General features: G+C 48.8%; 1 protein-coding gene and 1 long non-coding RNA gene across 2 annotated transcripts; one reads left to right on the top strand and one right to left on the bottom strand.

Moving 5' to 3' along the window:
• Window positions 1-42,300: 42,300 nt before the first annotated feature.
• Window positions 42,301-51,782, bottom strand: LOC140254903 (DNA-directed RNA polymerase I subunit RPA49-like). The gene is made up of 12 exons (XM_072342049.1): window positions 51,670-51,782; window positions 51,493-51,596; window positions 50,885-50,961; window positions 49,706-49,791; window positions 48,727-48,782; window positions 48,196-48,340; window positions 47,767-47,874; window positions 47,202-47,298; window positions 46,299-46,432; window positions 45,381-45,462; window positions 44,508-44,639; window positions 42,301-43,425 (listed from the first exon to the last, which is right to left on the bottom strand). Exons 1-12 carry the CDS (start codon window positions 51,728-51,730, stop codon window positions 43,266-43,268), a joined length of 1,242 nt encoding a protein of 413 aa, XP_072198150.1. The 5' UTR covers window positions 51,731-51,782; the 3' UTR covers window positions 42,301-43,265.
• Window positions 51,783-52,850: 1,068 nt separating this feature from the next.
• Window positions 52,851-55,579, top strand: LOC140263277 (uncharacterized). The gene is made up of 5 exons (XR_011905891.1): window positions 52,851-53,435; window positions 53,871-53,958; window positions 54,391-54,477; window positions 54,798-54,900; window positions 55,468-55,579. It is a non-coding gene; the product is annotated as an uncharacterized lncRNA (long non-coding RNA).
• Window positions 55,580-70,673: the final 15,094 nt, after the last annotated feature.

Genomic DNA, 70,673 nt, shown 5'->3' with positions numbered 1-70,673 from the left:
AATTAGAATGGAGAAGGCTGGAGCCAGCAGGAGCAGGGAATCCATCATCCCCCTGTAGTCGGCACTGGTGAGTCCTCACCTTGAGTTCTGTGTTCTGATCTGGGCCCCTCACTGCAATGAAATGCTGAGATGTGTCCAGAGGAGACCATTGAAGCTGTGAGGTGTCTAGAGCACAATCTTATGTGGAGCTTCTTCTGGAACTGGGATGATTTAGTCTGGAAGAGAGGAGGCTCAGGGAGGACCTTCTCATTCTGTACAATGACCTGAAGAGAGGTTATGTGGGGGTGGGGGTTGTCCTGCTCTTCTCCCATGTAACTAGTGACAGGAGTGGAAGGAACAACCTCAGGTTGTATGAGGGGAGATTCAGCCTGGATGTTAAGAAAACCATCTCCAAATGGGTGCTCAGATGCTGGAGGCATCTGCTGGCTGAGCGCTTTGTTGGGTGAGCATCACACTGCTGGAAAGCACGCAGCTGTTGTCTCTGCAAACAGCCCCATCCGTGGGGACTGGTGGCTTTTTCATGTTACCCTTGTGTTTCAAGTCCTACATCCAGTTACTCGTGCTGTTTGAAAGCACCATCTTCGAGGCAGCCTTGATTTCTCCAGCTGTGAGCTTTGTGCCACGGGAGCTCCCCTGCTTCTCCCTGGGATGGGCGACCAAATGGAAGGCCCAGCAGAAGTCTGGGTAGGTGATATCACTTGCTGTTCCTTTCCCCACCCGTGCCAGGAGAAGCAGGGAATGGGACTGGGGGACATCCCAGTGGTGGGATCCTGCCTCAGCAGAACTGAATGGCTGTTCTGATCCACGTATTTGAACCTGAGTGGATCTGACACTAATGACAGAAGCGAGGGGCCTGTGGGAAAAAAATGCATGTGCCACAATTTGTGGTGCAAGGTGTTCTCAGAACTGCTGCTTACAGTGCCCAGAAGGCTTCCTTTTTGACAGGGAGAGGATTAACTCGGTTATTTTAATGAATCTCTTTCCTTTCTGCTCATCTTTCATACTACCTCTCATAAAACTGTCTGTGGATTCTCAAGTAGTATTTCTTGCTAAAGAGAATAGGCGTGCAGCCTGCGCTTTCGTCTGCGCAAAGGATCTTCTAATCATCTCTGCCTGTGTTTCTTTTAGACACTTAGGTGGAGCAGAGTGGAACACAGACTTGGGTGCATCTCCATTCAGGAGCAGCGACACGTAATGCTCATCTTAGGTGTCTGACTGACAACAAGAGCAGAGAGGTAAGTTTCACAGGGTCGCGTGCCCATTTAATTTTATTTTTCATTCATGATGCATAGAGGCGTTACCCAGACAAAGCGAGCATTTGTCAGCTGAACATTCTAGAAGTGACCTAGTCAGTGAAATGGGTTTGAAGCATCCCAAAGAGCCCTGCAAAAGAATGCTGAGAGTGAATCTGGCACCCTCCTTTGGAAACGTCAGGTGTCTGCCAGCTCTTCAGCTGTGCCCAAACACCTCCCATTGCGCTGCCACACCAGGACGTAATTCCAACCCCACAGTGAGTTCTGCAATGTTGTGGTGCCGCGTTGGAATCACATTTGACCACGTGGTCTTGCCTCCCCCTCTTGTGGGGAGTCATGGTGGAGCAGGCTGGTGGCCGTTGGTGATGTCATAAGCGGCTGGAATGAGGGGAGGAGCGGTGCGTTCTGTGTTCCTTTGTGGGAGAGTAGGAGTTCGGAGTGGTTGGTTGGCTTGTTGTCCTTGTGCGTTTAGTGCCTTTGTTTGAGTACCATCGTGCGCAGCATCCTGTAGGTAAGCTGAGCCGGCGTGGGATGGATGGGTGGGCAGTGAGGTGTTGAGAAGTGCTGGCTGTCGGAGCTCCCAGCACCGTATTTCTTACTCTTGAGCATCAGACATCATTTTGCCCCGGTAGACACGTTCCAAAGGGGGTGTCCGTAAAGGTGGCACCCGTCCCATGCTTCTTCCGTCGTCTTCTGTGCTCAATTGTGGAAGCATCGTCAAGTTGCTGGGCGGACAGGCATCCCGTAGCCTGAGACTCAGCATGTCTTGCAGCAAGTGGATGGGACGGTTGTGCAGTGTGCGTAATGCCATGGCTGTCTTAGCCCTGCTAACTGACTTGCTCTTTCTCTCTCCTCTGCCCACCCTCCGCCCACTGCCTTGGTGCAGCTTTTGCTCTCAGAAGATCTGAGCAGAGTGACCAGGAACTGCTGCAGGTAGCCTGAGGTGATCTTGTTGCCAGGTATGTGCCATGTTTGTCCTACCACATTGTTTTGCATGCCGTGGGTTACTTCACTGCCTTCCAGCTCAGCCCTCAGAAGGGTGCTGTCTAATGCCCTTCTGTCGCACTGTCAGAGCGCTCTGGGCGAATGCATCTGCTGCTCTGTGCCAGAGTCCCCATCTGCTGGCAGAGGGATAGCAACTTGGTACAATGCTGCCTTATAGGCTGTCACATTGGAACAGTCTGCAGCAAGGGGTAGTTTCTCGAACACTTGCCTATGCCGCAGGGTATGCAAGGGTAGTTCTGAAGAAGTCTCTCCATACTGTGCTGTGTGAATAGAGACAACAGAAGTGTGTTTCTGCTCTGTTCCAGCTTGTCACACCTGGTGTGATGGGCCTTGAGTGCAGCAAGATCAGCAGTGGGCCTGAGGTGGTGGGCACGGAGGTACAGTGTGAAGCTCTGGCTTGTCTTTGTTCCCTGTGTTGAGCCAGCAGAGGGAGCCGCAGATGTGCTCTCCTGCAGGAAAGAGTTTGTCCTCAGCTCCTGACCACGGCCTGTGCTCTGTTTTGCAGGCTGATGACATGCGGAAGCCGCAGCTGGTGCGTGTGGAGTCATCTCTTAACGTTCCAGCGATTGCGGCAGCCCATGTTATCAAGCGCTACGTCGCCCAGGGGCCGGATGAGCTCTCCCTGGAGGTAAGCAGTTCCAGACATTCCTAGCTTTGGGGGCTGCATTGGTGCAATGGCTGTCAAGCTTGAGGCTATTCTGCGGCGCAGAAGCAGGCAGTCGTTTGAGCTGTGCTTTCCTGCCACAGGAATTGACGTTTCAATCTCTTGCAGGTAGGAGACTTGGTGAGCATTATTGCTATGCCACCAAAGGAGCTGAGCCCCTGGTGGAGAGGCAAGCGTGGCTTTCAGGTAGGCACACGCTTCCGACTAGAGAGCCCAACTTCAGTAGAGTAAGGAATCTCAGCTTGGAGCTGCTCTGCCTGCACAGGATGGCTTCCGGACGCAAACGGTTGCCCTGTGTCGGTGACAGAGGACTTTCCCTTTGGCTCTGGGCTCGGGCTAATGCCCAGCTGTCTTTTTGTTCTTGTTACAGGTTGGGTTTTTCCCTGGTGAGTGCGTGGAACTCATCAGCGGAAAAGTTCCCAAGTCTGTCGTCGATTCATTGCCAAAGCCAGGTACACATGTTACATTTGACAATGTGGGTTAGTAAAATGGGGTCAGAGCGTGGCTTTCAGGGGGTTCGTTAATGCCCGGGTTAAGCAAGCTTAGCAAGAGGACTGCATTAAGGTCCATGGGAACATGCAGAGATCTGTCCCAATCCCACTGTGTTTGTTATTGGGCTTGGGGAAATCACAGAATCCTCCTGGAATGGCTTGGGGTTGGAAGGGGCCGAAAGGATCATCCTCAGGCTCCAAGGCCCCTGCCTCAGTCTGGGTGCCCAGCCTGCGCATTTAGCAGGAGTCGAGAGCAGGCTGTCCGGGGCCCCTTCCGACCTGGCCTTGGGCACTTGTAGGGATGGGGAAAATCCGTTCTTGCGTGTCCTTGTTGGGAATGTTCTTCCCGTTGTTCCGTTCTCGGTCGAAGGTGTTACGCTCGGCCTCGTCCAACCGAGCCAAGCCTGAAATGAACTGGTTTCTTTGTTTTGTTTCTTTGCAGTGCCGAGGAAACGGGGCAAGCTCAGCACCTTCCTTCGCTCGGTGGTGAAGGCCCGCCCCAGGAGATCGGAGCAGCCGGAGCCGGCGAAGGAAGGGGTGTTTGGGTGTGACCTGGGGGAGCACCTTCTCCGCTCTGGCCGTGATGGTAAGGAACAGCCCATTGCTGAGATCTCCCTCTGCTGGGCATCTAAAGATGAAAGGGAGATCATATCCAGCAATTGCGTAAGCCTGAAAACGCAGGAAGCCTTCTGGCCAAAGAGAGCATCCTGCAGCCTTTTCCTAGCTCTTCTGACTTGAGATTGGATTCCTCCATTCCCGAGGGAGCTGTGATGGGACTTGCAGTGTCTGTAGCTTTGCCAGAATTACTTTCTCTGTTGTGACATTTCTGGAAAGCCAAGAACACGTCTCTGTGCAGTTTCCTCACAGCTGTCTCTGCCAGCTTTCTCCTTTAAGGAGGAAGCAAGCGATGGCCCGGCTGGGCTTAGTGGCTGGGATGTGAGAAGAGCACGGGCTGAAGCAGGACTTGAGTAAGAAGCTGAGCTAACCGCTGGCTCTTGTTCTGTAGTCCCCCAGGTCCTGCAGAGCTGTGCCGAGTTCATCGAGCAGCATGGCGTGGTGCAGGGGATCTACCGCCTGTCCGGCGTTACGTCCAAGATCCAGCAACTACGGTAAGAGTGCTGCGACTGACACAGCTGTCAGCAGGGGCACGTGCCATGCTGCGAGCGTTCAGAGGAACCCCTTCCTTTTCTTGACTGTATTTGTTGTGGCTTTGGACTTGGTTTCCTCTTTCTCAAAGCCCTCTGCCCAATCCTGTGTCCTTCTCTGCAGCCATGAATTCGAGTCGGAGCAGGTTCCCGAGCTCAGCGTCCGAGACATTCACAGCGTGAGCTCCCTGTGCAAGATGTACTTCAGGGAGCTCCCAAACCCTCTGCTGACCGAGCAGCTGTATGGCAAGTTCTCGGTAAGCTCAGGGCAATGTCTTGGAAATGACACGTACCTCTTCCCTGGGCGTCCTGGCTGATGGTTGCGGCAGTGCCCCAGCTCCAAGGTCTTATTTCTGTTAGCCCCATGAGGCATGTCTTTGCCACCTCCTGCCTCTGGCTGATGCCACTTCTGGTGGTGCCAGGAAGTGCTTACTTAAACTATATACGACGCTTGCGAGAATTCCCTTCCCTTTGCTATTCCTGCCTGGTGTCTGAATCCCTTCCTGCCTTTTTCCAGGACGCTGTTTGTGCTGCCACGGAGGAGGAGCGGCTGCTCAGCATGCAGGACACCATCCAGCAGCTGCCCGCTCCTCACTACAGGTCAGTGCTGCGCTCGGTCTGCTGAGCTCAGCCCTGCTGCCTTTCAGAGGGCCATGATGCGATTCCAGGTGTTGCCTCACGCTGGCAGCATCATGCCTGTGCACGCTGAAGCGGCTGAAGGCTGCGTCGGGTTGGTTGACTGGGTCGGTTCCTTGGCATGGGGGCACGGTTGGTGCAGCCGATGGCTGCGGCTGCGCTGTGCTGGGGCTTGGTGCTGCAGCGTGGTGGCACTTAGTTAAGTTTTACCTACTTCCTATTCGGGGATGGTAGCAATGACAACAACCAGCATGAAGTGAGGTTTGTTTTGTGCACTGCAGCATGGCTTGCTTTTTGGTGCTGAACATCTTCCCCTCTTGTTTTCCAGGACGCTTGAATTCCTGATGAGACACTTGGCGTCTCTGGCCGGGAACTGCTCCGTCACCAACATGCACGCTCAGAACTTGGCCATAGTGTGGGCTCCAAACCTCTTAAGGTAAACTTCTTTTTCTGTTTCAGCACAATGCTTACTTCTGCTCTCTCCCAGCCTCCAGGGGCACAATTTCCAGATGACAGTTTCTAGTCACTTGTTTAGCTGGGACTGCTGTGTCCCTGATCATCCAGGAGAATTTTGTCAGTGGCATCGCTGATTGCCCACTGCGGAAGTCTCCTGAGCCCAACTTGTCAGTTTTTGCTGCAAATTTCAGACTTGGGGAAATGATCTTGGGGAAATGACTTGTAAGATCTGCCTTTCCTTCAGATCCCAGCGGAGCCAGTCTGCCTGCGCCTATGGAGAAGCTGCATGCAAGGAGCTGCAGACGCAGTCAGCTGTGGTGGAGTTCCTCATCAGCCACACAGACGTCCTCTTCCCCTCCACATCCACACCAGCCGTGGGAGAGGGAGCAGGTGAGCGTCTTTCTCCATTAGCTTGATCTTGATCTGACACCTTGATCCAAGCCAGGCCTTCTCCAAGACCTTTGAAAATGCTTTTGCTGTCATGGAGACAGCAGGCTTCTGGGCTTAGATTGGAATATGGTGCCCTGTTCCTGGATCCTGAGAGTGTCCAAACCCATAACCCATAACCCTTTTGATCGCCGTGGTTCGCTGCTTCGGAGCTGCCCCTGGCAGAGCTGAGGCTGTTTATCGCGGGGTGTCCAGGGGATTCGCTCTGCTTTTCCCTCATCCATCCGAGGTAGGAGCAGCCCGGCAGCTCGAGAGAGAGCGGCCCACGTGGAGGGGGCGTTCCCAGGCTACACGTGGAGGGGGCGTTGCCAAGGCAACAGCGGGATATTTAAACGGGTGCAAACCCGGCAGAGACCCTTTTGATCGCCGTGGTTCGCTGCTTCGGAGCTGCCCCTGGCAGAGCTGAGGCTGTTTATCGCGGGGTGTCCAGGGGATTCGCTCTGCTTTTCCCTCATCCATCCGAGGTAGGAGCAGCCCGGCAGCTCGAGAGAGAGCGGCCCACGTGGAGGGGGCGTTCCCAGGCTACACGTGGAGGGGGCGTTGCCAAGGCAACAGCGGGATATTTAAACGGGTGCAAACCCGGCAGAGACCCTTTTGATCGCCGTGGTTCGCTGCTTCGGAGCTGCCCCTGGCAGAGCTGAGGCTGTTTATCGCGGGGTGTCCAGGGGATTCGCTCTGCTTTTCCCTCATCCATCCGAGGTAGGAGCAGCCCGGCAGCTCGAGAGAGAGCGGCCCACGTGGAGGGGGCGTTCCCAGGCTACACGTGGAGGGGGCGTTGCCAAGGCAACAGCGGGATATTTAAACGGGTGCAAACCCGGCAGAGACCCTTTTGATCGCCGTGGTTCGCTGCTTCGGAGCTGCCCCTGGCAGAGCTGAGGCTGTTTATCGCGGGGTGTCCAGGGGATTCGCTCTGCTTTTCCCTCATCCATCCGAGGTAGGAGCAGCCCGGCAGCTCGAGAGAGAGCGGCCCACGTGGAGGGGGCGTTCCCAGGCTACACGTGGAGGGGGCGTTGCCAAGGCAACAGCGGGATATTTAAACGGGTGCAAACCCGGCAGAGACCCTTTTGATCGCCGTGGTTCGCTGCTTCGGAGCTGCCCCTGGCAGAGCTGAGGCTGTTTATCGCGGGGTGTCCAGGGGATTCGCTCTGCTTTTCCCTCATCCATCCGAGGTAGGAGCAGCCCGGCAGCTCGAGAGAGAGCGGCCCACGTGGAGGGGGCGTTCCCAGGCTACACGTGGAGGGGGCGTTGCCAAGGCAACAGCGGGATATTTAAACGGGTGCAAACCCGGCAGAGACCCTTTTGATCGCCGTGGTTCGCTGCTTCGGAGCTGCCCCTGGCAGAGCTGAGGCTGTTTATCGCGGGGTGTCCAGGGGATTCGCTCTGCTTTTCCCTCATCCATCCGAGGTAGGAGCAGCCCGGCAGCTCGAGAGAGAGCGGCCCACGTGGAGGGGGCGTTCCCAGGCTACACGTGGAGGGGGCGTTGCCAAGGCAACGGCTCTCCACCCTCGCCCTCTTCTTCTTTAAAAGGCCTTGAGCAGGGCAGGGGCTTCGCCCCTGCCCACACGGAAGAAGAGGAACAACCTAGTCTCTGTGAAGGGTAAAGGTAAGTGCAGGTCTACCTGTCTGCATTCTAATACCGGGTCGTGGGCAGCACCACCACTAACAGGGTCCAGACAGAGCTGCTTGTCAAAACTTGGTAAAACTTTTCTGATTTTGCTAGTGGGGTCTTCTGGGTTGCTATGGCTCCCTCCCGGAGGAAGGTAACTGCCAGGAAAGATGTGGAAACCCAGACAGAGGTACCCAGCACAGGTAGGAGGAAGGCTGCTGCCAGGAGGAGTGTGGAGACCCAGACCGAGGTCCACAAGCGGCACGCTAGCGTGCAAGTCACAGGCTGCAGTGAGTGTCACAGCCTGGCCCTCGAAGTGCCAGTCGATGGCAGCTGTGCCTGTTTCAGGTGTGACCAGATAAATGATCTGCTTAGTATGGTGGTCTGCCTGAAGGAAGAGGTCGAGAGGTTGAGGTCCATTAAAGATAGTGAAAATGAAATCGACTGGTGGTGCCAGGCCCTATTGGCCTCGGGATCCCGGAACATAGCTGAGGCTCCCCAAGGAGCATGTCCCCCCCGGTTGCCTCACAAACAGGTTATAGAAAGGAGTATGCAGACAGACTGTGCTCCTGCCACAGTGCGCCCTCAGTCTTCCCCTACACCTAGCAATTCAAATGAAGAGCTAAGGGGTGTGGGACTGTTGGCGGAGCCTCTGTCCTACAGTAGCCGATCGGACCAAAATAGTTTGAGAGAAAAGGATGGGTGGAAACAAATACCAGCTAGGCGTGCTGGGTATCCCCGCCCACGACCATGCTCGGTTCCCCAGGTGCCTCTGCAAAATAGGTTTGAGGCCCTGGAACCCGTGGAAGAGGTGAGCGTGGATGTTGAGGCAGGCCCATCTGTGAGGGAGCCTCGGGGTAAGCGGTCACACCCACGCCTCAAGACTTCCTCCACGAGGAAGGACAGAAGGGTAGTTGTCATAGGTGACTCCCTTCTGCGAGGAACAGAAGGCCCTATATGCCGACCCGACCCTACACACAGAGAAGTGTGCTGCCTCCCTGGGGCGCGAGTCAGGGACATTGCTGGGAGACTTCCCAATCTGATCCGGCCTACTGACTACTATCCCCTGCTGATAATTCAGGCTGGCAGTGAGGAAGTCAGTAGGAAAAGCCTGAAGGTCATAAAAGATGACTTCAGGAGACTGGGGAGGGTAGTTGACAGTACAGGTGTACAAGTGGTTATTACATCTGTACCTTCAGTGACAGGGAGGGATACTGAGTTGGGCCTAAAAACCCACCTCTTAAACAAATGGATAAGGAGTTGGTGCCGACATAGGAGTTTTGGGTTTTTTGATCATGGGAGAATTTACTCGGCTCCTGGCATGACAGCTGCAGATGGAAGCGGCCTGTCTCCAAGGGGTAGGAGGGTTCTAGCCGAGGAACTGTCAGGACTAATTGACAGGTGTTTAAACTAGGTACGAAGGGGGAAGGGGACAAAATGAGGGCCGCTGGGTCTGAGGCGGCAGTTCAAGGCTTAAAGCAGAGCGTGTTGGGTGCTGACAAAGGGGTTCAAAGGCATGGAGAGAGGTGGGGAGATGCTCCTTCTCTCAAGTGCCTGTATACTAATGCGCGAAGCATGGGGAATAAACAGGAAGAATTGGAGTTTTGTGTGCAATCGCATGGCTATGATCTCATTGCGATCACAGAGACGTGGTGGGACAGCTCGCATGACTGGAATGTTGTCATGGAGGGCTATGTCCTTTTTAGGAAAGATCGGCTAGCAAGGCGGGGTGGTGGAGTTGCTCTTTATGTGAGAGAGCAGCTAGAATGTATTGAACTCCACCTGGGGGAGAGTGATGTAGCAGTCGAGAGCTTGTGGGTGAGAATCAAGGGCCAGGCTGGTAAGGGGGACACTGTAGTGGGTGTGTACTACAGGCCTCCTGATCAGGAAGAGGAGGTTGATGAGGCCTTCCGTAGCCAACTGGAAGTAGCATCACGCTCCCGGGCGTTGGTACTTTTGGGGGATTTCAATTATCCAGATATTTGCTGGACGACCAATATGGCCAAGCATGCGCGGTCCAGACAATTCTTGCAGTGTATTGAAGATAACTTTCTAATGCAGATGGTCGAGGTACCGACGCGGGGCGGGGTGCTGCTGGACCTTATTCTCACCAACAAGGAAGGACTCGTTAAGGAAGTAAAAGTCGGGGGTAACTTGGGTTGTAGCGACCATGAGATGGTGGAGTTCGAGATCCTGAGCGGAGGAAGCAAAACAAAAAGTAGGATTGCTACCCTGGACTTCAGGAGAGCCAACTTTGATCTCCTCCGGGACTTACTTGGGGCCATCCCGTGGGCCAGGGTGCTAGAAGGCAAGGGGGCCTGTGAGAGCTGGCTAGCATTCAAACGGCTCCTCTTCCAGGTTCAGGATCGGTGCGTCCCTGTAACTAAGAAGTCAGGAAAAGGTGCCAGGAGACCTGCGTGGATGAGTAAGGAACTCATGTGCAAGCTCCGCAGAAAGAAGAAAGTACACGATATGTGGAAAAAGGGTCTGGCCACTTGGGAACAATATAAGAATGTAGTCAGGGACTGCCGAGATGCGACCAGGAAGGCTAAAGCCCACCTGGAGCTGAATCTAGCTAAGGAGATAAAGGATAATAAAAAAGGGTTTTTTAAGTACATTAACAGCAAAAGGAAGGCTAGGGAGAATGTGGGCCCCATACTAAGTGAGGGGGGTGTTCTGGTAACGGGGGATGCTGAGAAGGCGGAAATACTGAACGCCTTCTTTGCCTCTGTCTTTAGTGAAAGGGCTCTCCCCCAGGAATCCCAGTCCCCGGTGGTTGATGAGAGAATCTGGGGAATGGGAGATTTCCCTTTAGTCAGGGAAGAGGTGGTCCGTGAGTGCTTAGGAAACATTAATGTCCATAAATCCATGGGACCTGATGGGGTGCACCCGCGGGTGCTGAGAGAGCTGGCGGAGGTTATTGCTAAGCCGCTCTCTGTAATTTTTCAAAGGTCTTGGAGAACTGGGGAGGTGCCTGAAGACTGGAGGATGGCCAATGTCACCCCAGTCTTCAAAAAGGGCAAGAAGGATGACCCGGGTAATTATAGGCCAGTCAGCCTCACCTCTGTCCCAGGGAAGGTGATGGAACAGCTTGTGCTGGATGCCATCTCCAGACAACTGGGAGAAAAGGAGGTTATCAGGAGTACTCAGCATGGGTTCACCAAGGGGAGGTCGTGCTCGACCAACCTGGTGGCCTTTTATGAAGATGTCACTAGCTGGGTGGACGGGGGGAGAGCGGTAGATGTAGTCTACCTTGATTTCAGTAAGGCTTTTGATACGGTCCCCCATGACATCCTTATAACAAAGCTGAGGAAGTATGGGATAGATGAGTGGACGGTGAAGTGGATCGAGAATTGGCTGACTGGCAGAGTGCAGAGGGTTGTCATTGGCGGTGCGGTGTCTGGCTGGAGGCCTGTGACTAGTGGTGTCCCCCAGGGGTCTGTGCTGGGTCCAGTCTTGTTCAACATCTTCATCGACGACCTTGATGAGGGGATAGTGGCCACCCTCAGCAAGTTTGCTGATGACACGAAGCTGGGAGGATTGGCTGACACGCCTGAAGGCTGTGCAGCCATTCAGAGAGACCTGGACAGACTGGAGAGCTGGGCAGTAAGAAACCGGATGAGGTTTAACATAAGCAAGTGTAGAGTCTTGCATCTCGGTAGAAATAATTGCATACACCAGTACAGGTTGGGGGAAGACCTGCTGGAGAGGAGCTCTGCTGAGAGGGACCTGGGCGTCCTGGTGGACGACAGGTTGGCCATGAGCCAGCAGTGTGCCCTTGTAGCCAAAAAGGCCAATGGCATTCTGGGGTGCATTAAAAAGAGCGTAGCCAGCAGGTCAAGGGAGGTGATCCTCCCCCTCTACTCTGCCCTGGTGAGGCCTCATCTGGAATACTGTGTCCAGTTCTGGGCTCCCCAGTACAAAAAAGACAGGGATCTCTTGGAAAGAGTCCAGCGGAGGGCCACAAAGATGGTGAAGGGCCTGGACCATCTCCCCTACGAGGAGAGACTTAGGGAACTGGGTCTGTTTAGCCTTGAGAAAAGAAGGCTGAGAGGGGACTTGATCCAGGTTTATAAATACCTGAGGTGTGGGAGCTATAGTGGCGAGGCTGGTCTCTTTTCAGTAGTGCGTGGGGACAGGACTAGGGGCAATGGGCTGAAACTCCAGCATAGGAAGTTCCGCACGAATGTGCGCAAGAACTTCTTTACAGTGAGGGTGACGGAGCACTGGAACAGGCTGCCCAGGGAGGTGGTGGAGTCTCCTTCTCTGGAGATATTCAAGACTCGCCTGGACGCCTACCTGTGCGACGTGGTGTAGGGAGCCTGCTTTGGCAGGGGGGTTGGACTCGATGATCTCTAGAGGTCCCTTCCAACCCCTATAATTCTGTGATTCTGTGATTCTGTGATTCTGTGATAACTTACATGGAGAAAACCGTCACAGCTGTTAAGATGTTTTGCAAGCAGGTGAAGCTTGATTGAAGTGTGGCAGCAAAGCTTTCTGAGGTCCCTGCCCCTAGTTTTTCTAGGGTTTTTGTTTGCCTGTTTTGATACAGTGAGCTGCTCTTAATTGTGGCTGTGTCCTTTGCCACGAGCATACCTCTGAGCACGCAGTTACTTTGAGCTCCTCTTCTTCCAGTGGCTCTGATAAGAAAGTCTGAGAGAAATGCAGAAGTGGGATGGCTGTGCTGCTGCTTTCTGATCCTCCCTCTTACCTGTGGTTTCCCCTTGCAGAGCACAGTTCTCTTGCTGGGCCCAAGTCTGTGTGGGAGTCTCCTCCATCCACAAAGCTGCTCACCGTGCAGGAGGCACTGGCAGAGAGGAGAGGCCAGAGCAGCTCTCCTGCTGCAACACAGAGCATTGATGTCGAGGTGGAGGAAGGCCCCACAGCTGATCTGAGGAACTTCCACACAGTCCTTGATTTTCCATCTGAAAGGTAAAGAGGACTTCCCTTTCCAGCCCCTATCATCATTGGTCGGGTGGGTTTTATTGGTTCATTTTTTGTCCATTTTATATATATGAGCCTGCCAGCTCCTGTCCTGTCCGGCTGTGGAGCCTTTGCTCCCATGCTGCACATCTTGCTTGCCATGGTTGAGAGGAATGTAGCCAGCAGGACTTGAGGGCTGAGCTGTAGGAATGGAAGCGTCCTCTGCAACTGTCGTCAAGGGCTCGGAGCAGCTCTTCCCTCACCCTGCACCACGACTGGCAGCATGCTCTGTTTTCTCTCTCCAGACCAAGCGTGCCCAGCAAGAGGAAGCAGTCACCAGCTGGCAGTTGGCGTTCCTGCTTCTGCCTTGGCAAACCATCCCCTGCAGCCGAACGCCAACTGCCGAGCAGTGCCAGCGATCCCTTAGAAGCAGAAGTGTTGGTCCTGGCAGGTAAGGGTGCAAATGCAGCTTTCAAAACACTGCTTGTCAGCAGCACAGGTAGGTTTCATGCTTTCAGTGGGTTTGCACCTCCTTTTGGCCTTCGAGCCCGTGCCTGACATCTTTGGTTCACCCCTGTCTTTCCCAAATGAGTCTCTTGTCAACACAAGAGCTGCACCTCCACGAGGATCACTGTCAAGACAGTGACACTGTTGCTAGAAGCCTATTTGCTTCTGCCCACCACCACTACGTAGCCAAATGTCAAGAACCTCTTTCATGATTCATCTTGTGAACGTTTGACACTAACCACTGTGCATCTACTCCTTCCTAGGTGACCCGAGCCCTTGTGTTCCCCGAAGACGCCGGGCATGGGACGACAGCGCATCCTGTGCTTCCATCAACGCAGAGCTGCTAGGAAGCACAGGATGCTGCATTTCAATCGACAGCCTTCCATATGGCACCATCAATGGAGACAAGAACGTCATCGTCATTCAAGCCCTCGTTCATCCCATCCCTCCGGAAGCTGCTGACCTGAGCCTGCCAGACACCACCGGCACCAGCCTGGATTGCGACCCAGTGCAGGGGTCCCAGGACAGCCCAGGCCAAGCACAGCCCTAGTGCCCCGACAGCAGCACCACCATGCAGGCTCAGGTCAGCATCAGTGAGGAGAAGCTGAGCCTCTTGGGGAGGGACGTTGAATCAGACCACCAGTCCCAGCCTCCAAGCAACAGCACGAGCTCTGAGCCACCCTCTCCTCAACAATAGAGGATGAGTCCCATCTTTCCCTGGAGCTACATAGCGAATGATACAGAGTGAATGTGAAACAGAAATGTGAACTTGATGAAAAAAAAAAAAAGAAAGAAAAAAAGAAAAAAGAATTTAAAAAAGAAAAAGAAAAAATACACCAAAAATAACTTAATGATATCCTTGGGCTGCATATAAGCAAGGTACTGCAAGCAGATTGAGAGAGATGTTCCTTCCCCTCAGTTCAGCGTTCTTGAGACCACACATCGATCATCATGTCCTGATCTGAGTTCTCTGTTACAAGAATCATACCTAAGGGAATCGAACAGAGGGCTCAGAAGATGATAAAGGGACTGCAACATCTCTCCTATAAGGAAAGGCTGAGAGAGCTAGGACTGTTAATCCTGGAGAAGATTCAGGGGAGATCTTATCCATGTGCAAATATCCTATCCTTATCCTGGCTTGTATCAGGAATGGTGTGGTGAGCAGGACTAAGGAAGTCATCCTGCCCCTGTACTCAGCATTGGTGAGGCCTCACCTCGAGTACTGTGTCCAGTTTTGGGCACCTCAGCACAAGAAGGACATGGAGGTACTGGAGCAGGTCCAGAGAAGGGCAACGAGGCTTGTTAAGGGCTTGGAGAATCAGCCCTATGAGGAGAGACTAAGGAAGCTGGGGCTGTTTAGTCTGAGGAAGAGGAGGCTGAGGGGAGACCTTATTGCTGTCTTCCAGTACCTGAAAGGTTCTTACAGTGAGAGTGGGGCAGGTCTATTCTCACTACTGACTTGTGACAGGACGAGGGGAAATGGCCTCAAGTTGCGCCAGGGCAAGTTTAGGTTGGATATTAGAAAGAACTTCTTTACAGAAAGGGTGGTTAGGTACTGGAATGGGCTCCCCAAGGAGGTGGTTGTATCGCCATCCCTGGATGTGTTTAAGAGCCGCTTGGATGTGGTACTCAGGGATATGATTTAGCAGAGGTTTGTTGTTGTGGTATTGTTTTGTGGTTGTTTTTTAAGAGATAGGCTACTGGTTAGGCTGCGGTTGGACTTGATGATCTTCAAGGTCTTTTCCAACCTGAGTAATTCTATGATTCTATGATTCTATGATTCTATATGCTGAATGGAGGATGCAGAGAATGGAGGTGATCTGCTCAGTGGTGCCATTGCCAGGACAAGAGACAGTGGCTACAGCCTCGGAGAGAGAAGGTTCCATGTAAACAATAAGTGTTTGAGTGCTGAGGAGATAAAAGCATGTGCTCTTGAAATGAAGAAGGCTCAAACAGCAGACTTGAGGGTGCTTTTCCAGTTTTCTGGTTTGTGAAGACCCATTTATTTTCTTCTTGGTGTAGAAACACAGACTGAAGCCAGCAGAGTGCATGAGATCCAGCAAGAGGAAACACAGATGAAGGCAAATAAAGCTGAATTCCTCAGGTGATCAATTCTGCCTGCCAGAAAGCACAGTCACCAGCCTGGACTGTGGCCCGGTGCCTTTGCAGTGCAGCCCAGCCCAAACACAGCCCGAGTGCCCCGACAGCAGCACCTCCAAGCAGGACCAAGTCAGTGTCACTGAGGAGAAGCCGAGCGTCTTGGAGGGGGACTTGGAGTCAGGCTGCAATTCAAATGAAAGCCTTCTGAGTGACAGCAGAGACAGAGAGAAAGAGTTCATCATTGTTCAGCCAGTCCTTTCTCCTAGTTCTGCTGAAGGGGCTGACGTGAGCCTGCAAGAAACCACAGTCATCAGCCTGGACTGTGGCCCGGTTGAAAGCATTTGAAAGAGGAGTTAATGAAGGCCCCAGCATTAGGACAATGGGGCAGAAGAGAACTGCACTGGTATCCCACACGGTCTCTACAGTGCTGGAGGTGAAAGGGGGACATTGGCTTTCCCCTCAGAGATTTTTGAAGTATCAGGCCATTCTAGTGGAGCAAGATGATGGAGAAATAACAGTAACAAATATTGTAAATCCAGCTGCTTTTCTTAGTGCAATTACAGGAGAACCTGTGTCTCACGACTGTTTAGAGACTATGGAAGCAGTCTATTCCAGTCGCAGAGACTTGAAAGAAGAACCACTGGAGGATGCGGAAGACACCTGATACACAGATGGGAGCAGCTTTGTTCGACATGGGAAGATAAAGATATGGACTGATTCAAAATATGCCTTTGGTGCTGTTCATGCACCCATATCAGCAATATGGAAAGAAAGAGGACTGTTGTCAAGCCAAGGGAAAGGTCTTAAACACGCTGAAGAAATAGTCAGACTCCTGGAGGCAGTCCAACAGCTGGAGAAGGTTGCTAAAATGCACTGTTGATGCCAGCAAAGGGGAGACAGTGCTGAAGGAATGGGAAATGTGCTGGCTGACAGAGAAGCAAAGCGAGCGGCAGAGGGTGAGGTGGTGGAGGTTTCCTTGATTCCAGATGGTAACATGCAGGTGGATGGTGAGCCAAAGCACTCAAAAGAGTATTGGAACTCGATAAATAATTATCAGGAAGGGCAGGTAAAAGAGGAAGGATGGACCTTTCCAGCACAAGGGAAAAGAATTATTCCAGCAGCCATATGATGGGCTGTGGTGACTGAACACAGGAACACTCACTGGGGAGCAGAAGCATTATATAAATATCTTGTTCAACGAGTGGTCACCCGAAATTGGTATACTGCCATTAGGCAAGTGACCCAGCAATGTGAAGTTTGTTTACCAAATAATCCTAACACAGGCCACAAAGTTCAGTTAGGGCAAACAGGGAGAGAAATTATCCAGGACAATAATGGCAGGTAGATTTCTCAGAGCTCCCAAGAAAAGGGGGGTACAAATACATGTTAGTTTTAGCAGATACCTTTTCAGGATGGCCTGAGGCATACCCGTGCCTGACTAACCAGGCCAGGGAAGTAACAAAAGTTTTGTGACAAGAAATAATTCCAAGGTTCTGGGTGCCAGGAACAATCTCTTCAGATTGAGGCCCCCATTTTATTGCTAAAGTGGTTCAACAAGTCAGTACTTTATTGGGAATCAATTGGCAGTTGCATACAGCTTACAGGCCACAGTCAAGTGGCCAAGTGGAAAAGAGGAGCCATTTATCTAAGCTGCAAATACTAAAAGTTGGCCAAGAGGCTGGGATTCCATGGTTGCAAGCACTGCCTCTGGCACTTCTGAGAATTCCAACTAAACCACTAAACCCCAACCAAGGAAGGATGAAGCCCATATGAAATTCTCTATGGGCGACCTGTGCGGTGCCTTTGCAGTGCAGCCCAGCCCAAACACAGCCCGAGTGCCCCAACAGCAGCACCTCCAAGCAGGACCAAGTCAGTGTCACCAAGGAGAAGCCGAGCCCTTGGATGGGAACCTGGAGTCAGGCCTGCAGTCCCAGGCACCAGGCAGCAACACGAGCTCTGAGCCACTCTCTCCTCAACAACAGAGGATGAATCCCATCTTTCCCCGTCCCTCTCCCGTCCTCCTTTCTCCAATTGAATAAAGGCACTCTGGTGCTCAGTCAACGCCTTGACTGTGTTCCAAGTCTTCATTCACAGGGACCATGATGAATGCAAGAAACAGCAAGGCAGCTCAGCTTGCAATGCTCTGACTGTGGGGTGCGTGCAGCAGAGCTCTGGGTGTGTTCCCATTTTGCCTGGCTTTGTGATGCCTGCAGCGAGAGCTCTGTTACCATTTTTTAGGGGAGCAAACAGTCTCTAGCATCCTGGATGCTGCTCATGAAAACCCCAGGCTTCCTGGCTGTGGCTTTGTGATGCTTTTCAGGGCCTTTTGATGCTCTTCGCTGCCTTGGCTGCTCCCTCACACCTCTGTCCTCCTGCCGTGTCCATTCCCAGCTCCCACCTACGAGCTGTCCCTGCCATCATCACAGAATCACAGAATCACAGAATTATAGGGGTTGGAAGGGACCTCTAGAGATCATCGAGTCCAACCCCCCTGCCAAAGCAGGCTCCCTACACCACGTCGCACAGGTAGGCGTCCAGGCGGGTCTTGAATATCTCCAGAGAAGATCACGCTGCGGAAGAAGATCACGCTGCGGAAGAAGGAGCTCACCCTGACCAACATCAGGCAGTGCTGCCTGCCCTCTCTCACTCTCTAGACCAAGTGTAACTACACTGTCGTGCAGACAAATGCTTTCTGTCACATCCTCCATCCCCAAAGCCATTTACCAGTAGGTGGCTGTTGCAGAAGAAGAATCAAGCAGCAGAAACTTTTGCTCAGCTACAGCACACAAATGCTACAAAAGCAGAAAAAAAACACAAGCTCTGGGTCTGTTTGTCTTGCACAGGCATGAACGGACTCTGTTTGATGGTACCCCCCATCCTTGATTTCCTCCCCTGCTTCTTGTCTGATGGCACTGCTGAGCCAGGAACAAGCTGCCCAGCGTGGCAGAGCGTGGTGCAGAGCTGTGCTGGGACCTCCTCCCCTTCCTCTGCTGCAGCTTGGCGTGCAACCTCACCCACTTCTCTGACAGACCTGCTGATCCCACGCGTGCCATCGGGATGCTCTGGCACAGGATGTGCCTCCAACCCAAAGCTCCTTCCCACCTCCCAAGGGAAAGCAAAGCAACCCGAGCATCGCCAACAAACATGCCCAGCAGACAGCAGGGAATGCAAACAGCTTCTGGCTGCTCCCCTGCACTCCCGTCCTAAGTAAGAGACCTCACGAGGACTGGCTGGGAAATCAGTGCATGACACGTGAGTGTGCACAGGATTGTGCAAAGCAGTGGGGTTCCACGAGTTGTGTGTGTGTGTGTGAGTGTGTGTGGATTTGTGCATGGATGGTGTTGCACGCATTTGTTTTCGTGAGTGTCCAAAGCAGTGGGGTTGCTCAGGTGTGTGTAGGTCAGTGGGTATGTGTGCAAGGATGAGCATGCACATGTATGTGCGTGCACAGGGGTGTGCAAAGGGTTGGATTTGCACAAGGACATTGTGGTACTGACTTGCAGAATCAAACTCTATAATCCAGAGACTGGTTATAAAGCAGGTATGTTTATTCCAGCGTTGCGCAGCGCCGGGTGCAAGGGGGATAGCTCCTCCAAACTTGCACACAGTAAGGAGAAAAGTGTGTTACAGATATAGGTCAAGCTAATACATGATCAATAGTCTCCTCCCCAGTTTGATTACATATTCATTACATTCCCTATGGCCCCATTCCCTCTGACCCCATTCCCTCTGACCCCATTCCCCGCGACCCTTGTCTTTGTTTTGGGGTGAAATTCTTCTTCTGTTTCCTTCTTGGTGTTATCTGCCGTTATCGTTCTCCCATGTCAGCATCATCTTGCCCGGGGGTATCTAATCCTTCTTCTTGTCAGAGGTCTCCGGACAGTTCCTTCTTATCTTTGCTGCCCTCTTTTCTGGTTTTGTTTTGAGTAAGTGTCTGTAATTCCCCCTTTCTCTGTCCTCCCTTAACATAAACTGTCTATCTGTAACTACCCTTTGCCTTAGTGAGGCCCCCTTTCCCTTTTCTGTAGCAAAGTGTTCCCCTTTCAGCTACTATGGAGTCCTTTTTCACTATTCAGTTCCCCCCTTTCTTTAATCTAGCAGGGCTTCCACCTGCGTGCTTATTTTATTCTATCTTGACATGTCCTGAAATAAGTCCCGCTCTCTACCTTTTACCTTAGCTCATGCCTCTCCTATACCTCATATATTCCCTTCTGGTATCCTGGCACAGACACAAAGAGCATCTTATAACAACACAAGCAAAACACACAAAGAGTAGCAAGGTGATGCAGGCTAAGAAAAGCTGTTTTAGTCATCCCAAATTTGGCAACTAGCAAGTTTATCCCATAGTCCAGAGAAAACTGTTCCCCAGTCAGTGTTATCCCTGCCTACCCCATGTTGCAATTCAACTTTGGATAAACAGGATGCCTCCTCTTGGATTGTCCATCAGGCATCTGCAGCAGCATCCTGAACTGTTTCTAAGGTGACAGAAATTTTCCTACAGCGATACCCCCCTTTTCTTGGGAGTTCTGTGAAATCAATTTGCCATGGTTGCCCTGGAAGGCCCCTTCCCGTCAGGCCCACTTGTGCCCTGTTCCTGGTCCTGGGATTGTACTTTGTAGTGTTGGTTTGCCCAATATTGATCTTCCCTTCTAACCAATTCCCATAGAACACAAAAGGGCATAACATTGTGTCCATCTGGGTTTGCACCCATCTGTCAGCTTGCTCTCTTCCCTTCTAAATCGTTAATTAGACTCCTGTTCTCCTTAGAATATCTTACAGGTTTTTACTTGGGTTCAGAGGTTTTAAGTGTACCATCTGGAATTGAAGCCTTCTTCAACTGCCTGTTCTGCCATCTGATCTATCACCTTATTTTCTGTCTCCTGTGCAGTGTTACATTTCTGATGTCCTTTACCACCTCTAGTAGCCATTGGTAGATTTACATCGCGCTGTTTTCCTTGTGTGTGCGCAATCCTTGCTCCTTTCAGATGGTACTATGAGCGTGTGGCACCCCAAACACATATTTAGCATCTGTCCATAGAATTAAGGCTCTGGTCAAGGCAGTTATTTCAGCCTTCCGAGGGGAAGTCCCCACAGCTGGTGGTTGTGCTTCTATGACCTGGTCAGTAGCAGTTACTGCATGTCCTGCCTTACAGTCTCCTTGTCTCATCAAACTGCAGCTGTTGGTTAACCAGGTGTATTCTGCATCCTCGGAGGGTTCATCCTTCAGGTCCGACCGAGCAGCTGGAATGTGCAGCTTCAGTTGTTTCCAAGCAGTCGTGCAATCCGGGAGTTCCGCTAAGGAAAGATACTGGGTTGACAGTATTAGTTACGGTTATTTCTACATCGCCCTGCTCTACCAGGATGGCTTGGTGTTTCGATAATCTTTTTTGGTGAGAACGAATGTCCCGCTTTTGCCTCCAATACAGTAAACACTGTATGAGGTAATAAAATGAGTGTCCTTTGGCCCAGTGTAGATCTATGGGCTTCCTGAATATTGAGCACCAGTGCACCCTGGCTATCCCTTACTCACTCGATGCTGTTTGAAGTTTACCATCAGTCCGTAGCTGTGTATCTGTGGTTGGCACCCTCCTGTCATTACTGGGAAAGTATGGACTTCCTTGGCAGTTTGCAGCTCAGGGGTTTAGTAGATGGCTTCTTTCCTGGCAGTCCTTAAGGTTCAAAGTCCAGCTGTAATCTCCTATTCCAAGTATGTCACTTGCTGCTGAGTTAGTTGTGCTTTCTGTAAACCAAGACACTCGGCAAACTCTCAGTCTGTTGTACACAGTTCTTTTATTGCTGTGGCATCCACGTGCTCCAGTAAAGTTCCACCCTAGGATGGAGGATCCCAGGTCTCAGGTTCACGAGTTGACCAGTTCTCAAAAATCATTCAGCTGTTCCCACAACTCTGGGTAACGCTGTCCAGGTTAACTCTTCTTAGCCCTCTCTTAGGGCTTTGCTATTCAAAGGCAAATAACCTTAGGCTTTCTTTGGCCAAACCAGGCAGAAGAGACATCCCTCAAATCCAGAAGGTAAACATTCATTCCTTAGTTTTTTTTTAAGGTAAAAATTCATTCCTTAATTTGGTTGATAAAGTGCATGGATTTTCCATTACTGAGTGTATCCATTCAATGAGCCCATTACTTGCCCTCACGTCTTCTACCAAACTAAAGCACTTGGTATCCAAAAATTTAGCGAATTTGCAAAATTGGAGTTTTGCACTTGGATTCCCATTCAATTAGGAATTCAGACTCTTACATTTGTGTGTGTGTGGATTTGTGCACGGATGGCGTTGCACACGTTTGTGTTCATGGGTGTCCAAAGCAGTGGGGTTGCTCAGGTGTGTGCAGGTCAGTGGGTATGTGTGCAAGGACGAGCATGCACATACATGTGTGTGCACAGGGGTGTGCAGAGTGTCGGAGCTGCACAAGGGCATTGTGGTACTGCTGTGTGCATGCACTTTGGGAGTGAAAGGAAGGGGTTACACATGTGTCTGTGTGTGTGCGCACAGGGCTGCACTACGGGATGTGGACGTGTGAGTGCGTGTGAGCACACAGATAGTGTGTACACGCAGTGGCAAAAATGTGTGCTTGCACAGGGGTGTGCTGAGGAGATGGGTTGCACACAGGTGCACACACAGGGATGTTTTCTGGCAGTTGTTGGCACATACGCGTTCGCAGGGATGATTTGCACACGTCTGTGAATGCAAATGAGGACACACGATGCGGCGCGTGCATGTGGGTGTGCAAAAGGGGCAGAGTGGCGCACGTGTGTGTGTGTGCATGTGGATAGGAGGAAGGCTGGGGTGCAGGTTGACCTCTGCCGTGGTGAGTGGGGGCTCACGGTGTTGCTCAGTGGTAGATTTGTTCACCTTGAGTGCTATCATGAAACTCGCTCAACACTGAAGGCCTTGCAGAAGTCTGGCTGAGTGATGTCAGTTGCTTTTCCTTTCCCCACTGATGCTGTCACTCTGCTGTAGAAGGCCACCAAAGTGAGCGGGCTGCATGTCTGTGTTTCCGCTGTTTCTCCATTTCCTTCTTGTTGGTCCCTGGAACCAGCAGGTTCAGCCGTGCTGCTTTCCTGCCTCCTCTGCTGGATTTCATGTGGTCGGGATGGAGCTCTGAGAAAGTTTTTCTGAGCAAGTGACCATCTCTTTTCCATTCCTTTGCCCCTCAGAACAGTTTTCCAGTGGCTCTTGTCCAGTAATTCTTTGAACAGCCTGCAGCTGACTCTGCTGAAGCTCAGGGTGCTGACTTTGCTTTTTGCCAGGCTCGCGTTCCTTGAGATGAGGAACTCCAGGAGGGCATGGTCACTACAGCCCTGACCACCTCCAGTCTTAAGCCCTGCTGTGCACCGTGTCCAGTAATGCTTCCCTTCTGCTTGGTGTGCTCAATGCTTGGGCCACAAAGTTCTTCTCAGTGCACTCCAGCAGTCTCTGAGATAGCTGGCAGCCAGCCATGCTGATTTCCCAGCCTGACTGGAATCCCCCATCAAGTTGAGTCAGTGAGCGCGGTGCTGCTGGTAGCTGCAGTAAGCAGGGCCCGTCAACAGGCTCCCTGGGCCAGGCGGCCTGGAGCAGACCCTCAGCTGCAGAAGCCCATGATTGGTTCAGTCCCTAATTTGACCCGCAGGTTCTCAACGTGTTCATGGCTGTTCTTAGTCCTTTGCAGTCAGCTTCTTCATATAGAGGGCAAATCCCTTGCCCTCCCGAATTCCATAGTAACAATCACGTCTGCTTTGTGTCAGGATTTTGCTTTATTTGTTTATTTATATATTTATTTATTTTCCTTTCCCATTTTCTACGTAGGAAAATTAATTTCTGAGCCAGGAGAAGAAGAAGCGCAACATGCAGCAATCTTCCTTGCACTGCGCAGTTTGCATGAGTAGCCAAGTGCTCCTCAGGTCATGTGTGTTGCAGAGCTGACCTTGGTGGCAGGGGCTGTGTCTTCATTTTCTACCTGTCCCGTGGGAGCATAAGAAGACTATTGAGAGCAGGAGGTGCACAGCAAGATGAACAGCATGAGAAGGTAAGGCTGAGAACCAAGGACGCAGCTTTTGTGTCACTCACCCACCTGTGGCAGAGGTCAGGATTTCTGCAGGTATGGGAAATCACCCCATCACTTAGTGCCTTACAAGGAGCTGAGAAGCTTTTCTTGCTCAAGTCCTGCTTCCCAGCTTAACCACCTCCAGGGAAGTAGATGTCACTTTTCTGGTGTCCTTAATTCTGTGTCCACATTTTCCCAAAAGCAAAAGAATTTGGAGGTAACTACCTGCAGTGAAGTGAGCGATTTCTGTGCCTGTTTCTGATGGTGGCAATGACTTTGGAGGTCACACTTAATTGACGGTGCCTGTTTCCATTCTGACAAAGGCTGTTGTTGCAGCTGACTTCCCGAGGCTGCCATATGTGGTGATGATGCAGCCTTGGGCTTCTGAGTTTGCATGAATCCCACCTTTCCTTTCTCTGTGTCTTGCAGGTCAGCTGGTGCTGGAAGCGGACGGTATCTCAGTAGAAATGAAGGTGAGCGCAGGAGCAGCTGCCGAGGGGAGGACGGAAGCCCATGCTAGTGAGCTCTGAAGCAACTACGGGTACGGTACCGGAGGAGGCAGCAGTGATGCTGGAGGGCACGTGGTGAGTGGACTGGGTGGCTCAAATGCGTGCGTGTGCTGAGGAGTTGGGTTGCACACGGGTGCACACAAAGGGATGTTTGTGGTAGGTGTAGGCACGTACGTGTTCCCAGGGAAGGTCTGCACACGTCTGTGAATGCAAAGGGGTGTACAAGATGCAGTGCGTGCATGGGGGTGTGCAAAGCAGGCAGGGTGGCGCACGGGTGTGCGTGTGCACATGGATAGGGGAAGGCTGGGGTTACAGGTTGACCTCTGCTGAGGTGAGTGGGGGCTCACGGTGTTGCTCAGTGGTAGATTTGTTCACACTGAGTGCTACCAGGAAACTCGCACACCCTTTTTGTTTTGGCTGTGCCAGTGCTGTGATCCCTTGCTGCTGGGATGGGGTGTTGGAAGGCTGGTGTGCGTGCCGAGCTCCCATCTCTCGTGCAGGAATCAAGTGTAGAGCAAAAGGGATGTTTGGGCCGGGTGACCACAAGAAGGCTGGCTGTTTGGGATGGTGGCAGCTGATGGAAACAGGTATTCCGTTCAGCTTTTAACAGAAGTCAGGGGTCCTGCAGCAAGAAGGATTAGGTTCTCGATTGGCTTCAAATGTGCACACCGAGTTCGTCTGTCCTGCGCCGTGCCATCTCTGCTTCTTTTTGATGAAAGCGTTTTTATGACCATGTGTTGGGCCTGTTTGCTTGTAGAAGGAGGAATGTTAGGTGCAGTTCTCCCCGAGAACTTCTGCTAGGATTTCTGTGTAATTTGAATCCTGAGTGTTATCGCAGTGAGGTGAAGGAGGGCCCCGGAAACAGATTTGGTGCTTTTGAAGCACTGTGTGATGAGCAAGTGGGAGGTAACACGTGCTGGCAGATGTGGAAACCACTTTGGGATGGAGGTGTGGAGGAAAGGAAGGGTGATGACGGAGCTGATGGCAAAGAGCTTCCTGGGGCGGCTTGGTGCTTGCTTGGGGATGGATCTGATCAACTTCTTGTGTGCAGGTGTCCAGCTGGGTTTTGGGGAGCTGTCTGCATCCCAGGTTTTGTTTGGTACGACTGGGAGCTGGGCCAGGCCAGGGCAAATCCAGTCTGCTTTGCTCTCATTCTTAGTGCTTGTTTTTGCTCAGGAGGGCAGGTGGCAGTCCTCATGGACCAAGGCCCGCGGGTGCGGTTTGTGGAGAAAGAGATCCTGCAGGCCTTGTGTGACACCCATGGAGCTGCAGCGAGGCTGCATCGGTGTAAAACACGAGAAATCCACAGAGATCTGAAGGTGGGTTGTGGGCTCGAGTTATGCCAGAGGCGATGTGCGTGCTCCGTTACGTGTGCGTTGTCCGCCTACTGTGTGGCGGGTGGGCTTGGAAAGCTGGTACCGTGTTTCTGTTGTCGGGGGAAGCAGATATAAACTCTTCTCTCTATTGAAAGATTTAACAAAAGAGCCTCTGCTTGCTTGTTAGCATATGAATCATAGAAGCATAGAATCACCAGGGTTGGAGAAGACCTAAAAGATCATCCAGTCCAACCGTTCTCCTATTAGCAATAGCTCCCACTAAACCATGTCCCTCAACACAACATCCAGTTGTTCCTTGAACACCCCCAGGGTCGGTGACTCCACCACCTCCCTGGGCAGTCCATTCCAGAGCCTGGCCACTCTTTCTGAGAAGTCCTATTTCCTAATGTCCAGCCTGAATCTCCCCTGCCACAGCTTGAAACCATTCCCTCTAGTTCTGTCAATAATAACACGAGAAAAGAGGCCGTCCCCCAGCTCACTACAACCTCCCTTCAGGAAGTTATATTGAGCAAGAAGGTCTCCCCTGAGCCATCTCTTCTCCAGGCTGAACATTCCCAGCTCCCGCAGCCTCTCGTCATATGGCCCCATTGTGCTCCAGACCCCTCACCAGCTTTGTTGCCCTTCTTTGAACATGTTCCAAAGCCTCAGTGTCTTTCTTGCAGTGAGGGGTCCAAAACTGGAAACAGAACTTGAGTTGCAGCCGCACCAGTGCTGAGTACAGGGGGCTCGTGCTGGCAGCACTGTTCCTGGTGCAAAATGTATGTAAGTGTCACATGTGTGACATCCTTTCTGATAGAGTTCTGTGACGGGAGTCCAATGGATTTGAGACCTGACTTGAAGCCTGTGGGCATCACCCAGGAGCTGGGGTGAGAGGTTTAGGCCTAGGAACAGGAACCTCTTTGGTCGTTATTAACTCCCACATTTTTTGGTCAGGAATCTATGTGTGTGTGTTGTTTTGTTTTTTTCCTCATGTAAAGAACAGACTCATTGTGCAGCTTGTCAATGAATTCATTCATGCCTGCTGATTGGTGCTGTTCTCTACAGGGAGCTGCAGTGGAAATGGACACTTGTGGTCCAGTGTCTGGCCCCCTCCCGCGTGCTCAGATCAGCCAAGTTGTCAAGGCCTGGCTCTTGATTGGTGAGTTGCACCAAGGTCAGAGAGTTGGATTTTCTGGGCTTTGAGACACGTCTTCCAGTTGCACGTTGTGTTATTTCTGATGTGCTGACCTGTTGAGCTCCAGCCCCAAATGAGGATTCAAGTCCTACAACAGCAGGAATGGTTTAGATTGCAATAGGAATGCTGAAGGCTGGAGCCAGCAGGAGCAGGGAATCCATCATCCCCCTGTAGTCGGCACTGGTGAGTCCACACCTTGAGTTCTGTGTTCTGATCTGGGCCCCTCACTGCAATGAAATGCTGAGATGTGTCCAGAGGAGACCATTGAAGCTGTGAGGTGTCTAGAGCACAATCTTATGGGGAGCTTCTTCTGGAACTGGGATTACTTAGTCTGGAAGAGAGGAGGCTCAGGGAGGACCTTCTCATCCTGTACAATTACCTGAAGAGAGGTTATGTGGGGGTGAGGGCTGTCCTGCTCTTCTCCCATGTAACTAGTGACAGGAGTGGAAGGAACAACCTCAGGTTGTATGAGGGGAGATTCAGCTTGGATGTTAAGAAAACCATCTCCAAATGGGTGCTCAGACGCTGGAGGCATCTGCTGGCTGAGCGCTTTGTTGGGTGAGCATCACACTGCTGGAAAGCACGCAGCTGTTGTCTCTGTGAACAGCCCCATCCGTGGGGACTGGTGGCTTTTTCATGTTGCCCTCGTGTTTCAAGTCCTACATCCAGTTACTCGTGCTGTTTGAAAGCACCATCTTCGAGGCAGCCTTGATTTCTCCAGCTGCGAGCTTTGTGCCACGGGAGCTCCCCTGCTTCTCCCTGGGATGGGCGAAGGAATGGAAGGCCCAGCAGAAGTCTGGGTAGGTGATATCACTTGCTGTTCCTTTCCCCACCCGTGCCAGGAGAAGCAGGGAATGGGACTGGGGGACATCCCAGTGGTGGGATCCTGCCTCAGCAGAACTGAATGGCTGTTCTGATCCACGTATTTGAACCTGAGTGGATCTGACACTAACGACAGAAGTGAGGGGCCTGTGGGAAAAAAATGCATGTGCCACAATTTGTGGTGCAAGGTGTTGTAGGAGGTGCTGCTAACAGTGCCCAGAAGGCTTCCTTTTTGACGGGGAGAGGATTAACTCGGTTATTTTAATGAATCTATTTCCTTTCTGTTCATCTTTCATACTACCTCTCATAAAACTGTCTGTGGATTCTCAAGTAGTATTTCTTGCTAAAGAGAATAGGCGTGCAGCCTGCGCTTTCGTCTGCGCAAAGGATCTTCTAATCATCTCTGTCTGTGTTTCTTTTAGACACTTAGGTGGAGCAGAGTGGAACACAGACTTGGGTGCATCTCCATTCAGGAGCAGGGACACGTAATGCTCATCTTAGGTGTCTGGCTGACAACAAGAGAAGAGAGGTAAGTTTCACAGGGTCGCGTGCCCATTTTATTTTCTTTTTCATTCATGATGCATAGAGGCGTTACCCAGACAAAGCGAGCATTTGTCAGCTGGACATTCTAGAAGTGACCTAGTCAGTGAAATGGGCTTGAAGCATCCCAAAGAGCCCTGCAAAAGAATGCTGAGAGTGAATCTGGCACCCTCCTTTGGAAACGTCAGGTGTCTGCCAGCTCTTCAGCTGTGCCCAAACACCTCCCATTGCGCTGCCACACCAGGACGTAATTCCAACCCCACAGTGAGTTCTGCAATGTTGTGGTGCCGTGTTGGAATCACATTTGACCAGGGGGTCTTGCCTCCCCCCCTTGTGGGGAGTCATGGTGGAGCAGGCTGGTGGCTGTTGGTGATGTCATAAGCGGCTGGCATGAGGGGAGGAGCGGTGCATTCTGTGTTCCTTTGTGGGCGAGTAGGAGTTCGGAGTGGTTGGTTTTCTTGTTGTTCTTGTGCCTTTAGTGCCTTTGTTTGAGTACCATCGTGCGCAGCATCCTGTAGGTAAGCTGAGCCAGCGTGGGATGGACGGGTGGGCAGTGAGGTGTTGAGAAGTGCTGGCTGTCGGAGCTCCCAGCACCGTATTGCTTGCTCTTGAGCATCAGACGTCATTTTCCCCCAGTAGACATGTTCCAAAGGGGGTGTCCGTAAAGGTGGCACCCGTCCCATGCTGCTTCCATCATCTTCTGTGCTCAATTGTGGAAGCATCGTCAAGTTGCTGGGCAGACAGACATCCCGTAGCCTGAGACTCAGCATGTCTTGCAGCAAGTGAATGGGACGGTTGTGCTGTGTGCGTTATGCCATGGCTGTCTTAGCTCTGCTCACTGACCTGCTCTTTCTCTTTCCTCTGCCCACCCTCCGCCCACTGCCTTGGTGCAGCTTTTGCTCTCATAAGATCTGAGCAGAGTGACCAGGAACTGCTGCAGGTAGCCTGAGGTGATCTTGTTGCCAGGTATGTGCCATGTTTGTCCTACCACATTGTTTTGCATGCCGTGGGTTTCTTCACTGCCCTCCAGCTCAGCCCTCAGAAGGGTGCTTTCTAATGCCCTTCTGTCGCACTGTCAGAGCGCTCTGGGCGAATGCATCTGCTGCTCTGTGCCAGAGTCCCCATCTGCTGGCAGAGGGATAGCAACTTGGTACAATGCTGCCTTATAGGCTGTCACGTTGGAACAGACTGCAGCAAGGGGTAGTTTCTCAAACACTTGCCTATGCCGCAGGGTATGCAAGGGTAGTTCTGAAGAAGTCTCTCCATACTGTGCTGTGTGAATCGAGACAACAGAAGTGTGTTTCTGCTCTGTTCCAGCTTGTCACACCTGGTGTGATGGGCCTTGAGTGCAGCAAGATCAGCAGTGGGCCTGAGGTGGTGGGCACGGAGGTACAGTGTGAAGCTCTGGCTTGTCTTTGTTCCCTGTGTTGAGCCAGCAGAGGGAGCCGCAGATGTGCTCTCCTGCAGGAAAGAGTTTGTCCTCAGCTCCTGACCACGGCCTGTGCTCTGTTTTGCAGGCTGATGACATGTGGAAGCCGCAGCTGGTGCGTGCGGAGTCATCTCTTAACGTTCCAGCGATTGCGGCAGCCCATGTTATCAAGCGTTACGTCGCCCAGGGGCCGGATGAGCTCTCCCTGGAGGTAAGCAGTTGCAGGCGTTCCTTGCCTTGGGGGCTGCATTGGTGCAATGGCTGTCAAGCTTGAGGCTATTCTGCAGCGCAGAAGCAGGCAGTCGTTTGAGCTGTGCTTTCCTGCCACAGGAATTGACGTTTCAATCTCTTGCAGGTAGGAGACTTGGTGAGCATTATTGCTATGCCACCAAAGGAGCTGAGCCCCTGGTGGAGAGGCAAGCGTGGCTTTCAGGTAGGCACACGCTTCTGACTAGAGAGCCCAACTTCAGTAGAGTCTGGAATCTCAGCTTGGAGCTGCTCTGCCTGCACAGGATGGCTTCCGGACGCAAATGGTTGCCCTGTGTCGGTGACAGAGGACTTTCCCTTTGGCTCTGGGCTCGGGCTAATGCCCAGCTGTCTTTTTGTTCTTGTTACAGGTTGGGTTTTTCCCTGGTGAGTGCGTGGAACTCATCAGCGGAAAAGTTCCCGAGTCTGTCGTGGATTCATTGCCAAAGCCAGGTACACATGTTACATTTGACAATGCGGGTTAGTAAAATGGGGTCAGAGCGTGGCTTTCAGGGGGTTCGTTAATGCCCGAGTTGAGCAAGCTTAGCAAGAGGACTGCATTAAGGTCCATGGGAACACGCAGAGATCTGTCCCAATCCCACTGTGTTTATTGTTGTGCTTGAGGAAGTCACAGAATCCTCCTGGAATGGCTTGGGATTGGAAGGTGCCTAAAGGATCATCCTCAGGCTCCAAGGCCCCTGCCTCAGTCTGGGTGCCCAGCCTGCGCATTTAGCAGGAGTCGAGAGCAGGCTGTCCGGGGCCCCTTCCGACCTGGCCTTGGGCACTTGTAGGGATGGGGAAAATCGGTTCTTGCGTGTCCTGGTTGGGAATGTTCTTCCCGTTGTTCCGTGCTCGGTCGAAGGCGTTACGCTCGGTCTCATCCAACAGAGCCAAGCCTGAAATGAACTGGTTTCTTTGTTTTGTTTCTTTGCAGTGCCGAGGAAACGGGGCAAGCTCAGCACCTTCCTTCGCTCGGTGGTGAAGGCCCGCCCCAGGAGATCGGAGCAGCCGAAGCCGGCGAAGGAAGGGGTGTTTGGGTGTGACCTGGGGGAGCACCTTCTCCGCTCTGGCCGTGATGGTAAGGAACAGCCCATTGCTGAGATCTCCCTCCGCTGGGCATCTAAAGATGAAAGGGAGATCATACCCAGCAATTGCGTAAGCCTGAAAACGCAGGAAGCCTTCTGGCCAAAGAGAGCATCCTGCAGCCTTTTCCTAGCTCTTCTGACTTGAGATTGGATTCCTCCATTCCCGAGGGAGCTGTGATGGGACTTGCAGTGTCTGTAGCTTTGCCAGAATTACTTTCTCTGTTGTGGCATTTCTGGAAAGCCAAGAACACGTCTCTGTGCAGTTTCCTCACAGCTGTCTCTGCCAGCTTTCTCCTTTAAGGAGGAAGCAAGCGATGGCCCGGCTGGGCTTAGTGGCTGGGATGTGAGAAGAGCACGGGCTGAAGCAGGACTTGAGTAAGAAGCTGAGCTAACAGCTGGCTCTTGTTCTGTAGTCCCCCAGGTCCTGCAGAGCTGCGCCAAGTTCATCGAGCAGCATGGCGTGGTGCAGGGGATCTACCGCCTGTCCGGCGTTACGTCCAAGATCCAGCAACTACGGTAAGAGTGCTGCAACTGACACAGCTGTCAGCAGGGGCACGTGCCATGCTGCGGGCGTTCAGAGGAACCCCTTCTTTTTCTTGACTGTATTTGTTGTGGCTTTGGACTTGCTTTCCTCTTTCTCATAGCCCTCTGCCCAATCCTGTGTCCTTCTCTGCAGCCATGAATTCGAGTCGGAGCAGGTTCCCGAGCTGAGCGTCCGAGACATTCACAGCGTGAGCTCCCTGTGCAAGATGTACTTCAGGGAGCTCCCAAACCCTCTGCTGACCGACCAGCTGTATGGCAAGTTCTCGGTAAGCTCAGGACAATGTCTTGGAAATGACACGTACCTCTTCCCTGGGTGTCCTGGCTGATGGTTGCAGCAGTGCCCCAGCTCCGAGGTCTTATTTCTGTTAGCCCCATGAGGCATGTCTTTGCCACCTCCTGCCTCTGGCTGATGCCACTTCTGGTGGTGCCAGGAGGTGCTTATTTAAGCTATTTGCGATGCTTGCGAGAATTCCCTTCCCTTTGCTATTCCCGCATGGTGTCTGAATCCCTTCCTGCCTTTTTCCAGGACGCTGTTTGTGCTGCCACGGAGGAGGAGCGGCTGCTCAGCATGCAGGACACCATCCAGCAGCTGCCCGCTCCTCACTACAGGTCAGTGCTGCGCTCGGTCTGCTGAGCTCAGCCCTGCTGCCTTTCAGAGGGCCATGATGCGATTCCAGGTGTTGCCTCACGCTGGCAGCATCATGCCTGTGCACGCTGAAGCGGCTGAAGGCTGCGTCGGGTCGGTTGACTGGGTCGGTTCCTTGGCATGGGGGCACGGTTGGTGCAGCCAATGGCTGCGGCTGTGCTGTGCTGGGGCTTGGTGCTGCAGCGTGGTGGCACTTAGTTAAGTTTTACCTATTTCCTATTCGGGGGCAGTAGCAATGACAACAACCAGCATGAAGTGAGGTTTGTTTTGTGCACTGCAGCACGGCTTGCTTTTTGGTGCTGAACATCTGCCCCTCTTGTTTTCCAGGACGCTGGAGTACTTAATGAAACACTTGGCGTCTCTGGCTGGGAACTGCTCCGTGACCAACATGCATGCTCAGAACTTGGCAATAGTGTGGGCTCCAAACCTCTTAAGGTAAACTTCTTTTTCTGTTTCAACACGATGCTTACTTCTGCTCTGGCCCAACCCCAGGGGCACAATTTCCAGATGACAGTTTCTAGTCACTTGTTTAGCTGGGACTGCTGTGTCCCTGATCATCCAGGAGAATTTTGTCAGTGGCATCGCTGATTGCCCACTGCGGAAGTCTCCTGAGCCCAACTTGTCAGTTTTTGCTGCAAATTTCAGACTTGGGGAAATGATCTTGGGGAAATGACTTGTAAGATCTGCCTTTCCTTCAGATCCCAGCGGAGCCAGTCTGCCTGCGCCTATGGAGAAGCTGCATGCAAGGAGCTGCAGACGCAGTCAGCTGTGGTGGAGTTCCTCATCAGCCACACAGACGTCCTCTTCCCCTCCACATCCACACCAGCCGTGGGAGAGGGAGCAGGTGAGCGTCTTTTTCCATTAGCTTGATCTTGATCTGACACCTTGATCCAATCCAGGCCTTCTCCAAGACCTTTGAAAATGCTTTTGCTGTCGAGGAGACAGCAGGCTTCTGGGTTTAGATTAGAATATGGTGCCCCATTCCTGGATCCTGAGAGTGTCCAAACCCATAACTTACATGGAGAAAACCATCACAGCTGTTAAGATGTTTTGCAAGCAGGTGAAGCTTGATAGAAGTGTGGCAGCAAAGCTTTCTGAGGTTCCTGCCCCTAGTTTTTCTAGGGTTTTTGTTTGCCTGTTTTGATACAGTGAGCTGCTCTTAATTGTGGCTGTGTCCTTTGCCATGAGCATACCTCTGAGCACACGGTTACTTTGAGCTCCTCTTCTTCCAGTGGCTCTGATAAGCAAGTCTGAGAGAAATGCAGAAGTGGGATGGCTGTGCTGCTGCTTTCTGATCCTCCCTCTTACCTGTGGTTTCCCCTTGCAGGGCACAGTTCTCTTGCTGGGCCCAAGTCTGTGTGGGAGTCTCCTCCATCCACAAAGCTGCTCACCGTGCAGGAGGCTCTGGCAGAGAGGAGAGGCCAGAGCAGCTCTCCTGCTGCAACACAGAGCATTGATGTCGAGGTGGAGGAAGGCCCCACAGCTGATCTGAGGAACTTCCACACAGTCCTTGATTTTCCATCTGAAAGGTAAAGAGGACTTCCCTTTCCAGCCCCTATCATCATTGGTCGGGTGGGTTTTATTGGTTCATTTTTTGTCCATTTTATATATATGAGCCTGCCAGCTCCTGTCCTGTCTGGCTGTGGAGCCTTTGCTCCCATGCTGCGCATCTTGCTTGCCATGGTTGAGAGGAATGTAGCCAGCAGGACTTGAGGGCTGAGCTGTAGGAATGGAAGTGTCCTCTGCAAATGTCGTCAAGGGCTCGGAGCAGCTCTTCCCTCACCCTGCACCACGACTGGCAGCATGCTCTGTTTTCTCTCTCCAGACCAAGCGTGCCCAGCAAGAGGAAGCAGGCACCAGCTGGCAGTTGGCGTTCCTGCTTCTGCCTTGGCAAACCATCCCCTGCAGCCGAACGCCAACTCCCGAGCAGTGCCAGCGATCCCTTAGAAGCAGAAGTGTTGGTCCTGGCAGGTAAGGGTGCAAATGCAGCTTTCAAAACACTGCTTGTCAGCAGCACAGGTAGGATTCATGCTTTCAGTGGGTTTGCACCTCCTTCTGGCCTTCGAGCCCGTGCCTGACATCTTTGGTTCACCCCTGTCTTTCCCAAATGAGTCTCTTGTCAACACAAGAGCTGCACCTCCACGAGGATCACTGTCGAGACAATGACACTGTTGCTAGAAGCCTATTTGCTTCTGCCCACCACCACTACATAGCCAAATGTCAAGGACCTCTTCAAAGCATGATTCATCTTGTGAACGTTTGACACTAACTGCTGTGCATCTACTCCTTCCTAGGTGACCCGAGCCCTTGTGTTCCCCGAAGATGCCGGGCATGGGACGACAGCGCATCCTGTGCTTCCATCAACACAGAGCTGCTAGGAAGCACAGGGTGCTGCATTTCAATCGACAGCCTTCCATATGGCACCATCAATGCAGAGAAGAATGTCATCCAAGTGCAAGCCCTGATTCATCCCATCCCTCTGGAAGTTGCTGACCTGAGCCTGCCAGACACCACCGGCACCAGCCTGGATTGGGACCCAGTGCAGGGGTCCCAGGACAGCCCAGGCCAAGCACAGCCCTAGTGCCCCAACAGCAGCACCACCATGCAGGCTCAGGTCAGCATCACAGAGGAGAAGCCAAGCATCTTGGAGGCAGATGTAGAATCAGACCACCAGTCCCTGCCTCCAAGCAACAGCACAAGCTCTGAGCCACTCTCTCCTCAACAATAGAGGATGAGTCCCATCTTTCCCTGGAGCTGCATAGTGAATGATACAGAGTGAATGTGAAACAGAAATGTGAACTTGATGAAAAAAAAAAAAAAGAAAGAAAAAAAGAAAAAAGAATTTAAAAAAGAAAAAGAAAAAATACACCAAAAATAACTTAATGATATCCTTGGGCTGCAAATAAGCAAGGTACTGCCAGCAGATTGAGAGAGATGTTCCTTCCCCTCAGTTCAGTGTTGTTGAGACCACACATCGATCATCGTGTCCTGATCTGAGTTCTCTGTTACAAGAATCATACCTAAGGGAATCCAACAGAGGGCTCAGAAGATGATAAAGGGACTGCAACATCTCTCCTATAAGGAAAGGCTGAGAGAGCTAGGACTGTTAATCCTGGAGAAGATTCAGGGGAGATCTTATCCATGTGCAAATATGCTGAATGGAGGATGCAGAGAATGGAGGTGATCTGCTCAGTGGTGCCATTGCCAGGACAAGAGACAGTGGCTACAGCCTCGGAGAGAGAAGGTTCCATGTAAACAATAAGTGTTTGAGTGCTGAGGAGATAAAAGCATGTGCTCTTGAAATGAAGAAGGCTCAAACAGCAGACTTGAGGGTGCTTTTCCAGTTTTCTGGTTTGTGAAGACCCATTTATTTTCTTCTTGGTGTAGAAACACAGACTGAAGCCAGCAGAGTGCATGAGATCCAGCAAGAGGAAACACAGATGAAGGCAAATAAAGCTGAATTCCTCAGGTGATCAATTCTGCCTGCCAGAAAGCACAGTCACCAGCCTGGACTGTGGCCCGGTGCCTTTGCAGTGCAGCCCAGCCCAAACACAGCCCGAGTGCCCCGACAGCAGCACCTCCAAGCAGGACCAAGTCAGTGTCACTGAGGAGAAGCCGAGCGTCTTGGAGGGGGACTTGCAGTCAGGCTGCAATTCAAATGAAAGCCTTCTGAGTGACAGCAGAGACAGAGAGAAAGAGTTCATCATTGTTCAGCCAGTCCTTTCTCCTAGTTCTGCTGAAGGGGCTGACGTGAGCCTGCAAGAAACCACAGTCATCAGCCTGGACTGTGGCCCGGTTGAGAGCATTTGAAAGAGGAGTTAATGATGGCCCCAGCATTAGGACAATGGGGCAGAAGAGAACTGCACTGGTATCCCACACGGTCTCTACAGTGCTGGAGGTGAAAGGGGGACATTGGCTTTCCCCTCAGAGATTTTTGAAGTATCAGGCCATTCTAGTGGAGCAAGATGATGGAGAAATAACAGTAACAAATATTGTAAATCCAGCTGCTTTTCTTAGTGCAATTACAGGAGAACCTGTGTCTCACGACTGTTTAGAGACTATGGAAGCAGTCTATTCCAGTCGCAGAGACTTGAAAGAAGAACCACTGGAGGATGCGGAAGACACCTGATACACAGATGGGAGCAGCTTTGTTCGACATGGGAAGATAAAGATATGGACTGATTCAAAATATGCCTTTAGTGCTGTTCATGCACCCATATCAGCAATATGGAAAGAAAGAGGACTGTTGTCAAGCCAAGGGAAAGGTCTTAAACACGCTGAAGAAATAGTCAGACTCCTGGAGGCAGTCCAACAGCTGGAGAAGGTTGCTAAAATGCACTGTTGATGCCAGCAAAGGGGAGACAGTGCTGAAGGAATGGGAAATGTGCTGGCTGACAGAGAAGCAAAGCGAGCGGCAGAGGGTGAGGTGGTGGAGGTTTCCTTGATTCCAGATGGTAACATGCAGGTGGATGGTGAGCCAAAGCACTCAAAAGAGTATTGGAACTCGATAAATAATTATCAGGAAGGGCAGGTAAAAGAGGAAGGATGGAGCTTTTCAGCACAAGGGAAAAGAATTATTCCAGCAGCCATATGATGGGCTGTGGTGACTGAACACAGGAACACTCACTGGGGAGCAGAAGCATTATATAAATATCTTGTTCAACGAGTGGTCACCCGAAATTGGTATACTGCCATTAGGCAAGTGACCCAGCAATGTGAAGTTTGTTTACCAGATAATCCTAACACAGGCCACAAAGTTCAGTTGGGGCAAACAGGGAGAGAAATTATCCAGGACAATAATGGCAGGTAGATTTCTCAGAGCTCCCAAGAAAAGGGGGGTTCAAAAACATGTTAGTTTTAGCAGATACCTTTTCAGGATGGCCTGAGGCATACCCGTGCCTGACTAACCAGGCCAGGGAAGTAACAAAAGTTTTGTGACAAGAAATAATTCCAAGGTTCTGGGTGCCAGGAACAATCTCTTCAGATTGAGGCCCCCATTTTATTGCTAAAGTGGTTCAACAAGTCAGTACTTTATTGGGAATCAATTGGCAGTTGCATACAGCTTACAGGCCACAGTCAAGTGGCCAAGTGGAAAAGAGGAGCCATTTATCTAAGCTGCAAATACTAAAAGTTGGCCAAGAGGCTGGGATTCCGTGGTTGCAAGCACTGCCTCTGGCACTTCTGAGAATTCCAACTAAACCACTAAACCCCAACCAAGGAAGGATGAAGCCCATATGAAATTCTCTATGGGCGACCTGTGTGGTGCCTTTGCAGTGCAGCCCAGCCCAAACACAGCCCGAGTGCCCCGACGGCGTCACCTCCAAGCAGGACCAAGTCAGTGTCACCGAGGAGAAGCCGAGCCCTTGGATGGGAACCTGAAGTCAGGCCTGCAGTCCCAGGCACCAGGCAGCAACACGAGCTCTGAGCCGCTCTCTCCTCAACAACAGAGAATGAATCCCATCTTTCCCCGTCCCTCTCCCGTCCTCCTTTCTCCAATTGAATAAAGGCACTCTGGTGCTCAATCAACGCCTTGACTGTGTTCCAAGTCTTCATTCACAGGGACCATGATGAATGCAAGAAACAGCAAGGCAGCTCAGCTTGCAATGCTCTGACTGTGGGGTGCGTGCAGCAGAGCTCTGGGTGTGTTCCTATTTTGCCTTGTTTTGTGATGCCTGCAGCGAGAGCTCTGCTACCATTTTTTAGGGGAGCAAACAGTCTCTAGCATCCTGGATGCTGCTCATGAAAACCCCAGGCTTCCTGGCTGTGGCTTTGTGATGCTTTTCAGGGCCTTTTGATGCTCTTCGCTGCCTTGGCTGCTCCCTAACACCTCTGTCCTCCTGCCGTGTCCATTCCCAGCTCCCACCTACGAGCTGGCCCTGCAGATCGTCTGCAGCCCTGCCATCATCACGCTGCTGCAGGAGGAGCTCACCCTGACCAACGTCAAGCAGTGCTGCCTGCCTCCCTCACTCTCTAGACCAAGTGTAACTCCGCTGTGGTGGAGACAGATGCTTTCTGTCACATCCTCCATCCCCAAAGCCATTTACCGGTAGGCGGCTCTTGCAGAAGAAGAATCAAGCAGCAGAAGCTTTTGCTCAGCTACAGCACGCAAATGCTACAAAAGCAGAAACTGCCCTCAAGCTCTGGGTCTGCGGGTCTGCACAGGCATGCATGGACTGTGTTTGATGGTGCCCCCATCCTTGATTTCCTCCCCTGCTTCTTGTCTGATGGCACTGCTGAGCCAGGAACAAGCTGCCCAGCGTGGCAGAGCGTGGTGCAGAGCTGTGCTGGGACCTCCTCCCCTTCCTCTGCTGCAGCTTGGCGTGCAACCTCACCCACTTCTCTGACAGACCTGCTGATCCCACGCGTGCCATCGGGATGCTCTGGCACGGGATGTGCCTCCAACCCAAAGCTCCTTCCCACCTCCCAAGGGAAAGCAAAGCAACCCAAGCATCGCCAACAAACCTGCCCAGCAGACAGCAGGGAATGCAAACAGCTTCTGGCTGCTCCCCTGCACTCCTGTCCTTGGTAAGAGCAGTGGGGTTCCACCAGTTTGTGTGTGTGTGGATTTGTGCACGGGTGCTGTTGCACACGTTTGTGTTCATGAGTGTACAAACCAGTGGGGTTGCTCAGGTCTGTGCATGTCAGTGGGTATGCGTGCAAGGACGAGCATGCACATGTATGTGTGTGCACAGGGGTGTGCAGAGGGTTGGAGCTGCGCAAGGACATTGTGGTACCGGTGTGTGCGTGCACTTTGGGAGTGAAAGGAAGGGGTTCCACGTGTTTCTGTGTGTGTGCGCACAGGGCTGCACTAAGGGATGTGGTTGTGTGAGTGTGTGAGCACATGGATAGTGTGTGGACGTGGTGGCACAAACGTGCGCTTGCACAGGGGTGTGCTGAGGAGTTGGGTTGCGCACAGGTGTACACAAAGGGATGTTCTCTGGTAGGTGTTGGCACGTACGTGTTCCCAGGGGTGGTTTGCACATGTCTGTGAATGCGAAGGACGCACAAGGTGCGGTGCGTGCACGTGGGCGTGCAGAAGGGGCAGAGTGATGCACATGTGTGTGTGCACCTGGAAAGGCGGAAGGCTGGGGTGCAGGTTGACCTCTGCTGAGGTGAGTGGGGGCTCACGGTGTTGCTCAGTGGTAGATTTGTTCACGTTGAGTGCTGTCAGGAAACTCGCTCAACACTGAAGGCCTTGCAAAGTCTGGCTGAGGGATGTCATTTGCTTTTCCTTTCCCTACTGATGCTGTCACTTCACTGTAGAAGGCCACCACAGCGACCAGGCTGCATGTCTCCGTTTCCGCTGATTCTCCATTTCCTTCTTGTTGCTCCCTGCGACCAGCAGGTTCAGCCGTGCTGCTTTCCTGCCTCCTCTGCTGGGTTTCGTGTGGTCGGGATGGAGCTCAGAGCAGACCCTCACCTCCAGAAGCCCATGATTGGTTCAGTCCCCAATTTGACCCGCAAGTTCTCCATGTGATCATGGCTGTTCTTAGTCCTTTGCAGTCAGCTTCTTCATATAGAGGGCAAATCCCTCGCCCTCCTGAATTCCACAGTAACAATCACGTCTGCTTTGTGTCAGGCTTTTGTTTTCTTTTTTTTAATTATTACTATTCTTTTCCCATTTACTAGGTAGGAAAGCTACTTTCTGAGCCAGGAGAAGAAGAAGCGCAACAGGCAACAATCTTCCTTGCACTGCGCAGTTTGCATGAGTAGCCAAGTGCTCCTCAGGTCATGTGTGCTGCAGAGCTGACCTTGGTGGCAGGGGCCGTGTCTTCATTTTCTACCTGCCCTGTGGGAACATAAGAAGACTATTCAGAGCAGGAGCTGCAGAGCAGGATGAACGGCATGAGAAGGTAAGGCTGGGAACCAAGGAGGCAGCTTTTGTGTCGGGCAGCAGTGATGCAGAGGGCTCCCCAGCAGGAAGCTGGCTCATCCAAACGCTTGCTGAGTGTTTGGAAGCCCAAACCCTTATGGTCTCTAAGCTGAAGGCAGCCCAGAGGCAGCATCTCCTTGGTCTGATCGTGGTGTGCCTGAGTGAGGGAGTGATCCAAGCTGGATGCAGAAGCATCATCTTGATTTCTCTGATATTTGACTTCAGATGACACCTCTTGGGTGTTGGTTTCTTAAACTTTGGATCTAGGAGGCGGCCTCTCCCTTTGCTTAAGGTTGCAGTCATTGCTGGTGTGGGATCATTTGTGCCACAGCTGGTGAGCAGAGCTGTTGCTCTCACGAGCGTGCTGCACGTGGAGACAGAGCTTTGGACCCCCTTGCTAAAGACCACCCTGTGAGAGCCTGCCAGAAGCACTGCTGCGGTGTGCACGTGAGCTGGGCGCAGCTTAGGCTGAGCGGAACTTAGAGGTGAGCTGGGTTTGGTGCTGGGTGGTTGCTGGGAGGTATCTCAGCAGAAAAGCCGGGCTGGGGTGGGCATGCTGCGTCAGTCCTCATCCCAGCTGGCAGTGAGAGTTGGAGGAGGGTGATGGGTGCTGCCTGCTCTCGCTGCTGCCATGAATTTGTGGCACAGCAGCACAGTGGTGAGTGAGCTGGGAGGGGGACGGACTGCTGCTGTGCATGGCTAGGCCAGAGCTGGAGGTTTGTCAGACACGTGAGTCCTGCTGGTGCAGCCATTGCAGCTGCAGCAGGAGTAGAAGACAAAGAGGTTTTCTTCGTGAGAGCAACACCAATGATTTGATTCAAATGTATGACTGCTATGAAGATGGTGAAGAACAGATCCATCTCAAAGACATGCTTGATCACATCAGGAATGAGCATGTGATCAAAGACAGCCAGCGTGGCTTTCCCAGGGGAAGGCCATGCCTAACCAGTCTGGCGGCCTTCTGTGATGGAGTGGCGGCATTTGTGGACAAAAGGAAGGAAACAGATGTCAATTACCTGGACTTGAGCAAGATCTTTGACATGGCCCTTCACCACATCCTTCTCTCTAAATTGGAGGGACGTGGATATGACAGGTGGACCACCTGGTGGAGAAGGTATTGGTTGAAAGGCCACAGACAGAGGGTGGTGATTCATGGTTCTGTGTCCAGGTGGAGGCCGATAACAAGTGGTGTCATCCAGGAGTCTGTCTTGGGACCAGTGCTTTTTTACATCGTTATCAGTGACACCAGTGATGCAATTGAGTGCGCCCTCTGCTGTTTGCTGAGGGTGCGGCTGACACAGCGGAAGGAAGGGATGCCATTCAGAGGGACCTCGCCCGAGAGGTTGGCCTAGGTGAATCTAATGAGGTTCAACACAGCAAAGTGCAAGCTTTTGCACTTGGGCTGGAGGAATCCCAGGCATCCCTACAGACTGGGAGGAGCGGTCCTTAAGAGAAGCCCCGCAGAGAAGGACCTGGGGGTCCTGGTGGATGAAGAAGAGAACGTGAGCCATCAGCGTGCTCTTGCAGCTCAGAGAGCAAATGGTATCCTGGGCTGCATCAGAAGAGGGGATGGCCAGCAGGGACAGGGAGGTGATTGATCTTCATGATCCTTGAGGTCCCCTCCGACCCGGGCCGTTCTATGGTTCTGTGATTACACTGGCTGTCCGAAATAATGGCAGCTGTACAGAAGCTGGATATATGTGGGGACAGCTCTTGTAAGCAGCTGATTTTAAGACCTTGCCCTAGTCAAGGGTCTAAATTGCGTGTCAGAAGAAAGCTGGGAAAGTGGTTATTGCTCATTATTTTTCATTTGCTGATTCTTTCTTTAGGGTTCCTTTTCAAAAGGAGATTTTGGTGATGGAAGCAGTTGAAGAAGGAACAAAACCAGCTCTTGCCAGGAGTGCTTGAAGTCCCTGTGGAGAGAAGCAAAGAACCTGGGCTTCCTCTGGGATGCTCCCCACCATGTCTCAGGAAGGAGACAGCTGCTGTTCCAATTTCTGCTCTGTGTGTGGAAAGGTACGTCTGGGTTTCTTTTGCTTGGTTTTTCTTCCTTTTTCTCGCTTGTAAGGAGAAGGGGTGGAGCAGGGGGAGACCCAGTGGTCTTTTACTGCCTCAATAATTGGATGGATTCTACACAATCACTGCCTCCCTCTGTCACGGGTGTCAGGCAAAATAAAAGTAGACAAAAAACCCTCCATCAACAGTATGTTACTTTTTTAAAAAGACAGTGAGGGATGGAGAAACCGCATTTTATGTGGCTGCCAGATCCCTTCCAACACAACCATGTGGTGATTCCATGAAAGCTATGTTGCCTTCAACAGCAACAGAAGTGACAACTAGGAAATGCAAACTGGGAGACTGTTGTACCTGGCATCACTCAAGAAACACAACAAGATAATTTTGGCAATCAAATAAACAGACAGAACACTTGGGAGAAATGAACAACAAAGACACTTTTGTTCCTCTATCTGTGATCTGCCCTCTTCCATCCTCATTCACTGCAATTCCAGCAGCCAGTCCCTGGAAAATGTGGTTCCTTCCAGGTAGAAGAAAAGAAAGCTGCCACCAGAAGTGATGCCTACCTTTGCACAGTTCATACTGATGTAGATCAGAAAGAGTTGTTTGCCCCCAAAAAAGTAAACAAGGCAAACAGAAATCAACTGTTAAAAATGAATATAAGAGAGAGAGTTCTGAGATTTGGTTCTGCCTGAGCTGCACAGAAGGGGGCTGATGGATCCTCAGGATTCCATTCAGAAGGTCCTATCATGATAGAAGAACCACAGTTACTTTCAGGAACAGAAACAGTTCTGATCTTCCTGGCAGAGCTTCCAAGATCTCAACAGATATGACCTGAAGAGAGAAGCGAACAGGATGAAGAGACATTGCACTGGGGTTATTTTATTTTTTAAGTTAAGCCTCGCTAATGTGGAGGTGACACAGTAAAAGGCATGCCTGTATGTCCATGCTTTGCTGCTGGCCCGCCAGAAGGAGCTCTACCTCTGCAGATCCTCTCTGCCTTCTGGAGGGATGTTGCAGGGCTCTAAGTCACTCATTTTGTGCTCCCTTTTTCTCACTGGCAGCTAATGAAATGCACATCAAGAGCAGTGAAGCGCTCAGCATCCTTGCTGGTGTCCCTCAGAACCACTGCAGCAGGGTCCAGCAGAGGCCTGACAGGAATGTGGCCAGCGAGGTGAGATGGAGGGAGCTGAGCTTGACTAGTACAGCAAAGCCCTCAGCTGTCTGAAGGGCAGTCAGAACCAAGCCCTTCTCAGCACTGTCAGGCTCAACAGAGCAAGGGTCAGCAGCATGAGCTGCAGTGCTTCCTGGCCTGTGGGAGGTCCAGCTGAGAGATGCGGAGCATTCTCGCCTTGGGGCAAGCTCCTGGTGGAGTGCTGGGACAGCTCTCAGGGAACTGCATGGCCACCATCCTCAGGGTAACCTCCAAGATCTCTGCATTTGTGTCACAAAGGGGTAAAACCCGCCTGAAGTACGCAGCCAGCACAGCACCTACAACTCCTAACAACATGATTTTGTTCTGGCACATTGTACATCTTTCTCCCCTCGCAGACAGGAGGAAAGACAAAGGGTTGATACTTTTTCTAAATACGTAAGGTAAACAGTTTAATGAAATAACAGCTGTTCCCATCAGCACAGAGACTTCAACAGGGCTGTGCCATGATGCTGGAAAGCCAAATCCAACAGGCAAATGCATCCCCATGATGCTGTGTGTGCAGAACAACTGTTGAGAACGGAACTGTTTCACCCCTGCTCACACCTCCCAGATTCTCAGTTCATCTTTTTGCGCTTCCTCTGGCTCCCTGATGCTTTCTGCACAGGCAAGGGGAGAGAGAGGGTGCCAAGCTTGTGATTTTGATCATTCTCAAGTCCTGGCATCCCCTTTGCCTTGGAGACCTTCAACCGCATGGCCCTTGCAATGTCCATCAACCTGGAAAACAACAGAGAAACGTTGTGTTAGTGGGGTAGAGTGGTCTTCTGGGAAAGACACTGCAGAAATGAGCAATAGCTTGTTCACCTCAGGAGGGAAGCTAGGAGGCAGAAGCAAGCAGGATGTCTGCTCTGCATCCCAACACAACCACGAGAACGCAAACTGGAAGTATTTAAATACTACAAGGCAGGGAGCCTTGCTGGAAAGGCTAGAACACTACCAAACTGGGCACGAGCACCCCAGTGAGCATTAAAAACCCACGGTGCCTTACTCAGTGTACAGCAACCTTGGAGAAAAAAAAGCAAGCAGCCCGTATTTCCAACAGAATCCTATGACATGAGTGACAGGATGGAAAGAACCTAGTACAGAGAGCATCTCCTCTTAACTGCTGAAATACAGCAGTCCTAGATATAAACACATTTTGGATGAGATTGGTACTGAGCAGGGCTTGATCAAGATGTCACCAGCCAGAATACACCTGGAGACTTGTCAAACACAGAATGAAGCAAACTGAAGAGGTAAGGCGAGCAGAATCTTATAAAGTTAAATTGTGAAGTCTTGCATCTGGGGAGGAGCAGCAACTACATGCTCACAATCTGCCTGTGAGAAAGAAAATCTGTTTCTAGTTTTCCAGTTACAGTCAGATACAAATCTGTACTTGCATCCAGACTGGTACCTAGCTGACACCAGATCTCTGCTGAAAGAAGGGATTCAGTGAGGAGCAACATGACTTAGCAGGCAAGATACAGCACTGGGTAGCACCTGAATAGGTTTTCTGCCATTTTGATGCTGCCTGCCTCGTTTTTCCACTTTCAGATGGACAAAAAAGCCTCACAGTGCACCTGAGCAGGTTTGTGAAAAGCACTCTTTCAAAGCTTTGACACATAGAACTACCCCATTAGACGTAGCAGGGCTTGAATATAAAACTTCAACACACTCAGAGTCTAACTGCAACATAGGGAACTCACAGCGGGTATCGCTGTACTATTTGGGCACAGAAGAGGCTCCAGAGCCCTCTTCCCCAGGGACTGTTTGCACGAGGACCACAGGCATCTTAACAGGCATAAGCAAACATGACTCACCTACTTTCGTGGAGCTTCAAGTCATTCTGCAGGACAGTGAGGTCAACTTGGAAGTTTTTAATGTGCAGAGCCAGTGCAATGGCATATGCTGCAATTTTAGTCTTCAGCGACGCAGAGATTAAATTCTGAACACTGAAGAGCAAGTGTGAGAACAGATGAAAAGCGGAGAGTTAGCAAACCCAAAACACAACCACCCACGAGGTGGAGACAGAACTGGAGCCCCAGTTAGCTATGGCAAGCATTTCCGAGACATGAAAAAAGAGCTTTAAGAAACACAGGTCCCTGATCACAGGGGCCTCAAGGTCTTCCTCAACAACTGCCCATGTTTCTGTTCAAAAGTGCAGGTCTCTGGAGATGTTTACAGGTTTACAGACTTGACTGAATCACTGTCTACAAACACTTCTGTCTCTCTGGCACACTGGCAAGATGACAGCGAGGTGAAGCTGATCTGAAGGTACTCACTGCAGCCATACACAACACACAGAGCAGGTCTGAAAGCATTTATTTTTACTGTTCACCCCTGGTCTGAGTCTTTATAAACAAATGCACCCTTGATGGCCCACACGGATTCAACCTCTCTGTTAACCTCCAGTTCACAGCAAACAGCAGATAGATGATGGCTGAGCAATGGCAGTTATGCTACGCAGAGGCTGTTGGATTCTTGAGAAAAGGCACTGTAGCAACAATTACAAATCTTCTCACTCTTGCTGATCAAGTCAGCCTGGTGAGCCTGGCTAAATTCACAGGCACAGGCTTGTTTAAGCACACATGACTCTGCCTCTCCCAGCTATTTGATAATGACTCTGTGGCCCTTCAAGCTGTTTTCTACATCCTCTGAACATCAATAACATCAAAGCAATCACAGTTCCTTACCCGCCATTGTTGTAGGTCAGTGAAGTGAAGTTCTTCATAAGCTTCCTGCTAATGATGTGAGGGCATTCAGGACCCATTGGATCTAGAATGGAAAGGGGTTTCACAGTGAGCACCAAGACTGGTTATTTTCACATCCATTTCAAGCCTCCTGGACTAACTCTTGTTGGATGACCCCAGCGTCTCCACCAATGCAGAAAGATATTTACAGACAGATTTACCTTCCTCACCCATCTTACCAGTCACTGAAAAGGCCAACGTTGGAATTTTTGTAAGAAACAGAAACACAAGGTCTGTGAAATAGAGCAAGTCCTGAAAACTTCAATGCAAACATTTGTGCACTGCTTTTGAGAAAAGCAGTTCCTGCCACTTTATAAGAAACATTCTGAAGACTGTCATCTACACACTGAGATACTAAGAAAAGTCTGACACGAAGACAGCACAAAAACACCTAAAGATTGCTTTGTGTACTGCATGCCTCTTGCAGCTAAAAAATGGAGGCTAGATGAGGAAGAGCACTGATAGTTTCCTGCCTCCTGGCTTAGGAGTAAAGCTTGACGATATAAAATGTTTTCAGGTACAGAAACCATGAACTGTCTGTAAGCAAAAAAGGAATCTCAAACTCAGATGTAAACTATTTTATCTCCTACAAATAGGATCTCACTGCAGGACCCTGATGTATGACAGTTAGAAAAGGACTGAAGAGAATGACACACGTATATCCCAGTAGGTGCAGATCTAAAACTCCACAATGTCATGGAAATACTGAACTTCATCATGAAACAAGCTGAACTGTAACTGCTGCACGTAGCCATTTATCAAACAGGTAACTCTGAGAAGCTTCATTGTTTGCTATTACGGTAACTACAAACCAAGTCCCAGCAGGCAGCTGAAAAGGGTAAGAGTTGAAAATTGTCTTACGCTTCTTCTTGATTATTTTCAGGAAGCTGAACTTAATAAGGATGTCCAGGAACCAGAGGCATCGAGCTTTGCAGTCCCTGCTCTTCTCATCAGCAGGCAGGAACTTCAGCTCTTCTAAGACAAAGGAGCAATGGCTGAAGAGGAAAGAGGGAGCATGAGGACCAGAGAATCAGGGACTAGCTTTCTTATTAGAACACATCCTTAAATCCACCGCACAGCTCTTTTAGGTTAGAATAGTTTCCTGAACACTAATACAAGAAAGCTCACAATGCTGCTCTGTGAGCACATTTTCTGTCCACCACAGTCAGCACATTTCTGCACGTGGCACTACAGAGGCCCCTGCACTGCAAAAACCACAAGTTCTCCATGGAGTGTGCCATGTGCACACATACACATGCACACACACTTCTGCTTAGGCACAGATGGGAAGCAGCGAAAGTGAGCTGTGGCTTGTGCTTTACCTGCCTACTTCAGCACCAGGACTTAACACAAGCCCACGTCCATTTGCAAAGCCACAGCAACTTCCAGTTATGACAGTACATGGTAGCAACAGTGCTCGGCCACAGGAATGTCATCCTTAGCACAGCTCTGTGGTCCCATATCGAGGTATTTTCCTTCATCCTGCACTTTGGATTTACTCCCTCTCTTCCCCTATAATCAGTTCCCAAGAGGACAGCTGCACTATTGTGCACAGCACCTTTTCTCCCATCAAGCTACACCTCCACACTTCCCAGAGGTATGCACTGGGTCATGATCTGATGCCTTCTCTTTAGACTGAAGACCATTACTACCCATACCGTAGAGCTGGTAAAGCTGGTTACAGCTGCCATCCTGCCTGTAAGAAGAACCACGATTTCATAATGCCAGCCTTAGCTATCAAAAGGCTGCCTGCGGAAGTATTACCTTTTCTCTTCTGTTTTCTTGGCAATTTCCTCTGGAGTGATGTTAATAAAGGCTGCTGCTGGACCCTGCAATGCTTCATACTCTGCTGGAGACAGAACTGGATGGACTTTAAAGAAAAGAACATGGTTCTCTCTGGTTCTGAATAGCTCACAGTGAGATATGGTCTGTCAGCTCTTGCTATGGGAGGTGTGAGATAGGGAAGTGGGGAAAGAATTATAAATTAGCAGAAAGTAACAACAGAACTTGTTGTAACCAAACCAAATGTCTCTGAGGTACAGTGGCTCAAACACAAATAATTTCTCATATACTCCTGACATCACTGCTATTCTTAGCTGAGCAGCTCCCAGCAGGCAGGCACAGTACCCCTGTCTTTGTAGGAAGGAAGAATACAGAACTGGGAACCCCAAAGCCTCAACATACCAACTTCCTGCTATCAGCTTTTGGTTTGTGAGGGGAGAAGGCTCAGCCCTGCTGTCACATGCCCAGCAGCACTTTCTCCACATGCCAGACTACCAACAGGAAAGTTTACAGGCACCAGAAACCACACTGTCACTGAAAAAGATACTGTCGTCAAACTTGTAAACATGTTCTGGTTTGTCAGCATCCTCATGACATGGCGGTAGGAAAATGGACATGTTCTGTTCATCGTCTTGGGCCACATCCTGGATCAAAGCTTTGGAGAGAAGAAGGAAAGAAGAGAGTATTTGGACCGTGCAGACAAAGCCACAAAGAGTGGACTTCTAGAACACCACCAAAAATGGGCAGAGGTGGACGGTGATAACACAGTTTTTCCTAGCGAAATAAGAAAGCAGTTCCTTTTCCAATAAAAAGTTTGGCAAGGTCCTCAACACGTGCCCATCTCAGCAGTTAAACCAACCTCCTCCCTTCTCACTCAAGGAAAACACCCTTCTTCTTCCCACCATGTTTGGCAAGGAAAGGACAGGAAAATGGTAATTTTGATTGCCTTCCTCAACATCTCAGACAACATTCTTACCTGTTACCCCCTTTGCATCTATAACATCTGCTGCTGCTTTTGTCACAGCTGTATTGAGAATATCATTGCCCACCGCATTCATTCGCCGAGAGTTCAGAGCTCGCTTCTGCTTGCTGGTACCAAATGCCTCAATGCACAGATCCACCTGTGTATAACACAGAAGCAACGACAACACACTGAACTCAAGACACTTTGCATGCAGGAAGAATACCCAGATAACCACTGCTTGTTCTACGTGTACGTTTTTAAAGTAGTTCCAAACATAACACTGGGTACAAACAAAGCATACGACAAAGAAATGCAAACGGGCATGTTTTACCTGGGACTGTAGACAAGTCTAAAGTATTTAGGAACATACTGCTAAGCTAGACACTAACAACAGGCTGTCTCAAAAACCATCAGTGCATAGAAAGAATGCTGACCCTGCACAAGTTTGTCCTGCAACAAATCAAACATCTCAGTTTCAGACAAGTATTTACCACTCTCTGCTGGATAACTACAGCACATTATGATATCAGGTTTCAACCTTACCTTTTCCCTGTAGGATTTATTCTGATAATCCCTTGTGTCATCAGGAATTAAATTATCTACAAAAGAATAAAAATTAGTATGCTTGGCTTGCAGCAGGCAGGAAAGTGCATGTACTGGGTACCCCTTTAGCTCTAATCAATTACAGAAGGACTAGGTACACCACTTCAGGGTCTTCTCTACAGGATTTTGTTAATTAAATACTTTGAATGTGAAAGATTATGTACCTAAAATAAAGAGAGACAATTTTTGCTACAAAATATAAAAGCATAATGCACAGGTTGCAGCAATACTAAGCTCCTGTTGCCTAAAAAACAAAATAGTTCCTTAAAGATCATATTCTTAGGATCATTTCCACTAGATTCAGTAATAAAAAGCAGTTCTGCTGGGGAAAAGCCATTTTCTTTTTCAGTGAACAATTCAGTCTACTAACTTGATTATTTCCAGGCTTCCCTCAGCAGGAGAAGGGCTGCAATTATCCTAAGCAGTGACAACTCTATTTCTAACTCTGGTATTTCCACCCTCCCACACCCGAGCTCTCTGCTTAACTCTTCCCCTGACTATCAGCTCTCTCTTTTTTCATTCCATCCTGCTCCCCAGGCGTGGACAGAGTGATGTATCTCTGAGTGGTGTGCCCTGGTGGCGCAGCGGTAGAATTCCCGTTTGCAACACCAGGGGGCCCAGGTTCGAATCCCCCCTGTGGAGCAGGGGGTAGAAGTGCCGCTCTGCTACACAGAGGGCTCGAATCCCGGGAGTTGGACTCGATGATCTCTAAGGTCCCTTCCAACTCACACAATACTATGATACTATGATGATATGATATGATGTATCCTCCTTCCCTCATTCTAAGGCGGCACAGCAGAAATAAGAGTAGGAGGAAACAGGGCAATGCTGTCAGTAGCCAATTAGTTAGTTTTGAATGCATACATATTTCCAAGACATTGTGACCCCGGCACCAGGGTTAAATACAGAACTGTCCTACCTGACAGTAACGGTTGCATGTTGAATATTTCAGCATTATAGACTTCCATTTGCCCCGAATCCTTGTTTAAAACACCAAGAAAATACCTGGGGAGAACAAATGCAAATGATAACCATTGACAGTCTCAGAGCTGAGAAAAATTAACTTGGAATCTATAGAACAGGCTAATTTCTAGCAAGTCATTTTTCATTTCACACTTCAGAGGAGCAAACCCAAATAGTTTGTGCTGCTCCTCACCACAGAATCCTAGAACAGACTCATAGAATCCTTAGAGTTGGACCTTTAAACATCATCTAGTTTGTATTTGGAGAGAAAAATTGAATAATCTATATCATGACCCTTTCAAAAGAACCAGCACAAGGACATTAAATGGCTGGAAGCACCTCGTCTTAGCAGCTTCTGCAGTTCTGTTTACTCTACATTGTGTCACCCCACTTCTACTTTAAGTAACCCCCGTGGTCAGAGTAGAGATAAACCACAAGCAAACACTGCAGGACAAATGTAGCGCGTTCACGGGGCACAGCACTCACTAACAGGAGCCTGACACACACACCAAATGTACTTCAGAGCTCTGTAGGTTAGCTGTGACAAAGTAAGATGATTTTACACTTGGTTTCCACTGATACAAGAGGTTCTTCTACCAGAGGATGGGAACGATCCCCCATGCAAAATAGTTCTTAGGAATTCATGGGATTTGCCTCGAGGCTACAAAGGTCACCTTCTAAAACCAGCACATGTGAAAACTGGTGATTTCACCAAGGCTTCCCATTACAGCATGAGGCACAGACAAGTTATTAATTCATACAGCACCTCCGGACTGTGGCCCAGAAGTTAAATGGTGACCAACGACCCACTGGTTTCCTGGATACTGATCTTGACAGCTAAGAAGGAATAATGCTGTTGTGCCCAGGTTTCAGCTACGTGCAGACACCTTCTCACTCTTCTCCTCCAGCAGATCTAAACTCGACTTATGTGTAAGATCACAGCTCCCGAGGAAGCAGCGTGCAAAATGGTGCGGCTGCCAGATGACATCAGCTGCCCAAATCCTCTCCATTTGCACCACGGCCTCAATGAGAACTCATCAGTCACCTTGACAGAAGGCTAAAAGCCCATTTCATTTGCGCAGTTCCTCTGCTTTCACCTTCTTGTTTCTCGCACAGTGTGGCCAGCTCCCCATACCTGCACATGGAGCTGCATTTCATGGCTCCGCTGCTGAAGTTATTCCCCACGTATGAAAGCCTTTCAGTTTCTGACACCTGACAGACAAAGAAACATGACTTGAAGAGCGCATGGTTTGAAAGCGCACGTTTTGCTGCACGTCCTTCAGTGACACGAAGCTCAGCGCTGCCACAAGCGCCAGCTTTAAAGCAGCGGGAGCAGCCTGTGAACGAGGCAGCAGAAAGGAGCGTTCTGTACCAGTCTGCTCCTGCTTGCAGCGCTTCCGGCTGCGTGACACCGTTACTCAGCGCCTCTCTAAGGCTACAGAAGCAGCATGACAGATGTCAGCATGGGCCGCGTGGCACAGAACTGCGGAGAGCCACCGTTCCAAAGCAGGGAGCTCAACGCACAGTGTTCCGTGCTGCACGTAAAGCTTCAGCACCACCCGGTGGCCGCGATTAACCCGATGGAGGCGGAGCTCGCACACACGTTGTAAGTGTTTGTGTCTCTGCTCAGGGGTGTTTCGCTGTGGGTTTCGGATCAGAAATCACTCGCTCCGAGCTGACAACGCGCCGATCGCGTTCGGCTCTAAGGCGCACGGCTCTGCCGCCGGGACCGCCCGGCCTTACCAGGATCCTCCGCCGCCTCTTCCGGGCATTGCCCACCTCGCCGCTCCGGTACAGGGAGAAGCGCACGGCGTCGGGCCGCTGCAGCTGCCCGTTGGAGAAGGTCACTGCGGGCGGAAGGAGAGGCCGTGAGTCCCGCAGCGCCGCCCGCCCCCCGCCCGGCCCCGCCGCCCTCCTCACCCAGCAGCGCCGGCTGCTCGCGCTCCGGGTCCCCGCGGTAGCACCACGTGGCGCCGCCCATGGCGCGGGACCGGCACGCGCGGCACGGAGCCCCGCCGCCGCTTCCGGCGGGCGCTCCGAGAGTGCGTCACTTCCGCTCGGCGCCACTAGTGCGTAATTTCCGGCGGACGCGGCGAGAGGCTGCGAGCGTCGCTGCGCGGCGGGTTCGGTGCGCGCTGGGCCCGCGGTCGGAACTCGGCCCGGTCGGAACTCGGCCCGGTCGGAACTCGGCCCGGTGGGCCTCCCGTGGGCTGCCGCCGTCTGTCCCGGCCCCGCCGCCCGCCTCGCTGTCCCGGCGCTGAAGGAGGAGCCTGGAGCGGGGCTCGTCGGGTCTGTAACGGCGGCGGTGCGTAAGACCGGCCCCCTGGGGGAGGGGCGCGGCGCGGGCTGGGCCGTGAGGGTCTCCCGGCGGGCTGCCTGGGCGGTAAGGGAGCCGCCCGCACACAGCAGCCCTTCCTGCCCATAGAGGCGGTCCAGGCACGGCCCGGATACCCGAGTCACCCCGAGGGGCACGCAGCAGAGCGGGCCCTCCTGCCTCACCTTTGTGCCGGTACCGCGTTGCTCGTCGTAGCCGAGCTGTGCAGGACGGGACTTGGGTGGGGGGGTGCCGACTCGGGTGCTGACTCTGACTCAGCCCCGCCTGCTGTGCCTTGCTGAGGGCGTGAGGCATCTGTTAGGCCCAGCCTGCAGCTGGTGGCTTGTCTCGTAAGCCTGTCTGTTACAGGAGAGAGGTCAGTCGGCACTGATGTCTGTGTCAAGCCCAGAACGCAGCTCTGTCTTGGAGCTGACCAGACGTGCTTCATTTCTTCCTCCGCCCTTTAAGAATCGCTCAGGGGTTTCATTCAGCACCCACGCTTGAAAATCGTGGCAATTGTCGTTTAGTGAAATGTTTTCATTTCGCATCGTTGTGCGTGCTGCATAGGTTGCTCAGAAAGTAATGCCTCCTGTTTATTCCTGTGCAAACTACAGCAGATAGATCACTTGGTAGAGCATAATGCTCCATTACCAAGCGCCATTTTTCAGCATGGTAACCACCATTAGCAATGCATTCTCATTGGTGATGAGCGAGGGCCTGCGTACCACCCTTATATAAATCTGCACCAGCAGAGGTGACATCTGTCACCACTGCAGAAACACGGCATCCACCACCTCACCGTGCTCACATCTACTCTTTGTGCTCCACAAGAGTTGATGAATGTCGTTGGGTGCTGTTTTTTCTGCATGCAGGAATTCAGCAACTCATTTCTGCTTCATACGCGCTTCCACGTCAGATGCCATCTTGTCATACTGGCCCTCTGCTGCCATCTGTCATATGGCCCCAGCAGAATGTTGGTGTGAAGACTCAACCTCTGCTGCCATCCCGCCAACATCCACCTCTGACGTTGTGATTCTTAAGGCTGATTTTGCATATGTCTGTTCCTACGTTTGGAAAGTAAAGAAATGTCAGAATCACCCAAATAGTTGTTCAAGGTTCATTCTAAATCCTCTTTTGTTTTAGTTATTTTATTTTCATTAAACTGTTTTATTGCAGAGAGGAAGATACGCTGCTCCCAAATGGCTTTCACCTCGCAGTACCCTGCTAGTTCGCCAACTGCTACAGGAAAAAGAGCCGCTTCTATTCGGATGGATCTACAAAATGCTGTTGCAGGAGCTCAAAACACTGGTGGAGTACCTGGAAATTATTCAGTGTTTAAACAAGTTAAATTGTTCCATGCCATGAAGAAAAGGTGAGCGTTGCCTTGTGCTGAAAATTCTCCAATAAAAACATGGTACTAGTTACAGGTAATAGAAATAATTTCTATTTTAGTAATTAAACAGTCTTCAAGCAGCTTGCGCTTGGATGTTCTTAATTGTGCTGTAGAACTAAAACCAGTCTGTAAACCAAAGATGTCTCATAAAGAAAGCTGAACATACTCAGTATGCATTTGAGCTGTATCTGGGCAGTCTCATAATACAAAATGCTCGTGGAACGTTTGCTGTAACCGCAGGTTCTGTAACTGCTCTTCCCAGCTCAGGTGTTTGACCTTCCTGTTGGTGAAGTGATGAAATACTGCTGGTTTCTATTTGTGCTTCTAGGCACCACGAAGCTCTTAGGAATAGAAGAATTGTCTCCAGTTCTTTTCAATGCTATAAGTAACAGCTGGAGTGTTTCTGCCCACTAGGTAGACCCAAAGAAGCGGATTGCAGTTAAACAACTGTTAAGTCACCCTTGTCTCGTGCAAGGTCCTTCTGATGCTGTTCACTGGTTCGGTAAGTGCACGCGTGGGGAGATGGTTGCTGCAGATAGTGGGAAGTTGCTGTGTATTTGCAGGCAATGGCTGCCGTTGGTCACTGGGTGGCGCTGTTTCTCTGCAGAACAGCTGTGCTGTGCATGCCGTGTAACTAGTGATGAAGAGGAGACAGAAGCGTCACTTCTGCTCTAATAAAAAGTCTCATCTGCTGACAGGTTTTGTACCTGAATTCAGAGCTCAGAACCTGTTGCCACAGAGGGACTAGTTGCTGAAGTTGGGTGACTCTTTCTGTTTGCTCCTTTTAATAGGTAGCCATAACACTAACTGTTTAAAAAAGCATCTGAAATCATGGCTAATTACTGACTGCTGCATAGCAGAACACTATCACGGTGAGACTGGGCTGTGAGATGACTTGAAAGCTGCTTCCTCAGTACAGGTCTTATTCTTGCAGCTGGGACGCCTCGATGAAGACTGTGCAACAGAGCTTTCTGTGCTTCACAACAGGAGAAGAGAGAGTCTCTCAGCATTAACATCAGAGGTAATAAACGTTCACATTTATTCTTTTTTTCTCCTTTAATTGTGTTTTCTCAGCCTTTCTATGTTATTTATATGTTCTGTTCTACCATGCTAAAATCCTTACAGATCTCGGGAAGTCCAGGCAGACTAACAAACATGATGGGTACTCTGGCTTTAACCTGAATCTGAAAATTGTCTCTTGAAATTGTCTTTCTATTAAAGAGAAAGTGGTAGAATTTGAAGGATTGTTAAGATTTCCGTATAACTTTAGTAAGAATAGATATAAAATGTAAGTTTTATCTAGGAGAGATCATTTGTGGAGTCACTGTTACTTCTTTTTAGGTACAGGGAATAAAGAGAACAATCTGCCTACTAGGGGAAAAAGTGCTTCTCTTCAAGTCTGTGATATTTTCACAGTCTTAATTCAGAGGACTTCTAATGCCTTGTAAGTAATTCAAGCTTATTATACTACACTGAGTCTGTCAAGCATTGTACTCATGGTTCTCACAGTAGTCAAAATATCCAATCCAAATCCACCTTCTTCCGGTTTAAAGCCATTTCCCCTCATTCTTTTGCTACCTGCCCCATCCCTCTCAGTCTGTCCACATAGTAGAGGTGCTTTCAGCCCTCTCTGATCACCTTCATGGCCCTCCTCTAGACCTGCTTGAGCAACTCCAAGTCCTCCTTGTGCTGAGGGCTCCAGAACTGCATGCAGTACTCCAGATGGGGTTTCAGTGAGAGGAGTGTGGAGGGGCAGCACCACCTCCTTCCACCTGCTGGTCATGCTTCTACGCTTTAAGGCTTATGCTGTAAGGTCCTATATGCTTTAAGGTTTAGATTAGCTCTAAATCTTTTGGTACCTTACTTGTTCTGTTTGGCTTAGCAAGGAAGGTCTTCTTCTGAAGCATCCTCAGTCTTCGTCTGGGCAGCATCCTTAGAAATTACATGGACATTACGTGAGTGGGTGCTCCAAGGGGGGAAGAGCTCACCTTTCTGATCTGTTTCCTTTTAGGACACAGTCCTGGAGAGGATCTGCTTTACTTGTTTCCTGGAGACTTGGATTCTCAGATGGCTTTGACTGCAGCAATTTCTGATGTTCAAACTCTATTTTTCAGGTTTTGTTAGCTTACTGCTGTGCATTTTGTTTGCCTTTCACAAATGGAACTTTGCAAAATAAATCACGGGTACTCAAATGAAGTGCTGCTGTGCCTCCTGTGCTGGAAGATTAATGACCTATGTAACTTCTTTGCAAAGTATAAGTGCAGCGTGCATTGCAAGATGTATTAACTGCAGCGTGAGAAAAATCAGTCCTGTCTAATTCTCATTTAGGAGATAGGAAAGCCTAATCCAAAAGACAAACCAACCCCAAAACCTGGAGACTTAATATCCAAAAGGTGAACAGGTAGGATTAGGGTCACCCTAGGAAGTAGCAAGTGCTGCAGTTTGGTTTGCTTAGCTCTGAACCACAGAGAGGCACCACAATGTGAAGGGCAAACGGAATGAAAACACATGCACAGGCGCTCCGCATTCAAAGCGTTTTGGTTGCCCAGGACTTTGTCAAGGAAGCCCTTCTTGCCCCTCAGCCCCAGGAGTCTGACTGCATCACCCCTGTGATGGACTGAACAGCGACTGCAGTCACACACCTGAGAAAAACCCTGATCTCAGTCCCTCACAAGAGCACTTAGAGCTGCTGTCCTGTGAAAGTCCATCCCTGTCCAACTCTGTCACAGCACTCTGTGTTACTGTGTGTCTGAGCGGCAGCTGGCCCACCTTCCAGCACTGCACACAGATGGCACTGTCCCCCCTTATTCAGTCAGCCTGTTTCCTCTGAGCACACTCGGCTTCTCCTCACACTGCTGGGAGTAAATGTTCACCTGGAAATAGGACAAAACAGGTTTTGAACACAGGCAGAAATGGCTCCATGCAGGACTGAACCTATCAGTTGCGCTGTATCTTTGTGGCCCCTTCATTAATTAATGCCCAGAACACAAGTGAATGGACACACTTTCCTCCTGTAAACCTGCCTCTGCACCAGTCGGGTCTATAAAAGTCTGCTCTTAGTGCAAGGGCTCCTAGGAACTCAAAGCAGGACCAAGAAGTGGAAGTTACAGACTGATGCTGAGATCCTAATGAGCGCAGTGAATTACTGCTGCCCAACCAAAGCAGCCGTAAGAGCCAATCCTTAGAGCACAGTGCACATGATGAAGGACAACCTGTCTGGCTGTCCTGACATCCAGAAGGGCCAACAGCAAACAGACGGCCAGACCTTCATCACACACTGCCACGCACTCTCGTGTTTGCACTGTTACTCCCTGCACGTGATTCTTGTCTCCGACTGCTGAACACCTCACAGCCCTTCGTGCCTGTAAATGCACTCCCACCGCACACAGGGGGGCTCGTGGAACAGAGCCACCTTCCTTGTCTTGAATCTCATTGCCAACTGCTGCCCAAATACACGGCAGCTAAAAACGGAAGTGAAAATAAAGTGTTCTACAGAGAGTTATTTGGATTTTGAGATTTAAAGGTGCTCACACCAACGCAAATCCACCGACAGATTAGCAGAGTAAATGCATTTATTCAGCTGCTGCTTTTGTGCTTGTTTGTTTGCAGATGCAAACACATGCACACGTATGACATGTTATTCCACATGTTTACATACGTGTACCTAAACACACCCATATAATCAACCGTGGCACGTATATATACGCATACAGGAGTCCCAGAGCAGTTTCTGTAACCCGAAGTTTATATTTAAATGAAATATCCACGAGAGATACACCGATCTGAATGGATACACTCGTCTGTTTCCTAATGCTTACAGTAAGACAACACGCACACACTTCAAGTTACATGTGCCGGGCAGAACAAAAGCTCCCAGATTTCCCAACAGGAACTGGTGGTGGTGGATTACCCCCCACAGCCCCTAAATGCAGGCAGGGCCACCAACCTCCACTTTCATACCAGCCCAGGCTGCCCAGGGCCCCATCCAACCTGGCCTTGAACTCCTCCAGGGATGGACGGGGCATCCACAGCCCACGGCTTCTGTTCTCCTTCATCCCACTTTGTGTGGTGCTGAGCTTCCTGCTGGGTTGAATCGCAACAGAAGGAAACTGGCATTTATACTGAGAAACGTCAACCTCTTCCTCTCACTCCAATGGGACGGTTCCAAAGATTATCGTTGTATACATGAAATGTTATCCAGGCTTTTCCTCTATACATTTTAAAGGAGCTAAAGTCATTGGGCTTTTCAGGCTTTTTATTTAGTTGCGCTAAGATCCCACCATCTTTATAAAGCCAGTTCCCTACTCTGGGTCATCTACCTCCATGAAGATGTCACTGAAAAATACTCTGAGCTTTTGGTTGGCTCCTCTTCCTTCTCTTGATCTTCAGCACAATGAGGAGGTTTCTCGGATGGTTCATTATGTGGAGCCTAATAGAAAAAGAAAAGGCTGCTCGTAACAGAGCGCATTTGCATGCAAGTATAAGCATATGCAGATGCAAACCTTGTACAACTTCTGCACAAGTAGAAAAATGGGCTACAACTTCCCGAGAAACCAAAATGCTCATAGACAGACGTGCACAGAGAAGGCTGCTCTGTTTCCCTTTAAGTTTCCTAGACATGCACCAGTTAGAAACCATTCCCTGCAGCAGATCAGTCTCTCAGAACTGGAACACAGCATGCCCCCCTGCTCACCTGGAAGCGACTAATTCATTGTTTCTCACAGCTCAGAAATGCAAAGACATTCAGAAGCAAACATACCATAACTACAGCTTCAGCAGCTACGCTGTCATACTCCACAAATGACGATGTGCTTCTAGAGGGAAAGGAACAAGATTCCCCATCATCCTTATTAGACGGAGTTGTTTCCTTCAGACTTTGCTTTGTGGTCCCCATCTGTGGGTTTGGGATCTCTCCTCTCCTCCTTTGCATTTCTTCTGCAAGTTCAGAACTGCTTTTTCTACAAATTAAAGATAAAAATCCCAATGGATTGTTACTGACTATTCTGGCACGTGGGAGTTTATGAAGCGTTAAAGGAACACCGAACAACCTCCACCCTTGAGAACAAGGATATGTAACTCGTCTCTGAACTAGAGCCTGTAACTACCAGATGTTCAAAACGGTTTCTGAGAGGAACAGAGACACAGACCTGCAGGAAGAACTCAGTAGAGCACACGTCATGTCATCAGTGGGGAAAAACAATATAACATCATATAATATAAACATAATATAACATCAGAAGGCACAGCAATGAAGTAAGGATAGAGGAGGTACAAACTGTATCAAAGCAAGGATTCTTCATTTCAATTCATCGTTTCCCAGCTGCTGCAGATATACCAGATTCAAATAACCTGTTTTGTTTGGTACAAAAATACAATGAAAGAGCAAGTAACAGGATCAGGGCTGTGGGAGCACCACAGTCAAAAGCAGTGTGCACAAGTACAACAGAGAGAAGAAACTAAAGCATTTAAATACTATGGAATGGTATATTAAAGCAAGAAAACATAATTCAGATAGCTGGATGGACAGATGAGAACAATATCCTCTGAGCTGTCAGGCTAGAAAGTCCCATGGGAAAAGACAAAATTAGTACTTGTAGAAACATGGCGAGTACTGCATCAAAACCAAATCTTATTGGCAGGAGGCCGAAAATCATAACAAATGGATGGGTGCATATCTAAGCATTAGACTGAGCTAGGAAAAACAATGACCCTAAGTCTGTCTTACAGCCTCACGGATGTCTGTATCAGAAGAGGCATCTGTCAGTGCCTAAACAGATCGTACATCAGTAGCATCATCCCTTGGTCAATCTGCCTATTTAATGTCTAAAACACTCCAAATTTCAAAGGAGACAGTTTGATCCTTTTCAATTTCTGAGGACAGACCTATAATTCTTACAGGTCACAGCGGAGGGCAGTGCTGCTCTTGTAGTACTAACTGGAAAGAGGATATCAATGACTCAGTATGGAAAAACATCTAACAGAAAAGGCTGACAGAAACATTCTGTCAATACCTGAGTAATGGAGCTTTAGAAGATTCTGTTTGGCTTTCCGTGCATTCCAACTGTGCTGCTTCGTGTTTATCTCCCACTTTTCCTTGTTCACCTATTTCTGTTTTCCTGCTGGAGGTTGACCTGCACATCACCTCCTCTTGGCTGGACGCTACATTGTGAAACGATGCTTTCCCTGAATTCTCTCAAGTTTCACACTGGCTTCTCTCATCTCCTGCTGTAATAGGCTCAGGCAGCAGGGCAGCAGTAAGAACATTTGTATTTGTTGAAGCCCCTTTGATTTGGAAAGGATTACCTGTAAGAGAGTTGAGAGTCATTAAAAAACTTCAGTGATTCCCTTTCATTGATAACACCGTAGTCCAAAAATGAGCATAATATTAAAATGGCTTAAAAGATGAGGGCTTTTTTTTTTCTCTTCAGTTTTTTGTCATTTTGTTGTTCAAAACCACCGCTAAGACTAAAGAATTCACAATCTACTTTTAAAGTCTGTAAAATCTTACAGACATTGTATGGAAAGAGCTGGAGAAATTTAGTTGTACAGCCGCACCCCCAATCTTTACAGCACACAACAGAGCTTAGTGAAGTCATCCAGCTGCTTACAATTCCACCATCTCTCTTTCAAGTTCACTTCAGAACCAAGAAGTACATCTCCAAACCCTTCAAAGGCTCAGCTGATTGAAAACTGTACTGTCGGGAATTCTGCTTTCCTTCTGTTGATTTCTTCAGAGACTGATTAAACAGCGCATGTACTTCTTAAAAGACCAACAAAGACTAAAAAGGGAACTGTGTTACAGCACAGTAACATGAACACCTTCAGTTATTAGCACTCTCCAGCAGGGGAAAATATTTGCTAAGCAGACAGTAACAGGTTCAGTCCAAAAATCTCCTGAAATTCACAAGTAGAATAAATCCAGCACCTTCTCACTGAAGATTACTTAAAATGCTCTACGAGACACAAAATCAGAGCATGGTGATGGACATATGGCAATAAATATTAACCCTGCTTTTTGCACATGCCTGTGGATTTGGCAGGAAGAAAGTATTTTGGGCTTCTAACACTGATTTTCCCATATCCTACCCAAGTCTTAGTTCCAAACCTCCAAGCTCTGTTTTAGTTTGTTTTACCAACAAGCAGTTCTCACCTTGGCACCCTGCATTACTTTTAAATGATTAGCAGCTGAAAAGTGTGTGTTCTTCAATTATCACCTCCCATTCTCCTCTTCCTCTTGCTCTACACTTGCACAGTCCAGCCCAGCCACTCACATTCACTGCTGCTGGCATTCACTTCAACATTTCAGGAGCCACTACAGCTCACTAAGCTGCTGAAAAAATACACGGGCTTCCTCCCTCTACCACCTTCAGGTTTTGAGGGGTATGTGAGTCAGTGTCACAAAGAGCTCTAACAAATGCTGAACACGGCACAGGTAATGAGCAGGCGTTCACTGCTGAGAGAAAAGAGCAAGAACTTCCCTTCTATTGATATCTAAGCTCAAGAGTCATCCGAAAGGTTTCCAAGTCTAGTTTGCAATAATGAAACTTAAATAAGAAGCAAGAGTGGGGAATGACACTCAGCTATCGGTCCTTTTGTTTGTTCATTAAGTAGATTATTTAATCACAACAACACATTCTCTTTTTTTTTTTAATTAATCTTTGCATCACTGTAAGATACACAACTTTTTTGCTCACTTAAAATATATAGTGTGCATTATACCTGAAGTCTCTTCTCTGCTGCTTATGTGTTGCTGCTGACAATCCTTAGCATTTGTTTCATTCTGGAAATATCTGAAATAAAACAACACGGTAAGCTTGACAAAGAACTCTACGAAAGAAGAAACAAAGCATGTCAGACTCCAAAGAGACATAAAACCTAAAATTGTGTTTTCTCAGCTTTTACTTCAAGGCATTCCAGGCTGAAGGATACCAGACCAACAAAAGTAATATGTAATTCATATGCAGCTCACTGTCTGCATGGATGATGTCTTGAAATAAATTGATATTTCCCAGCGCACAACTCTGTCACTGATGACTCACATAACAAATTGCTCTAGGAATGTAAGTTCCACCAACCATTTCAAAACAACCAAGTGCCAAAGAGAAGCACCCAGCGCTGCAACACACCCATCCTTCTATGGTAGAAGTTCTTTGCTAAGAGAAGGAATCCTCCATTGCAAGCTGCCTCCTCCTACTGTTTCTGCCACTCCAGTACGAGCACAGTCTTTTCTGCACCCTGTTCTAAAATGACACATCTACAGGTTGCACTGAGAAAACAAGTCACTGCAATTCAGCCATTCCACAGCAACTGCAAGTATGCTGGTATCAAGCAATGCTGGAGGTCTCAAGGGAAGAGTGAATGAAACCCCCTCAGGAAAAAATAAGGTAATTCTTTATGCTAGAATGGTATCAACCACTGCAAAACTAAAGATGCAAAATATATCCATGGCCCAATAGGTATATGTAAAAGGCAGTTATGCATAGAAATGGGAAGGAGTACAGCAAAGGAGAGAGTTTACTGAAACAAAACCAAGTTTGTTTAAGCAAAGCGAATGAAGGTGACAACGGAAATGCATTGTCCCTGCAGTATGTGACTTCAGTTTAAAGAGATTTAACAGGAAGAGGCCGGACTGAATGACACTGGAGTCACACGTACTTCTTCCAACAAAACTGAGAAATTCTCAACATCTTGCTAACAAGCATCACTTATTGCTGACATCCTAAAAACTGAGGCTTGTTGTCATGGTTAAATGTGACTATACCTGTGCAAAAATAAATGAATAAATAGAATCAGAAATACCAGGTCTGTAAAACAGGTGAGCACATTTGCACCAAATATTTCCCTCTACAGAGCTTGAGAAACCAGGCACTTCCAGGCTGTAATTGAATTAAATGACTTACCTGAGCAAAGCTGACTGTACACTGACTGTCCTTGGCAGGGCAAGGATTTTGCACAGCTCTGTCCAGAGAACTTTCATCCAGATCATCCTCTGGCCCAAGGTGAGATTCCACACATTCTGGTGACAAGTGCCCAGAACTTCCACAAACATCTTCCATCTCTTTCTCTGTTCTGTAAGATGTATGATCAGATAGTTTGAAACCAATTAAGGGTACCCTGTGTAAGGGCTTAAACTCTGTATAATATGATTCTAATTGTGCGTTTACTGAGAAGCTTACACATTTACCTGTTTAAAAATTACTAAAGAACATACACAACATTCAAACAGATCTATATGAAATATTTCAGTAGAAAATCTCCATAACACCACTAACTTGAGACTTTACTAATAAAGGCACGACCAAGCAAGAAAGCTTAGGAGCTCACTAATGTTTGCAAACTGATCCATCAATTAATGTTTCCTTCCAGACACGGTTTGTTGACAGGCAGTGAAGTAGCAAGTTGATCAGTAAGTACTGAAACAGCAAGCACAGATCAACATTGACACTCAAAAGTCTTCAGGTAACATCTGAGAAATAAAAATCTTCAAAACAGAAGTCTAAATTAAACTTCTGTGCAATTAACACACAGTGTCCATAAGCACACAATCTCCATCATGCACACACTTCAGCTCTTATGTTAGAAGAATCTTAGCTGACGATTTCTTCCTACCTCCCTTTGTTGTCCGTTTGCTTGACAAGTTCCATCCTAGTTCCAAAATTCTGAAGGCCTGAAACATCCCTTGAAATTGGTCCGACCCTGACCTGTTCCACCGCCTGCGTTTCTGTACTGCATTTCAAGTCCATGGACTCTAAGAAATATGAAGTTGTATTTTAAGATTAATAAGTTACGTTACGCAATTTGAGCATTTTCTTGTATATCAAATATGAGTTTTTGTACTTAATGCATATATATGTAGTTCTGTATAAATATACATACTGAAGTTTACTCCTATATATATCGTATACATACATTCTTTATTAAAAAATGCTGGCGTATATGTAGGTTAAAATTTATGTCTTGTATTTATGATATACACATCTTGCCTTGGTATCTTGTGCTCTTTGCCACCTTACATATCACTACTTTCCATAACTGCGTTATGAAAAACAAAACTATTCTGTACACCTCCCCTTCCAGTTCTGATGGAAAGCAATGACAATAACAACAGAAGGAAAGCACACTGTACAGTACTTCTGTCATTGCCAGACCAGTAATTGATTTTGACATTTCATTTAATTTTAAATTGAGGTTTTGGTTTATGTATAAAACTACAATAAATGAGTATCTCATGGTATAGCTTTGACTCGTAATCTGTGGACAGGAATTGGAAAAATCACTTCAGTTTTATGTTATAAAGAGCCATGAATCTGCTAGAAGAAACTATTTTAAAATCCCAGGATAAGAAACAGGCTTACTACTTTGAACACTGTCTAGCTGTTCCACAACTACATTCATATTAAGAGGCTTCTGAACTGCACTTTCATTAGACTTCAGTACTCCAGTGTTTGGATCTGACTTCTGGAGACTGTCTCTTCCCAGTCTCATACTGTTCACCAAAGGCAGAGAACTGTTGCTAAAGGTAAGAAGGAGAAATGCCATCAGCATAGCTCTTGATTTCTTGACATCTAGCAATAAGATATTCTCAGCAAAGACGCTGTACAAAAAAATGAGAGAGGTAAAACAGATGACAATGAACAGATGTAACACAGACTGCAGCTGACAGAGGAGGCATTATTTGGCAGAAAACAAAACAAAACTAAAGCAAACATCAGCTACTTTGGTAACTGGAACAAGTACGTTTATTGCAAACTAGTACGTCCTCTATCAAAATAACTGAAACATATGAAAATGTGAGATGATCAGTGATCTAACACTGATCACATGCTACTAAATTTTGGTTAAAAATATAGCAAAAGAACTGCTGAACTTAAGTAAAAGCTTCAGTTATGTTTTTACAGAAGAGTACAAGCTGATAATTCGTTCAAGCAGTCAACAGTCTTCCAAATAACAGAACATGCTGATCTCTAGATTCTTTCTGAAAAAGAATTCCATCTATTTTAACTTTGAAGAATATCTGAGTAAAATTGACGAATACAATGATAGAAGATCACTGCTCCTTGATATTTGTTCTATATGGAGAGCGCAGTAGCAATGACAGTTAAGCAGTCTGCCTTGGCCCAATTAGCCAGAAAGTACTTTGGGAAAATGATCTTAAGGATTAGCAGCAATTTCATACCAAGAAAGTTCTATCATTCTTCCCTCCCAAACATAAATTAACTTCTGGAGTGACGAATAAATTTCACATCTCTCAAATCACAGAACAACATCGCAAAAATTATAAAGAAAAGATATAGGTGATGGTTTCATATGACACAGAAAATTACCTAAGCTGAGAAATTTTCACTAAAGCAAGACTGCTTGCAATTCAAAACAAAATTCCATAGAGAACCCTGCAAAAGTGAGCAGCGTCAGAGGATTTGTCTCTACAAATTAATTGAAGTAGTAATTTAACCTGGCATCTGCTGCATTTTCCTTGACATATTCTTCAGCACCTGTTCCTGCACAAGTGCTTCGGTCCTCCACATTAACGTTGCTTCCATCCTTGCAAGGTACCTGGGCAGAAGTAGCTGAAGAAACTACACACTGATAAGGAGCTCTGTTTTGCTCTGACTCATCGTGGCTCACAAGACTGTTGGCCACGTTCATCTCATCTTGCGCAGGTAACACGTGTGTCCATTCTAGTTAGAACAGGAAACAACACAGAACAGCAAAATTTAGAAAGTTAATATTCAAACAGTGGAAGTAGATGATAAATTCTATATGAAAATCTACCAAAAACTAGACTAAAAGCCTGGTAACCTAACGTTACAGCTAGTCGGAAGGGAAGGCCTATGTTTCAATTTAAAGGTCTGCAAAGATCACTTATGTCCATTTAACTCTAGATCCTCCCTTTTGTCCAATCTGTGCAGCCAACAGAGATCAATTAAAACACATCCTTCCTTAAATAGCTCTCAGAAACACACAGTGATGCAGTTGGCACTACCTGGTAAGGTGCTTTGCTTTTCCCATCCAAGACTCTTGTCCTCCTGCTATTCAGCCTCATGTAGAGAAGCTCTGCAGCTACTGCTCTGTTCCCCCTTAGGTGGACCCAGAATGCACAAGGAAGACTTTGTCTCATAAATCAGTTCATACCTTCGGTGCTTGCTTTTAACTGCAACATTGGATCACCCATTGCAAGTAAAGTCATGGCAGCTTCAGTGCTTCCATCGCTAATTCCTACAGAGTTGTTCAGAGGTAAAAAATCACAAGTATACTTACAAGAAATTCATGTACCCACATCCCCAAAGCATTTGATGTTATCATCCATACAGCACAGAATGCATTTTTACGCTGTTGCCATTCCTGAATTAAGATACTCATGGACAGATGGCAGTTCTCATCCACTACATTCAGAACTCCCTGAATGACACCCCCTGAAGGAACCGCAGTCTGGAGGACATATGGTGGAGAAGGCTTACGCTGAAGAGTTGTGAAGGATTGCATCCCATGGGAAAGATCCCATACTAGGCCAGTGGAAAACCACGAGGAGGAACGCGTGGTGGAGGTAAAGTATGATGGGCTGACTGCAGCTCCTGCTTCTTCTGTTCACGAGCAGCATGGGGAAAGGGGAGTTAGGAGTGAAGGTGTCAAGCTGAAGGTGGGAAAGGCCAGGATGGGGAAGTGTGGTGGGGACGAGGTGTTTTAGTCTTCCCTGCTTCTCACCACTCAACTCTACCTTTAGTTAGCAATAAAATAAACTTTCTGTCTTGTAAAACGATCTCTCTGTCTACATCTCAATCCATGAGCTTTTCCATCTTACTTTATCCCACCACATCTCATAACCAACCAAGCCACCAAGAATGGAAAGGGAGAAAGTCTTTAAATGCAGATATCCATAACCCGTAATAGCACTGAACTATATCCCTGTTTAAACTTCTGTTTCCTAACTAACTGGTCATACAAAACTAAACATTTCCATCCTCCAAAATTATCGTACCGAAATAAACCAAAGCAAGACAGTAGATTTCACCTCCCTCAACCAAAACCGTAGCCCAGGCAATATCAAGTGCTCCTTACAAAGACTGAGAATGTAATTAAATTCCTAAGTGAGAGCAATTCTGAAAAGCAACAGTTCTGTAAGGGTTGGACACATATCTCCTATGGAAAGAGTACTTGCTTCTGGTCAGAGCTGAGTTAGGGACCTTACATACAGAGGACAAAGCTTAGACTCTGGCCACTTTATTATCACTTCACAACACGTCAAGTCAGCTGTAAGCTGGGGGTTGGAACTAGATAATGTTTAAGATTCTTCCCAACCAAGCCATTCTATGATTCTATGGTTTGTAAATGTTTCTCTTCTCCCAGTACAGATAACTACAGAATAGGACTCAGAAAATGCACATTCCAACTCGAAGAAACAAAACTTTGCAATGCTTGGTCCATCTACTTGATAGAGAACAGAAGAATGTAGATAGTTTAAGCCTGTTCAAAAAGACATGAAAGAATCCAGCACCTCATGAGTGTTTTTTTTCTAAAATACATGAATTTTGAAATTTTCTCCAAGAGTAACCACAAATTGGTAGCATGTTAATGGAGAAGACACAAACAAGAGAATTGCATATCTACCTTTGTCCGCTTCTGGATTTTCATGCTCAGTTGCTTCCTTAAGCAAAAAGAAAAACATATCAGGTATTTACATAAAAATCCGTCTGCAATTTCAATGTAATGCATCCTGGTGAATTCTCAGCCCAGAGGTCACCCTGGCTTTAAAACAGATAGTAGGAGCTGACAAAATGTTACAGTTTTCCATATCTATACTGTCACAAACAGGCCTGGAAACCAGTCAGAGGCCAGAGCTTTGTATCTGCTATAAAATAAGAGAGACAAAAGGAAGGTGAAGGAGACACGGTGAGGACACAGTGGGAATCTGTCTCCTTCATCAACTGGCTCCCCAAGGAGAAAGAACGCAATTATCAATAGTTCCTGAGAGATGGTTCCCAAAGTAGATGGCAATGCTGAATAAGATGTCAAAATAAAGAGGCATTCTTACAGCTGGTAAGGTGCTTCCTTTTTCCTCCTCCTGTATGACTGGCTGGACAGACACATGAGAAAGACCTTCTCCATTAGTAGCCACCGGCACATCAGGGATATTCAGAGATATATCCAGCTGTAAAGATTAGTTTGAAAGCATTTCAGTTCATCAGCCCTGGTAGAAAAATCTGTCAAATACTTTATTTTTTTCCTAATAAACTACATGCTTAGCAGACATTGAACATCTCACGGAATCCCTCCACAAATCAAGTACGAAACAATACTGCAGGTTAAAGAAGGAAGCAACTGGAGGAAGAACTGGCAGTGCTGCTTGTAACTAACGAGAAGAATCAGAAAATCTACATTATCTAGCTGAGACCTTTTGAGCTGGTTATTTAACTCAAACGGATTTTGTTGATTTTATCATTTTTTCTGCTTTAAATTCTCTCACTGTCATTCAGAGCAAGAAACTGTATGATTAATTTATGGAAATAAGAAGGATTTCAACAGGAGAAAAGAGGAAGAGAACTACTAGTAGTAAACCAAAAGGAGAGCTGGAAGCAATGTCCACTCTAGTGTTTGTTCAGTTGAGATGATACTCAGTCTTGTTACATTCTTAGAGTTCTAATTCTAGTCTAAAACCACAATTAAACACTAGGCCTTTACTCCAGGCTGAACTATAAAAGCAGTTCATGGGAGAGGCCAAAAACAGCTTTTGAAAAAATAATTGCCAAAATGTAAGGACCACAGGCTTTGAATCTGCCCACACCAGACAGAGCAGGATCTTCCTTGAAATACCTCCAGCCTGTGGAAGGGTTACATTGGAGCACAGGGAAGGAGTGGATTCCACTGCTATGTCAACCTCTGCAGCCTAAACTAAAGAGATATAGGGCTGTATCTTGTAACAGACACATGTTTAAACTTAACCCATTACTTAAGTTTTATGTTACAGGAAGTATATCACAAGAACAAAGGAGGACAAACCTGCAGAGAAACCAGAAACTGTACTGGTAATCTCTCTCATTCCCTGACATTCAAATGTAGAACTGAAATGCTCCATTTGCTCCACCCTAGGCCTCAAAACATGCAGTAAGCACATCAGACTGTGCCTAAATCCAGTCCCAGATTAATTACCTGGTGAGCACCCTGCAGACCTACTGATAGTTCATAACACTGTTTGGATCCCAGGCTGATGTACATTCATCTGAAATCAAGTACATGTGTCAAGTAAACATCCTTGCTACTGTCAGCACTACTCTTAACAAACTAAACTTAACAAGTACTAGCAATTGCAATTAGAACAAAAGCTTCTGTTTGAAGAAACAAAACAAACATGGACACAGAACACAGCTGCATTATACCTCTTGCATCGTCTCCTCTATCTGAACAGGAATAGGTTTAGGAGATCTAAGTCACTGCATTTTCTCTGTTTGGACTTTCCTACCACATGAACTAAGAAGTTCAAGATGCAAAGCATCTCTCAGGAGTCCATACTGAGAGTAATACCATTTAAAAGCTTCAGTAATGAGACAGAGGTGTTGCGTGTATCCTCTGCAAGTCTATGGATGATATCAAACTGAGTGGTGAAGTTGAAACAAGAGAAGGAAGGGATGCCATTCAGACAACCCACAAGAAGTCAACCCATGTGCATCTCGTGAAGCTCAACAAAGTGCAGCACGGCATCCTGCATAAAGGCTGGGGTAATGCCCAACACCTGTAAAGACTGGGAGGGTGACCTGAATGAGAGCAGCACAGTGGATAAGGGCTTAAGAGATGAAAAGCTGGATACGAGCTGGCAACAAGCACTTGCAGCCCAGAGGCAGTCATATTCTGGTCTGCATCCAAAAGAAGCCAACAGGGTGGGGAAGGTGTTTCTCCCCACCTACTCAGCTTTCAGGAGACCCCATGTAGAGTACTGCATCCAGCTGTGGGGTCCTCAGCACAAGAAATATGTAGATCTATTACTGAAAGTGCAGAGAAGTACCACAAGAATGATCAGAGCCACAAAAGTCTCCCCTGTGCAGAAAGACAGAGAACTGAGTTCCTTCGGCCTGCAAAAGAGAAGGCTGGGGGGGAAACCTCATTGAGTCATTTCAATATTTAAAGTGGGCATATAATAAACACGGAGAAAGACTTCACAGGAGCCTGGAAGAGCGGTGGTTGCCCAGAGCTATGGGTGCCCCACACCTAGAGGCAGGTGTTCAAGGCTAGTTTGGTTAGCAGATCTGAACATCCTGATCTAGTGGGAGGTATCCCTGTCTATGGCAGGACAGTTGAAATGAGATAGTCTTTAAGATCCCTTACAGCACAAACTGTTCTCTCAATCTAAAGTAAACATTCATTCATGTGATGCTTAGCATAGCAGTAACTGAGGCTTTCATACAACTAGCGTTAAATCTACAAGTAGTAACATTCAGAATTTTTATTAGATATTCTTAGTCAATTAGAAATCCATCAGCAGAACAGTTTCCTCTTAAAATGCCATCCTTGTTAGTCGAGGTATAAATGCAGCTAGACCCTTACCCAGCAATAGTACTTGAGGTCTCATTCAGGTAATCTACAGGTAGACAGGCCTCCATGTTGCCACACTCTGATCCAGAAGGTTTGTCTGGGGACTTAAAACTTGAGCTTTCAGAAACATCCTGTGGGCCAACTGACTCTGCCTTTCCTAAGGATTCCAATGACTGCAGGACTTCACAGTTTTCTGCTTTCTGAAAAATAGGAAAAAAAAATATGAGCAAAAGCAAGTCATGGTACTAAACCCAAAAAGGAGATAGCTTTATGTTCACAAAGCTCAGTACTAATCACTCCTCAGAGCACTTCCTGTCCAAAAAGACCATCTCCTTTTAGTTGCTCCCTAATCACTTCACTTCACTTCACTCCTGTGATACACCTTTATTTATATCCATCTCTTCCTTCCTACTCATTGTTCTGAAATTTGGCTTTGGTCTATGGAATTGACTCCTCAGTTACCGAACTGATGAAGTAACAGTTTTGTCTTCTTGGATCTCAGGACCAGACTCCCTAAAAAACCAAACAGGCAGTTGATGGCATGGGACAAGATGAATTCTTCCAATCACATTTCAAATGCTTGTATTTAATTTTCAGCAGTAGCTAGAACGAGAGCAAAGGAAGGGACGTCATGAAAAAGATCAACTCAGATCACATCAAACATCAAGAACCTGTACCTTCAGGACAGGTCAGCAA

This window comes from Excalfactoria chinensis, chromosome 1 (genome assembly GCF_039878825.1).
Source record: "Excalfactoria chinensis isolate bCotChi1 chromosome 1, bCotChi1.hap2, whole genome shotgun sequence".
Classification (NCBI taxonomy): Eukaryota; Metazoa; Chordata; class Aves; order Galliformes; family Phasianidae; genus Excalfactoria; species Excalfactoria chinensis.
The sequence above is the reverse complement of the archived record's forward strand: the minus strand, read 5'-3'. Positions and strand labels throughout refer to the sequence as shown.

Coding starts and splice junctions, on each gene's coding strand:
- LOC140254903 (XM_072342049.1), bottom strand. CDS start 51,730: ATGGGCGGCGCCACGTGGTGCTACCGCGGGGACCCGGAGCGCGAGCAG. Junction 48,783..49,705: donor CATGCAACCGTTACTGTCAG/GTAGGACAGTTC, acceptor ATTCTTTTGTAG/ATAATTTAATTCCTGATGAC. Junction 45,463..46,298: donor GAAAATAATCAAGAAGAAGC/GTAAGACAATTT, acceptor TTTCCATTCTAG/ATCCAATGGGTCCTGAATGC.